This window comes from Rhinolophus sinicus, linkage group LG13, assembly GCF_036562045.2.
Source record: "Rhinolophus sinicus isolate RSC01 linkage group LG13, ASM3656204v1, whole genome shotgun sequence".
In the NCBI taxonomy this organism is placed as follows: domain Eukaryota; kingdom Metazoa; phylum Chordata; class Mammalia; order Chiroptera; family Rhinolophidae; genus Rhinolophus; species Rhinolophus sinicus.
This window is the reverse complement of record NC_133762.1, coordinates 61,099,198-61,171,286: the sequence shown is the minus strand read 5'-3', so window position 1 is coordinate 61,171,286 and position 72,089 is coordinate 61,099,198. Positions and strand designations below refer to the sequence as shown.

Genomic DNA, 72,089 nt, shown 5'->3' with positions numbered 1-72,089 from the left:
TCACTGTAAAGGGAGAGGGGAAATTATTTTTCCTTCTCTACAGTTTCTGACACCTCAGATGGGACCCACTGGGACACCCCACTTACTCTGGAGCCTACAACTGGAATCCTGAGAAAACTGGCTGAAGCTGGTGATAAGGTAGGGCAGAGGGATTCTTACTAATGTTAGCTCTCCGAATTTCTGTCTGTAGTGCCTGGTCAAAAGAGGAAGGTAAAATTTTGCTTTGTCAATTCCTTTCCAAATTCAGACTCTAGCCAATTTAGTTTTGGTATATACATTGGTTATCAATCCTTTCTCTCCCAGGGACAGTTATTGCTTTCCTGTTTCTCTCTCTCTCTATTTATCTTGAGACCTTGTCTTGGTTTGTTGCCTGTCTGGGGCACACAGGATGTTGGTTCTTCCATGTGCAGGCAGCTCAAGCATCATGTTGGAGGCCCCAAGAGTATGGCTGGACAGAAATGTGGGTTGCACTCCATTTGCAGCTTTGGTCCAATTAACTGTTGCCAGGTCTCAGGGGAATTGTCTAAGTCTTTCTTTCTTTTGATTATCTTTGGAAGTGGTTCTGGATCTTGGGAGGGATGCACCTTTTTCACTCTGGGAATGCCTCTTGTGTCGATGGATAAATCACAAAAGGCGTATCGGTTTTTGTTGAATCACTTGATTGGTATACCTTTGATCTGAAAGAAGAAAAAGAGAAAGGTGAGGGAGTTCAATACTGCCAGGAGTATGTACTGTTTGTCCTGGCTGAATGAAACCTGATGACATATATTTTTTTTTATTTTTTTTAAAATTTATTGGGGTGACAATTGTTAGTAAAATTACATAGATTTCAGGTGTACAATTCTGTATTACATCATCTATAAATCCCATTCTGTGTTCACCACCCAGAGTCAGTTCTCCTTCCATCACCATATATTCGATCCCCCTTACCCTCATCTCCCACCCCCCACCCCCCACCCCCCTTACCCTCTGGTAACTGATGACATATTTTAAAGAATTTTTTAAGGAGTACTATAGTGAGAAGTCAGCCAAATTGGAAGCTAATATTCGGAGACTGATATGAACTTTTTTTTTAAAGGCCTTCCCCCTAAGCTAAAATGAAACTATGTATCTAGAAAGAAAACATTCTAAAGCTATTGTGGAAGAATTTACTAAAACATTCCAAAGACACACAGCATTAAATTTAGAATATAGAAACCTTCTGATTTCCAACGTAGTTGAAAATCTTCTCCTTGATATAAAGAAGTAAGTTGAAAATAATGCAGTTGATGGGTGGGTCAGCTCCTTGATATTGTCAACAAAAATTCCCAATCCAAGGTACACAAAAGGAGAAACTTTATTCAGGTGAATAGTTTGCAAACTAGGGAAACACACCCTCTAATGGAAACCAAAATTGTGCTCCACCAAGATGAAGAGAAAACCGCCTTTTATAGAGAAAGTGCCCACTCAGTCCATTTTTATGCAAATGAGGTTTACAAATCATACACAGTTCTGATTGGTCAAAATTATGCAGGTCTGATTGCTCAGTTTAGATGTAAATGAGGATATAACTGTGCAGTTCTGATTGGTCCAGGCAGGTCTCAGTCCATTGGTCAAAATATGAAACCAGAAATTTCCTTATAATGATTGACTTATAACGGCAGAATCATAGTGCAGGAGGTTGAAATTAGTCTGTGGCTTTTCCCTGAATGCAGAGTGCATGAGAGGCCTCTGTCAGCAATGGGCACTAGATTCTGGTTATGAATTATTTGGGTTCAGTTTACCATAAGATGTCCTTCTTGGCCAATGTGTTTCTTTTCAGGGTTCACAATATCATTCAGGTTGTAAGGATGAAATTTGGTAGATTAAACTTAGCTAGCTCGCAGTTTGACTCACCACATAGCTCGCTATTTAGCTACCTGTAATTAGACTTAGTCTGTGGTTTGACCCATCCTGATATTCATCTGTTTTTCCTTTGTCTCTCCTCCCACTGATACACTGAAGAACTTCATCTGTTCCCTTTCTCAAGGCTACCAAACCTTGTTAATTAACATCCTAACCTGAAAAGAACAGCTTCTTTAATCTTCAGGCACACAGATGTCAGGACGCAGGATCGCAACTCCCTAGCAGTTTGTCACGATGACTTTCTGGACAGTAAGATTTAAGATAACATTGAGGCAGTCCTGAAGACCCCAGGAGAAGACTTCTCAACTATTAGCCCTTAGGCCTGTTTTCCTTTGTTCTTTCCCGTCTACCCAGTATAAAACCTCTTATCCTTTTGTCTCGGGAAGGTGGTTTTTTTTAGATATAGTCTGCCATCTTCCCTAGCTGCCAGCCTCTAGAATAAAGTATGCTTTTCTCCTCACCAACCCTTGTCACTCTAATTTTTTGGACTCCTTAGGCAGCAAGCAGCACCAAATCTGAGTTCATTAACAAGATTATGACCCAATTCTTTGCAGAATTAGTAAAACCTGTCCTTGTCTTACAAATTGAGTCCCTACAAGAATAGAAATGCAGCTCTAGGAGCAATTCAAAGCCTACCTATCCTTCTAGTCAATCCCTAAACCTCCCCTATTCATCTCAAAAGGTTGTCAATATTGTAAAAAAAATCTGGATTTAGGAAACAAAAGCACTTCTTGGAGAAAGTTACATTCTTTCGCTGTATCTTTGAACTATAAATGATCTATCTGTTGTCTAAGAACCAAGAGCCATCTCTTTTAACTTCAAACTTCAGGGAGGTGTTGACTGGACAAATAATTCTCTAGGTAATCCACCAAAGGAATGGTTTATTCAGGAAAAGAAAAAGAAGCAAAGCCCCCAAGGAATGGGTATACGCACACTTGCTGGCCAGTGTCAAAACCAACTGCACGCATGGAAAAAAAGAGGGGCTGAGACCAACCTGGCTTCTCCCTTTACTCACATCTCTCCCCCGGAAATTACCACAAAGTTCAACAGGAAGTCAAGACCAGAGAGTTAACAAGGGGCTCAGCTCCACCCATAGTCCTCCCAGCTCTATGGTTAAGCAACTTACAATGCCAGTTCACTTTTATCATTCCCGCCTCTTGATCAAGATCTTTTTTCTAAAAGATCATTGATCAATAGTCAGGTTTTCTAATCTCAGGTTTTCCAGTGTCCAGCCTTTTGTTCCTCAATGTCTGTTCAGCCTCTAGTCCCTTTGTGTCTGTTCAGCCTTTTGTCCCTCGATGTCAGAAGGGCCTTTTCTGTGTGTCATCTCTTACATCATGGGGAAGAGTGCATGGATTGGGAAACAGCTGGTGTCCAGAGTCGACCGGCATCAGAAAGCATCAAAGTTAAAGATAGAATTAGAACATAGCAACCTAGCTTATGTGGCAGATGTAAACCAGGAACTCAAGCTCCTTAGAGGTCACCTGCTTTAAATCTTGACAACTTTAGTTTCAGGTCACCAGAGTGTGTGCTTTTCCAGTCAGGGTTTGGTACCTTCTTTAGGAGTGACACATATATCCAAGAGTCTACTCCCGAGTTTAGCAGCACCGGAGTTAGTCATCAGTACGTGGGGTAAGGGCCCTTCCAGCATGGCTGGAAGGAGTACTTTTTGAGGTGTCTTTTCCAATAAACAAAATCTCCAGGTTGTAGAGTACGAATTTTTAGTTTTTCCCTGGAGTACATAGTGAAATGATTGTTCGACTAAAGTATGATTATTGTCATACTTTATGTCAATTAAACCTTTACAATATTGAAAAATGTCTCCTTTCACCAACTGTGGATCAAGAGAGGCAGGGGCCAGATGCATAGGGCATCCTGTAATTACCTCAAAAAGTGAAAGCTTATGAGCCCCAAAAGGAGATCTGAGGTTTAAAAGGACTAATGGCAATGCTTTTGGCCAAGGTATTTGAAGAGTTTCCACAAATTTTACCATTTGAGTCTTAATAATAGCGTTACTGCATTCAACCAATCCCGAAGCTTGAGGATGGTAAGCGCAGTTAAAATGTTGTAGGACTGGCCAAACAGCACAGACTTGTTTTAGCACCTGACCAGTGAAATGGGTTCCTCAATCACTGTGGAGTTCAAGAGGAGTTCCCCAAGTAGGAATAATCTTTTCTAACAGTACTTTAACTACTGCAGACACATTAGCTTGTCTGCAAGGGAAAGCTTCAGCCCACTGAGAAAATATACATATCATGACTGAAACATATTTGTATCCTTGAGATAGGGAAAGCTGTAGGAAGTCTAGTTGCCAGAACTCAAATGGTCTATTTGGCAATTTAAAATGTCCTAGGGGCAGTGTGAATAGGCTTCCCTGAGTTATACTTTGGACAGGTGGGACACCTGAGGTAGGCAGTTTTTTCAGCCTTATTAATATTTCCCCACCAATATTGGTGCATGAAAGCTACCATTTTGTCAGTTGATCAATGGTTCAATGTATATACAGTGGTTAAGAGTGGTAATTTTAGACTTTCTGGTAGGAATGTGTGTAATTTGGTCTGAACTAGAGTCTCTTCTCCTTATTAAACCAACAATTGTTGGATTTCCTGTTATGTTTTTCTTCTTCACAAGCTGATTATTGGGCTTCTCTGGCCAGTTTTTCTATGTTAGCAGCTGGAGAAGCTTCTCTCTGGATCATGACAGAGGTTCGATTGCTGCTGATGCCTTTAAGGGCAGCATTTTTAGCAGAAATGTCAGCCAGGTGATTTCCTTTGGCTTCCAGGGAGTCAAGTTTAGAATGCTGTGGAACCTTAATAATGGCTAAGGCATCAGTTAAAAGTATAGTGTTCAATAATTTCTGTACATATGGACCATTCTTAATTTTATCTCCATTAATGGTAAGGAAACCACATTGTTTCCATAGCATTCCAAATTCATGGGCCACCCCAAAGGCATATATGCTGTTGGAATAAATGTTGACAGCTTTATCCTTTGCTAAAATGCAAGCTCGAGTGAGGGCATGTAATTCAGTCTGCTGTGCTGAAGTGGCCAGGGGCAAAGGTGCTGCCTCAATGACTTCAGAAGGAGTTACAACAGCATAACCAGCACAGTACTCATCATTGTCGTTTTTTAAGTACAAACCATTGGTAAATTATGAAAAATCAGCTTTACCCAGAGGATTTTTCTGCAAATCGTCATGAGGAGTCAGGAGGAGGTGATCTGTTAATATCAGGCAGTCATGAGGGGCTTCAGTCTCAGAGGGAAGAAAGTAGCTGGATTAAGGTTATCACAATGTGAAAGGGTTATATGGGAAGAAATGTCTTAGCAATCTTACTTCTAGGTGACCTTCTAGGGTATTAGCGAGCTCATCTGCCAAATTTACCAAGTCTAGGGTAGGCATTTTCCCCCATCCCGTCCTGGATTTCTTAACCAGAAGGGAAAGGTCTTTTTTCAGCCCATTGACAAAGAATTAAAAGCTGCCCACGTGTGGCCAACATCCAAAGGAAGACCAGAATTTTCCTTAAAAATGACCTGGAATCTTTCATAATACAGATTCGTCAGGCTTTTGTGAGCAATCCTGAATTTTGCTTCAATCAACACGCTTTGGAAAAGCCTCAGGAATTGCTTGATGTAGTTTCTGAGCAAGTTCCCTGGCTTCCTCCCAATAATTGGAGGTTGGCTTTTCTAAATCACTTTCAGGATGCTCCCATCCGGCAATTTTCATCCAATGTCTGGCTTGGACTTCACCAACCAACATATTAATTAGCTGATATAAATGAGAACATCCAGGCTGATAAGCTTGAATAGTTATATCAAATTCCTTAGCAAACTTACTAGAATACTTAGTTACTGTAGGAAATTCCTTTACAATAGTTCTCAATTCAGCTTTGGCCCAGGGAACATAGGAGACATGGGGTTTACTAGGATCCCCAGCGGGTTTAACCTTAAATGGAAAAGTACTGATAGGTTCCGAGGAAGAAGAGAGAGAAGATTCAGGAGAAGATGCCACTGGAGGCTGAGTGGAAAGCAGAGGAGGTGGCAATGAGGGAACAAGATGGCATCAGAGGTGGAGTTTGAGACAGAGGAGGAGTGGGGCAAGAGCAAAGCAGTGTAGTGGAGGGAGGACATGAGGTTTCAGGTGCTATTTTTTTTCTTTTTAAAATTTTAACAATCTCTGTTAATTTTGAGACTTTATTTTGTAAAAACATAACTTTAGATCCATAGTCTTGTTTGGAGGCCTCCATATACCACTCCAAATAGGCATTCCATTCTTCTTTCTCAGTTTCAGTGCTGTTACTATCCAATTTAGTTTTCAGAAAATCAAGTTTGGGAATCTCAAAAGTTCCCCAAGTGGCCACTAAAATTTATAATTATCCATAGTCAGATCTGTCCATTTAGTTACATACGTGCATGAAAATTCCCCGCAGGTTTAAAACATATATTTGGCCAGTGTCCCTGCAGGAGGGACAGTTTTTGAAGGCTTAGACATCAGAGATCCCATTTTTAACACTGGGCCCCAAAACAATTTACTACTCAAATAACCTGCAGGTCCTTCAGCTCACTTTGCTTTGGAACAGTCTGATCACTGTGAACCAGGCCAAAGGCTAGAGCCAGTTCCAGGTAAATAACCAACTCTCAGGGAGTTCGGTCACTGGTTGAGCTGGGTGGCACTCTGTCAACTTTCTCAATGAGACAGCACAATCTAATACCAGCTAAAACTGACCAATTTTAGTAGAAATAACCTCTTATCCCCAAGGGACATTAGGCAAAGGCCAGTTTTTATCTCAAAGGACAGCCTGCTTTCCAAAGAAATCAAACCGATGTGCCACGAGTACACAAAGAAATAGGCCTTAAAGCATTCGCACACACGCACAGCAACAAATAAACAAACAAGCAACAACAATGACAAAAATCAATTTAAAACAAGTCCCGAATAAAGCCTGAAGAGCACCAGATGCAAAAATCCACTGGCTCAGATCCGGGAGAGAACTTACTCAGCAGCCCCTAAGCTGAGGAGCAAAATGCAGAGCCTAACAACTCAGTAGGTGCCTATGTGGTTTTCTCACTTGTTAGAAAGCTGCCAGAGCTCCGTTCTTCTCTGGTCCCCTTACGGGCCACCATAAATGTCGACTGGACAAATAAGTCTCCAAGTAATTCACCAAAAGAATGGTTTATTCAGGAAAAGAAAAAGACACAAAGCCACCAAAGAGTGTGTATATACACACTTGCTGGCCAGTGTCCCAACCAGTTGCCCACATGGAAAAAAAGATGGGCTGAGACCAACGTGACTTCCCCCTTTATTCACATCCCTCCCCCAGAAGTTACCACAAAGTTCAACAGGAAGTCAAGACTAGAGAGTTAACAAGGGGCCCAGCTCTACCCATAGTCCTCATAGCTCTATCATTAAGCATCTTAAGATGCCAGTTCACTTTTATCAGAGGTAATTCTAATCAGAATAAAAAAAAAAAAAAGAGCTATTTGGAAACTAAACCTATGAAAAATCTTTAAAGTCTTCTGTACAAATATTAATGAAAAGCTTAAGCCATCTGAGCAAGTAACCTTAACTTCTTCCATCTGCCAGAAACACAATTCAGATCCAACTGTTCTTTTATAAACTAGTGAGTTTGCACTATCATACATGTCTTGTGGCTAAAAATTTTAAATGAAAGTTATAAGATCTCTGTTTGCATTTGTCTTTATATTTGTGCATGTTTATGCATGTATGCTATAGATGGGTGATATTTTTCTACCTCTAGATGGTTTTGCCAAAGTTAATTTCTAAATAGCTCTTTTAAATTGGTTTAAAGGAAATTAAAATCTTATGTATATCAAGTATACTCACAGAAAGGTAGGAAATAATCACAATTGTTTTCAAGTTCATGTGATCTAGGACAATCTTCATTAAATAAAAGCTAGTTTAAATATTATAGGCCAAAAGTCCTGATGTATCTGATGCTTCAAAAGCCAAAACAGCAGAGTTTGGAGTAAGGAAAGATTTATAAATTCATTAGGCACCAGGGCACCAATCAAGAATTTGGAAGGCCCAGTAGCATATATCTTAAGAAAGTAAACTTTAGGCTTCTTTTATGTCAAGGGAAGGGAAAATGGAAGGTGCTATTTTTGTAAAATTCAAGCCACAAGCAGAATTCCTCTAATGATTATCTTTACAAAGATGTAATTTAACAAATTGCTCTAAGAAAAACAAGTTTCCTTATATCTGGAAAACAAAAAGTCTTAAAAATCAGCAATATTTCAAACAAAAAGTTATAAAAATTATAATCATCCTTAGTTCATTCAGTCTCATATAATCAATTATTGTTTAATCCCAACAATTTGTCAGCATTTTATGAATCCAGTTATTCCGTAATTTTATAAATCTTCCTCCAGTTAAAAGGTAGTATCTGAAAATTTATTTTCAGAAACCTGTGTTTTAGAATAAGTCAGTTCTCCATAGATTTTTTCTGAAGATGAAACATATTTGCAAAAGCAGAGTTCAATAATGACTGTAAATGACCAAAAAAACTTAAAATGACACAGTTGTAGACCTGATTATAATGCTATTGACAAAGAAATCTGCTTTTCTCTGTAACATAACATATTAAAATACTAAATGAAAATATTATATCAGGACATTGTAGACTCTTCAAGATTATAATCTCTAGAACATTCATTTAGTAATAAGCATATGTGCATACAAACACAACATAATTATTATTTCTTTATTTGACAAACCTTCCCATGTAATTTTAGCACACCAAAAATAAGTTTAATTAGTTTAATATTTCTCTTTGAATGAGAAAAAGATCAAATCTTTGAGGTATTCTGGGGGCTCATTGGAACAATGAGCCATTTCCAGGTTAAGAAAAAGTCTCCTTTTAAAATTTGAACCCTGGGAAAATTGTCAAACATACTTGATAAAAAAGATCATATATCATTATGAAGTAATATTAAATTATTCATTTATCCAAAGTGGCAATAGGAAATTTCAAACACAAATACAGGACTTTACATAATTATTAGCAAAACTTAGTTCTTACTACTGAGGAGATTCAGTTTTCTTAAATAAACAGGGACCTGATAAAACACAGAAAATTATTCTGATAAAACACAGAATCTTTGCTTTCTATGCAGAAAATTTTTCATAATATTAGTAGCAAACCAATAGTTTTCATAATATTAGTAGCAAACCAATAGCAAACCAATAGTCTAAGAAATTTTGTCTTTTTTAGCAGAGAGAGAAAACTTTAATTTTGCATCAGCTTAGTTTAATACTTAAGTTTACTTACTTGATTAAATTTGTTTTAATCTTACGCATGACCGCATGTAAAATTTCTTGGGATTCTTACTTAGTAATGACTTAGGTATTCAATGAATCTTCATTATTTAATTTACCTAACAAAACTTTAAAGTTCCATGTTACCAAAGAGATTTAGAAAACCATTTTAACCCAAAATAAACTTTATATCCTACTTACATTTATTTAATTTACTTGCTTCTAACAATTAACTTTAGATTGCTTCTGAAAATTTTATGATACCAATTTATTTTTCCTGCTGATAAGTTTTGCAACAGAAATAATATGACCTATTTAACCAAATCAAACTCAAAACCAGCTTTAATATCTAATATTTTCCAAGATCATGTGATTCTGAAAAGCATTTTGGTTAGTTTCTGTTATATTTTTGAAAATTCTCATATAAGCTCTTGTTTGTTTAAGCTACTTTAATAGTACAAATTCACAATACTATTCAATAGTAGAAATATGTGATACCTAGAACATACATACATTAACATACACAAATAAGATAAACATAGAGATCTCATAGCTACTATTCTGTTTTTAATTTTTTCAATTATTTATTATTTTTTTAGTTACAGTTGATATTCAATATTATTTTATATTAGTTTCAGGTGTACAGGATAGTGGTTAGACATTTATATAATTTATACAGTGATTCCCCTGATTAGTCTAGTACCCACCTTACACTATACATAGTTGTTGCAAAATTATTGACTATATACTCTATGCTTTACTTTACATCCCCCAAACTATTCTGTAACTAACAATTTGTATTTCTTAATCCTTTCACCTTCTTCATCCAGCCTCCTAACCCCCTCCCCTCTGGCAACCATCAGTTTGTTCTCTGTATCCATGAGTCAGTTTCTGGTTTGTTTATTCATTTTGTTCTTTAGATTCTACATATAAGCAAGATCATATGGTATTTGTCTTTCTCAATCTGACTTATATCACTTAGCATAATTGTCACAAATGGTAAGATTTCATTCCTTTTTATGGCCGAGTAACGTTCCATTCCATATATGTACCACTTCTTCTTATCCAAATGTCTATTGATGGGCACTTGTGTTGCTTCAATATCTTGGCTATTGTAAATACTGCTGCAATGAATATAGGGATTCATACCTCTTTTTGAATTAGTGTTTGGAGTTCTTTGGATAAATACCCAGGAGTGGAATTGCTGAGTCATAAGATAGTTCTATTTTTAATTTTTTGATAAAATTCCGAACTGTTTTTCATCATGGCTGCAATTGCATCAGACCAATTTGCAGTCCTACCAACGGTGTGTGAGGGTTCCCTTTTCTTCACATCCTTTCCAGCATTTGTTGTTTGTTGATTTATTAATGATAGCCATTCTGACAAGAGTGAGTTGGTACCTCGTTGTGGTTTTTATTTGCATTTCTCTGATGATTAGTGATGTTGAGCATTTTTTCATATGTCTATTGGCCATCTGTAAGTCCTCTTTGGAGAAATGTCTAATCAGGTCCTGTGCCCATTTTTTAATTGGATTGTTTGTTTTCTTTGATGTTGAGTTGTGTGAGTTTTTTGTAAATTTTGGATATTAACCCCAATGGCAAATATCTTCTCTCATTCAGTAGGTTGTCTTTTCATTTTGTTGATGGTTTCTTTTGCTGTACAAAACCTTTTTAGTCCAATGTAGTCTCATTTACTGCTTTTTCTTTTGTTTCCCTCACCCAAGGAGATATATCACAAAAATATTACTAAGAGCAATGTCAGAGAGTTTGTTGCCTATGTTTTCTTCTAGGAATTTTATGGTTTGGGATCTTACATCTAGGTCTTTAACCCATTTTGAGTTTATTCTTGTATATGGTGTAACAAATTGGTCCAGTTTCTTCTTTCCTTCCTTCCTTCCTTCCTCCCTCCCTCCCTCCCTCCCTCTCTCTCTCTCTCTTTTCACATGTGTCTGTCCAATTTTCCCAACACCATTTATTTAATAGACTGTCTTTATCCCACTGTATATTCTTGCCTCCTTTGTCATAGATTAAATGACCATATAGGTGTGGGTTTATTTCTGAGGTCTTTATTCTGTTCCACCAATCTATGTGCCTGTTCTTATGCCAAAACCATGCTGTTTTGACTACGATAGTCTTATATTACAGTTTGATGTTTTGATACCAGGTAGCGTGGTTCCTTCATTTTTGTTCTTCTTTCTCAAGATTGCTGTGGATATTTATGGTCTTTGGTGGTTCTGAAACCGGAGGCCAACCAAGTCTGGGGCTCGTGCTGCCTGTGCCGCTCAGCCAGTAGACCATCACAGGAGCTGGGCCATAGAATAAGCATTTATTATCAGAGCAGGTGGGTTAACACCTCCAAAAATTGCCTTAACATTCTCAGACCTGCTTAGGGTATTTAAGGGAAAATCTGGGCATTCCTTTAGAGGCTATGTGATAGTTCAGGGGTCTGCATGGAGCCTTTGCTCTGGCAATGTGATTCTCTGGTGGAGTCAGCAACCCAGGAACAATGATGGGAGTAGCCTGGAAAGAATGCTGGACCACAGAGGTTGTGATCAATAAGCCTAAGGGTATTAACCATAAGTTTCAGGGTGATTTTCTAAAACAGGGAACTGGGTGGGACAGGGAACATTCTGAGCTCAACCTGCAGGGGGATGACTTTTACTTGTCTTGTCAATCTATTATTAAGCTATAGACCAAGGAAAAGTAAGACTGGGGACATTGCAAGGAGTCCCAACCAAGCCCTGCTTCAACTCCCCTTGTCTTTTATTCATTTTATTTCTATAAAATTAGTATGGTTTCAAGGGTAGGGGATGATGACCATTCTTGGCTGCTTCCCGCTGAGAGTGGGTGTTGTTGCTGCCTATGAGCATTCGACTTTATTGTTAATCTATCATAGTGGGGAAAAGAGTGTTTATGGAATATCTAGCAGTCAGAGAGGCTACAGCACCTGGCTATTATATCAGAAAAATTTTACAAAGATATAAGTTTCTTATTCTCCCTAGAGGAGCCCGGGGAAGAGGAGAGCCAAAAGGCATTCAATGGGTATCCCAGGTGGGGCACAAGTAGAGAGGCAATAATGAGCAGCTCCAACAGTTCTGTTTGAAGAGGAGTTTAAGGTCTTCAGTTGGTTCACAGGAACAGGAGCGACAGTCTTCTCTATGGCAGAGTACTATGAGAATTAAATGAAATAAGTTTGATTTGAGGAAAGTGGACCCAGCCACTGACTCTCTGAAGCCTGACAACAGTTGGGGTGCTCAGAAAAGTTGCAAAGGGTCCCTTCCATTTAGGAGCTAACTGGTTTGTTAGAGAACTCCTCCCCCTCTAGGCTTCTAATAATACTTGGTCCCCTGGCTTTCCAGGGTACAATGTGTAGAGGGGTCAGCCTGGGTGGGGGTGCCGGTCCCCTATATTTCCTAAGTTGCTGCTGAATCTCTCCTAAGTTAACAACATAGGAAATAAGAGAATTGAGGTCAGAATCCAAAGTAATGGGCAGCAACTAGGGCCAGGGCTTAGAGGTCTCCTGACAAAACTTTTCCAGAGTCCTTTTTAAGTCCGATTTGCTCATTTTAGATTTCCTCTAAGGTATAGACAAATGATAAGGAACAGGCTGAGTGTGAGCCCAAATGTAGGTGCTCTATTTATTCCTACAACCGAGCAGGTTTCAGAGGAAATAGGGCTAAAGTAAAGAGTCAAGACAGAGTAAGTGGCTCCTATATTAATCAGGAAATTTATAGGTTTAAATGCCACATCAAGGGTCACCTGCAGTTTTTCCCCCATGATGAGAATAGCCTCTTTCTCCTGGGGATCACTGGGACCCTTAGGCCTATTTCAGTCACAGCCATTTGCAGGAAAAGAGTTGGTCCCTGCTCCCTTCAGAATAGGGGATAATCCCTCCTCCAGTGTCCTTTTAGTTTGCACAGGAGGCATGGCTGCTTTGGAGGATTAGGATACTCCTTACTCCAGTGATCTGGGCCTCCATATCTAAAGAAGGATCCTTTACCTGGTGTACCTCTTCTGGGGCTGCTGGGGTGGCCCTGGCCTTGGCCTGTCTATTAACTGCAGCCCAAAATCTCGCCGGTCTCTGGTTTCATCTCCAGTCTCACTGTTCCTTTGTTTCCTGGTTTTACCTGTCTTAGTTGTTAAAGACATTTAAGCAAATTTTCTTTCCTTCTTCTAGGATCTGAGCCTCTTTACCAGGGATGTAACAGTGGGCCAGAGCCATTATAATACCCTACCAAGTTAGGGAAAATATTAGGCTAAGTTTCCTTACACTGGCCTATACTCTGACACCATGAACTCTCCAGTCCTAAAATACGGAAGTTTACATAACTATCAGCGAAACTTAGTTCTTAGATTTAGTTTTCTTGAGTAACCAAAGATCTAATTAAGACAATATAAAACATAGCAATTATTCTGATGGCACATATAATCATTGTTTTTAAGGCAGAAAACTTTTTCATACTATCAGTAGCAGACCAATGGTCTAATAAACTTTGCCTTACTTAGCAGAGAGAAAGCTTAGCTAATCTTATGCCAGCTTACTTTTGATATTTAAATATACTTAATTAATCGCATTTAGCTTAACCATATATAAAATTTTCTCAAGCTTTTTCTTCACAAACCTTCTATAACTTTCCCAGTCCCTCTTAGTTTGTCTCTTCTCACTCATTCAGAAATAATCATTCTTAGGACAACTTACTTTCTTTCCATTTCTTAAAAAATATATTTCCATACCTTATAACTTCCTTGAGAACACACATCATCTCCTTTCATATTAATTAGAATCCATAACCTTCAAAAATCTTAATTTTTATTGAGAACTAGAAGCACACAATTTGCATTTCCATTGGCAAACCCAGGAACATATTTTGCAACCTTCAGAAGCATACACTTTTGTAATAAAATACATGATATATTTATTAACAGATGTTAATCTATCTTTTAGCTTTCGTGTGAGAAGAAGCCAAAAATAGGTGAATGTAGACCTATCTAATAATTTATATTTCAGCATTTCATTATTTTGGAATACATAGAAATTCAATAATTTTATCATTTATCACAATTTGGTAAAACTGAAATCTTAAGTTGCCGACAGATGCCGAGAAACCACGTCCAAACATCCACAGTATATAATTATTACTGAAGTTTCATCTAAAACCTTATTTCAATTAACATTTTATTAGTTCTTAAGTCTATGAGATTTCAAAGTTAATTATTACCCAAGCTATTTTCTTGACAAGTTTTGTAAGAAGAAACATTAATTTATTTTTGTAAACCCAGGTGAAAAGATACGATGCTTAATGTTAATAACCTTAAAAGACATATCTATTTAACCAAAAGTTAAACCAGCCTTAGTATCAAATATTTTCTTAGATCACGTGATCCTGAAAAGTACTTGGATTAGTTTTTTATTATTTAAATTTTATATAAGCGCTTAATCTTTTTTTCTTTAGCCAATCAAGTATTATAATCTGGTAATACCATCCAGAGACAAAGACATTATATGACATATAAAACATAGACAAATACAGATATCGGAGATCATCTACATATAAACAGAACTATAAACAACTGCAGAGAGGGCAGTAGGATGGCTCAATTGGTTAGAGCACGAGCTCTAAACAACAGGGTTCGCTGGTTCGATTCCCTCATGGGCCAGTGAGCTGCGCCCTCCACAACTAGATTGAAAGCAACAAGCTGCCGCAGAGCTTCCAGAGGGGCAGCTGGATGACTCAGTTGGCTAGAGAGCGAGCTCTCAACAACAAGGTTGCCGGTTCAATTGCCGTATGGGATGTTGGGCTGTGCTCCCTGCAACTAAGATTGAAAATGGTGACTGGACTTGGAGCTGAGCTGTGCCCTCCACAACTGGATTGAAGGACAAAGACTTGGAGCTAATGGGCCCTGGAGAAACACACTGTTCCCCAATACAGTGGTACCTCAGTTTTTGAACGTAATCTGTTCCGGAAGACCGTTGGAGTTCTGAAATGTTCAAAAACAGCCGACAGCTCGGCCTCAGGATCTTACACTCAGCGGAAGCCATGTGACATGTTCTACTTCTGAGACATGTTCAAAAACCGAAGCATTTACTTCTGGGTTCACGGCACTTAAACTGAAATGTTCGTCAACGGAGATGTTCGAAAACCGAGGTACTACTATATTCCCCAATAAAATTTTTTTAAAAAAAGAAAACAATTGCAGAGAGGACCCAAGATCTTACAATTGCTCCTACAATTTCAGAGAGGGGAGAACAAGGGGTGGGGGGAGGTCTGGCTTGTGAGATTAGCTGCTTGGGGTTTTTTTGTGTTTTGTTTTTTTTATTGGTTTTAGGTGTACAAAACAATGTAATAGTTAGACATTTATACTCACAAAGTGATAATCCCCTCCCCCAATCTACTACCGCTCTGACATCATATATAGCTGTTACAGTTCTACTGACTCTATTCCTTATGCTGTATTCCACATCCTGTGGATATATATATATATATATATATATATATATATATATATTTGACATTCATTATTATTCGGCTTCAGCTTCAGGTGTACACTGCAGTGGTCAGACATCCACACTGTACATGAAGTGGACTCCCTAATAAGACAGTGCCCATCAAATACCCTACAAAATCTTTACAACATTAATGGTTATATTTCCCAATCTGTCTTTCGTATCCCTGTGGCAATTTTGTGGTTACCAATTGTGCTTTCTAATCCCCTCACCTTCTCCCTCATCACCACCCCCCTCCCTCTAGCAAACCTCAATTTTTTCTCTACGTCTCTGAGAGTGTTTCTGACTAGTTTGTTCATTTATTCTCTTCTTTAGATTCCACATATAAGTGAGATCGTATGGCAATTGTCTTTCTCCATCTGACTTATTTCACTTACCATGATGTTCTCTAGGTCCATCCATTATCATTGCAAATGGTAAGATTTCATTCATCTTTATGGCCAAGTAATACTCCATTAAAAATGCCTTTTCTGGGCGGCCGGTTTGCTCAGTGGTTAGAGTGCGGTGCTCATAACACCTAGGTCACCAGTGCGAGTCCCACGTAAACCAGTGAGCTGCGCCCTCCACAACTAGATTGAAAAACAATGACTTGACATGGAGCTGATAGGTCCTAGAAAAACACACTCTTCCCCAATTCAAAAAAACAGCCATTTTTCTTCAGTTACTTCCCCCTCACAATTTCCTGGTTATAAGTGGATTAGAAGATAGGTAGATTCCCCTTTTCTCTGAACTATCAGTTTAGTTCCCTTCTTTTCAGACTCTATCATAAAGACTTATGCATAAGAAATTTAATCCTATTTCCCAGACATCTAACAGAGCAATTTCAGTTGCAAAATAGTACGAGTGCTGACAATTAAGTTCAGGAACTTGTTGCAACGATGTTGCTAAACTTTTTTGATATCAGAGGGACTATTCATTATAAATTTATACCAACTGAGCAAACAGTTAATCAAGTTTACTATTTGAAAGTGCTGAAAAGGCTGCGTGAAAAAGTTAGATGACCTGAACTTTTCGCCAACAATTCACGACAGTGCACCAGCTCACACAGCATTGTCTGTGCCAGAGTTTTTAGCCAGTAAACAAATAACTGTATTGGAACACCCTCCCTACTCACCTGGTCTGGCCCCCAATGATTTCTTTCTTTACCCAAAGGTAAAGGAAATATTGAAAGTAAGACATTTTGATGACATTCAGGACATCAAGTATAATACGACAACAGCTCTGATGGACATTCCAGAAAAGTTCCAAAATTTCTTTGAAAGGTGAGCTAGGCACTGGTTTTTGTGCATAGCTGCCAAGGGGAGTCCTTCAAAGGTGACCATAGTGATATTCAGTAATGAGGTATGTAGCACTTTTCCTAGGATGAGTTCACAAACTTAATTGTCTGACCTCGTATGTACTACCTCCTCTTTATCCATTCTACCAATGACAGACACCCAAGCTACCTCCACATCTTGGCCATTGTAAATAATGCTGTAATAAATATGTGGATGCACATGTCCCCTTGAGGTAACATTTTGGGTTTCTTCAGATAAATACCCTGAAGTGGGATTAGTGGATCCCTCATTATCTCTACTTATAGCCTTTGTTTTAAAGTTTATTTTGTCTGGTATAAGTATTGCTATCTCATCTTTTTTAGTTTGTTATTTTTTGTTTCCATTTTCATGTAGTATCTTTTTCTATCCCTTTACTTTCTGTCTGTGGGTGCCTTTCAATCTGAAGGGAGTCTCTTGTAGGAAGCATATGTAAGGGTTTTGTTTACTTATCCATTCAGTCCTTCTGTGTCTTTTGATTGGAGCATTTAATCCACTTACATTGAAAGTAATTGTTACTAGATATGTATCTATTGTCATTTTATTATTCATAGTTTTGATTTTTTTTTTTCATCTTAAAGAAGTCCCTCTAACATTCTTTGTAATACTGGTTTGGTGGTGCTGAACTCCTTTAGCTATTTCTTCTCTGGGAAGCTCTTTATCTGTCCTGTGATTTTAAATGATAACCTTGCTGGATAGAGTAATCTTGGTTGTAGGTCCCTGCTTTTAATCACATTGAATATTTCATACCAATCCCTTCTGGCTTGCAAATTTTCTGTTGAGAAATCAGCTGACAATCTTATGGGCGCTCTCTTATAAGTTACTAGTTGTCTTTATCTTGCTGCTTTTAGGAGTCTCTCTTTGGTCTTTAACCTTTGCCATTTTAATTATAATGTGTCTTGGTGTTGGCCTGTTTGGGTTCATCCTCTTTGGGACTCTCTGTTGCTGCTGTTGTTGTTGTTGTTGTTGTTGTTGTTGTTGTTGTTCTTCTTCTTCTTCTTCTTCTTCTTCTTCTTCTGTTGCTGCTGTTGTTCTTCTTCTTCTTCTTCTTCTTCTTCTTCTTCTTCTTCTTCTTCTTCTTCCTTCTTTTAAAGAAGGGTGCATCTCACAGTGGCCCATGAGGGGATCAAACTGGCAACCTTGGTGCTACCAGCACCATGCTCTAACCAACTGAGCTAACCAACCACCTCCTATCTGCACTTCTTCAACTTGTATATTTATTACCTTCACCGAGTTACGAAAGTTTGCAGTCATTATTTCCTCAAATAGGTTCTCAATCACTTGCTTTCTCTCTTCTCCTTCTGGTGCCCCATGATACAAATATTGTTATGCTTGGTGTTATCCCATAGGTCTCTTAAACTAACCTCTTATTTTTATTTTATTTTATTTTTTTTTTGGTGTTCTGATTGGGTGCTTTCTGTTACCTTGTCTTCCAAATTGCTGATTTAATCCTCTGCTTCATCTAATTTGCTGGTGATTCCTTCTAGTGCATTCTTTTTTCAATTTTATTTATTTATTTATTTATTTATTTATTTATTTATTTTTATGGGTTTTTCTTTTTTTTTTTTTTAAAGATTTTATTGGGGAAGGGGAACAGGCCTTTATTGGGGAACAGTGTGTACTTCCAGGCCTTTTTTCCAAGTCAAGTTGTTGTCTTTTCAGTCTTAGTTGTGGAAGGTGCAGCTCAGCTCCATGTCCAGTTGCCGTTTTCTAGTTGCAGGGGGCACAGCCCACCATCCCTTGCGGGACTCGAGGAGTTGAACCGGTAACCTTGTGGTTGAGAGCCCACTGGCCCATGTGGGAACCGAACCGGCAGTCTTCGGAGTTAGGAGCATGGAGCTCTAACTGCCTGAGCCACTGAGCCAGCCCTGTTTTATATTTATTTTAATTAAAAAAAATTTTATTGGGGAGTATTGGGGAACAGTGTGTTTTTCCAGGCCTTTTAGTGCATTCTTCATTTCAGTTATTGTACCCTTCACTTCTGACTAGTTCGTTTTTATGGTTTATATGTCCTTTTTTACAAGGATGGACAATTAAGTTCTTGAACTCATCCTAGAAAAAGTTCTACGTACTTCATTACTGAATATCACTATGGTCACCTTCGAAGTACTCCCCTTGGGAAACTATGCACCAATGCCAGTACCTAGTTCACACTTCAAAGCAATTTTGGAACTCTTTTTCTGAAATGGCCATCAGAGTTGTCATCGTATTACTCTTGATGTCCTAAATGTCATCCAAATGTCTTCCTTTCAATATTTCCTTTATTTTTAGGTAAAGAAAGAAGTCATTGGGGGCCAGATCAGGTGAGTAGGGAGGGTGTTCCAATACAGTTATTTGTTTCCTGGCTCAAAACTCCTTCACAGACAGTGCTGTGTGACCTGGTGCATTGTCGTGATGCAAGAGCCATAAATTGTTGGAGAAAATATCAGGTCGTTTTTGTCTAACTTTTTCACTCAGACTTTTTAGGACTACCAAATAGTAAACTTGGTTAACTGTTTGTCCAGTTGGAACAAAGTTATAATGAATAATCCCTCTGATATCGAAAATTGTTGGCAACATCATTGCAATAAAGTTTGCGAACTTAATTGTCAGACCTTATATACTTGCTATCTCTTTATTGAAATTTTCACTAAATTCCTTGAGCATCCTTGTAATCATTGTTTTGAAATTTGTGTGTATCTTGTGGGTTACTTGCTTCCATTTCATTTAGTTCTTTTTCTGGAATTTTCTCCTGTTCTTTCATTAGGGACACATTTCTTTGTTTCCTCATTTTGGCTGCATCTTTGTATTATGTCTCCCAGTCTTAGCTGGGTGGCCTTATGTAGTAGGTGTCCTGTGGGGCTCTGGCACTGTCTCCCTGTTCACTGGCTTTGGGTGCTCCAGGAGTGTCCCTTGTGTCAGTTTGTGTGCCCTTCTGTTATAGTTGAGCCTTGATTGCTATTGGCGCATGGGGTGGGGTGGGGTGGATTGACCCTCAGGCTTATTGGTTCTGGGGTTTGGAGATGCATTTTTGTTAAGGGAAAAAGTAATTTTGTCCTAAAGTAGAATGACTAATTTCAGAGTGAGAAAGAGAAAAACATAGGACAAAGCCTCAATGGATATAAAAAAATTGTAGATGGTTTGAGGCAAGGATTCTTCAGAAAGGAAAATTATGTGTGGTCAAGCTGGCTAAGATTGGAAAAAATTCATTTAAGTTTTTAAAGAATGAGTTTAGTATCAAAAGTACACTGGGGTGAAAAATAAGTGTTTTGTTTTCTCTCTGTTAAACAATAAACCTTTGACTATCTCCTTGATGAGCAGGGAAGTGTTTGTGTTATCGCTAATCCCTCTTTTACTTGGATAAATACTTCTGGGAAAGTTGAGATACATTGTGTAACATAGTTAAGTAAGCCACTTGGGTTATGCAGTTTAAGCCTAACCCTGTATCATTGTTTGACCTATTTGATTTCAGCTGGTTTGGATTATAGGGATTTTTGACTTTGAGTGCATTCCAAACTTTGGGTATTATTCTTCTTATAGAATTCATTGTAGTCTCCCTGGTGTGCTATGTTCTCTCAAAGGTATTAAATACATGTTCACACTGCTGGCCAGCTGACAGATGATCTCACTGAAATTGGAACACCAAAGTAAGGAAAGATGAAGAAAATGGCCATCTATAAAAATATGAACAGAATTCTGTGACCTTTGTATATTACACAGAGACCAATACAGGTAACGAAGCAGTGACCAAGAGTAGAGCTTTACTCTTAAATTTTGATCACAACTCTCAGTAAGCTGAGAGTCTGATCAAGAGAATAATTGTTAAAGTAAACAGATTAAGACCAAAATGGAGTCACTCACACTAAGCCCCATATCAGCAAACCAAAGCTTAAACTAAGTTTCTTTGCTTGACTCTCCCAGAAAAGGAATGCCTAGGTTAATCACTCAGCTCTTGTCTGCTTGGCACAAACTACCTGAGCTGGCTCTAAGACTTCCTGTTTCTCCATATAAGAAAAGTAACTCTGCTTTAACAAGCAGCAAATAAACAGTATATCTTGCTTGTTCCTGTTCATTTTGGTCTATAAAAACTCTCACCTTGCACAGCTCTTCAGAGCTCTTTTGTTAATCTGCTAGATTGGGTGCTGCCTGATTCATAAATCATTAAATAAAGCCAATAAGACATTTAAAATTAAATCAGCTGAATTTTGTTCTTTGACAAAGGTTTTCTAATTTCAAGAGAAAAAGGTAGAAGAGGTAATTGAGAATTGAGAGAAATATGATGTTCTTGCTGTGGGATTTTAAAAAAATTTTGATACTGCAATATTCTGATTTAGAATAAAATTCTCCTTTAAGTGAATGTATGATTGCCTATGCTCAAGTCTCTTGAGGGGTCCAGAACCTTGAGTTGGTTCTGGTCCCTGAAGAGGATTTATATTGCACCCCAGTGGAGTAAAAAACAAGCCTCAGAGTTCACTGGACAGAATATCCTGAAGCAGTGCAGGTCCTTTGGGCTGTTTTCTTGGCTAGGAATCATGGGGAGCCTGCAATACCATTCATGCATAGGGGCTTTAATAGCAACAGGGATATACTGAAAGGTTGCATGAGATATGCCACATCCTTTGAGACTGTGAGCTCCATAACAGCATGGCTGTTGGTTTCCCTGCTGTGGACTCAGTGCCAAAGGCATCCACTGCACCTGCGCGCGCGCACACACACACACACACACACACACACACACACACACACACAGTGTGTGTGCGTGCACTGCTCTAATATTTACTGACTGAATGATAAAATGGAAACATGTCTTGCAAGGGCATGACAGCTGATAGCTCTTGTATGAGTGTGCATGGGCTGTCATGACAAAATACCAGAGACTGGGTGGCTTAAATAGCAGAAATTTATTGTCTTACAGTTCTGGAACTGGAAGTCCATCAAGGTGTCGTCAGGTTTTGTTTTTCTAGAAGCCTCTTTCCTTGGCTTGCAAATTACTGTTTTCTCCCTGTGTCCTCACATGGCCTTTCTTCTCTGTACACACACACACACACACACACACACACACACACACAAAGCTCTGACAATTAAGTTCGCAAACTTGCCACCACGTGCTTATGTTGGCAGCACTGTACAAATAGATCGGTAAGGTTTCATAACCTTGGTGTATCAGTGTCTCACAGCTGTGTTCATGTTGACGTGTGGCCGTGTCTTGTTGAGTGGTGTTCATTATTGTTGATGCGTGTTTTTGTGTGTCACCGTGAGAATATCTGAGTTTAAATTAGAACAATGAACAAACATTAAATTCCTTGTTAAAATTGGCAAGAGTGGAAGTGAAATCAGGAACACGTTAGTCCAAATTTATGGAGTTAATGCCATGAAGAAAACGGCAGTGTACAAATGGATTAAATGTTTTTCTGAGGGGAGAGAATGTGTTACTGATGAAGAGAGGTCAGGGTGGCCAGTAACGAGCAGAACTGACAAAAACATTGTAAAAATTCGTCAAATTGTGCGTCAAATTTGTCAGTTGACTGTGAGAAGCATATCAGACCGAGTAAACATTGATAGAGAAACAGTTAGGAAAATCTTAACTGAAAATCGTGGCATGAGAAAGGTATGTGCAAAAATGGTCCCAAAGGAGCTCATCGATCAACAAAAGCAAAGGAGAGTCGAAGTTTGCCAAGACTTTTTGGAGAAGCAAGATGATGTTTTGGGTCATGTTATCACTGGTGATGAAACATGGGTGTACCAATACAACCCTGAAACAAAGCGTCAAAATGCACAATGGAAGTCAGCCAATTCTCCATGACCAAAAATGTTCCGTCAGTCGAAATCAAGAGTCAAAACGATGTTGCTAACCTGTTTTGATATCAGAGGGATTTTTCATTATGAATTTGTATCAACTGGACAAACAGTTAACCAAGTTTACTATTTGGAAGTGCTGAAAAAGTTGTATGAAAAAGTTAGACAAAAACGACCTGAACTTTTCTCCAACAATTCATGGCTCTTGCATCACGACAATGCACCAGCTCACGTGGCATCTTCTGTGAGGGAGTTTTTAGCCAGTAAACAAATACCTGTATTGGAACACCCTCCCTACTCACCTGATCTGGCCTCCAATGACTTCTTTCTTTACCCAAAGATAAAGGAAATTTTGAAAGGAAGACATTTCGATGACATTCAGGACATCAAGGGTAATACAATAACAGCTCTGATGGCCATTCCAGAAAAAGAGTTCCAAAATTGCTTTGAAGTGTGGACTAGATGCTGGCGTTGGTACATAGTTTCCCAAGGGGGTACTTCGAAGGTGACCATAGTGCTATTCAGCAATTAGGTATTATAGCACCTTTTCTAGGATGAGTTTGCTAACTTAATTGTCAGACCTTGTATGTCTGTTGTCTCTTCCTCTTCTTATGCATCTAGCAGTGTTTGTGAATTAAGGCCCCACTATTATGATCTCATTTAACCATAATTACATCTTTCAAGACCCTATCTTAAAATATAGTCACTTTAGCGGTTAGGGCTTCAACATATGAAATTTGGGTGGGACACAATTCAGTCTATAACACCTCTGGTCACCTGCAGTTCCCTCACCCTTTTTATCCTTACACACCTACTTCTTTCTGTTCTCTCGCCACAGATCCACTTTCTATTTTTCTGTGGCCTTACCTCACTCTTCCTTTTAAGAGTTCACTCTACAGTAATGAGATGTGCTGAGTTCACAAGCCAAGAGCCCTGTGCTTTCACCTAAGATCTGTTCTGCTTGGCTTGATGACCAGGGTCTTCCTGTGCATCACCCCTCCTGTGTTTTCCAGGCCTACTTGACTCACCCTTAGACTAGTCTGGCCCCTATGGGCATTCACGAGTGGAGCCCCCGAGCCAGAGCCTTTGAGTCACAGATTGTGGGATAAATCTGACCTGTGCAGTTGGGCTCATTTGGAGGCTGCCAACCCATCAGCCAGAGAAATTTAGAGAAAAGGCCAAGGATAAGAGCTCCTTTAAAAAGGAGCTTTGGAGGGTCAGAGGAAATGACTGGCAGAGAAACAAGTGGCACCCCTGGTCTGCATCTTAAAAGAGATTCCCAGCTTTTCTGTCTGCCCCTCTCTCAGGCTGTGTCTGTCTCTTTCTCTCTCTGTCTCTCACTCAGGTATGTTTTAACGCAATAAAGAACTATATGTTTTCCACATTGTTCTTATTCAGCTACCACTACACACACACACACACACACACACACACACACACACACACACACAACAGCCGCCCCCCACACATTAACACAATAGCACTAGACACACTGACACCCAACAACCTAACATACACACTAAGCACACACACACCTGACTAGGCACACCCCACACTACCTACACACCCTGCCATACACAGCTCCACTTTACAGACACCCCAATAAGCACACACTAATCGCTGTCACACCTACACATGCAATCCCACTCCTCACACACATCCTGCTCCTGACACACACAGCCTCATCACATACACACCCCACCACACACATAATTCCACTAAACACACCTCACTACTAAATACACACCTCACTACTCACAAACACCCATTAGTCTCTTACATGCAAACACACATCACTAATAAGCACCGCACTACACACACAGCTCCACACAAATATATCACAATACTCAGCAGAGTACTAGCACACACAGTCCTTCATACAACCCCACTAGATAGCACGCATCCCCCTACACACCACTATACACACCCCACTACTTACATTTATACATGCACAGAGGCCCACTAGACCCACACTCCCAAACATACAGCCATGCACACATATCCACAAGACACTCGACACCCACTCCCCACCACCAATTACACACATCCCACCACACACAGACCTCACTATGCACACACATATACATCCCTTCTACACATACGTATGCATACATACAGTATACATACTCAACCTACTTCACATAAACACACCTCTAGACACACTCATATACATACTTTCCCTCTACTATTCACATTCCCCATACCCACATGTACTCACACATCCAATTTCACACACACACACAAAACCATAGACATAAGTTTTACCCTATTTTCTAAAATGTTGATAATTTTCTCTATACCCCTGAGCCTCATATTCACAGCCTGCTTTTCACTGCTCATCCTCCCTGTCCAAACTTCATTTCTCTCCATCCTCTCCCTACGCAGATCCCTTTCTTCAATCAGGCTAATCACTTCCCTTCTTTTGAGACTTTAAACTCCTACTGATTAGCACTCAGTGCCTATCACTCAGTAGTGGGCCAATAAATTTGTGAACTGAATTCTCTCTCTGCAAATGTTCTCTTCCTTCTTTGTGCCCCAAATATTTCACTTCCTTCAATACCCATCTTCAATGAAGCCACTGTACAGTAGATCCCTTATTTGACATTCTTTTAGAAACTGTTAATCTATTTTGTACCATACTCCTTGCTTTTATATACCAGGATGTCAAAATTGAAACTGGGATCTAAGTCAGTAGATATTAGATACCAAAGTGAGTGTGAGATCCTTGGAAGAGTTTTCAAAGTAGTTAGTCAGGAACTTGTTTCCTGACTTTTGAGCTCTGTCACATTTCATGAATATAAAAGATATGAGGAAGTGGAGGTGGAAGGGAATTTACAGGATTTCTTTGGAGAGAGCTACTGCGGCCTGTGTGTCTATACCTTTGGGGCATGGTAGACGAACTACCTCCATGACTTCAAACTAGAGAGTAGGATCCAATGGTAAAGCACAGAGAAAGGTTGACATGTACTTCCTGCAGAAAGCATGCAAGTTCAAGGAGCCTGTGGCAGGTGAGTCAGGGATAATGAAGGGCTGTGGGTGGGTGTAACTTGATTCTCATTGATGGTGGTGCAGGGAGGGAGGTAGAATGACCTAGAGTCATTTAGCTCTTCCCCGGAGGACTGCCTGGGAAAGGGGGTTCCATTGGTGAGAGTCAGTGGTGGACAGGCCTGCCAGAGAATCAAGGCCATATGGTCAGCTCACTGGAGAAGGGGCCCAGAAGCAGCAGCTGGGGGAGTCCAGCATGGGCCTCTAGAGTCCCTGGAAGTGCCTAAAAGGTAGTCAGGTGTGAAAACTTGTTGGGCCTGCAGGCTGTGGAGCCCACTCATGACAGTAGCAGGCTCTGGGCAAGTGAGAACTTCCATGTCCACCCTCCATTCCCCAGCTTGCAAGGAGGAAATGAGTGTAGAAGTAGCCAACCATCCCCATAGAGAGGGTCCAGTAAGCACAGGTCTTGTAGTGGGGACAGGCAGGGTGCTGGGTAGTTCTGCTCATAAACAGATTGAAGTGTGAACTAATCTTTGGGTCGGATCCTTCACATGTCTGAATCAAGATTGTACTTGTGATTTCAAGTGATCATAGAACTATTCCCCAGGAATGAGCAGAACGGGCTGCAATTTTCATCTAGTTTTTATTCACTGGCAGGGCTTGAATCAATGTTAAAGGAACAGATGACAGAAAAGTTCATTTTGATTCCACCCCAGTGTCATCCTTGTTTGGCACACTGGTTATACATGTTTTTCTTATTAAGTCCTTTAGTTTTTATATTTGATTATCTGGTTTTCCAAATGTGAACCTCTCCTTTTCTTTAACCTGCCACAGTATCCAACACTTCATTGGGAGTGGTTAACATGTGCTGCTGGGGCTAGCAAAGAATTTGGTCAACCTGGAAAGAGTGGGACTGTCTGTGGCCAGGATCTTGCACTGTGGAACTTTGCATAAGCCATTTCACCAGCCTCAGTGTCTACACTGATTGTACCAACTATTCTTACTTTGCTCCATGTTATTTATTATTCTTAGACGGAGGAGTTAACTCACTGAATTCCCACAAAATTTGCTTATTCCAAGGAATTAAATGTAACAGCAGCTGTTTTCAGGGGAAACTGTAACTATCTTGTTTTACCGACATCTGCTAGACCCTCAGTGAAGCGCTGTATGTGTGGTTTTCAAAGTGTATTTTACTGTTATTTTACTTTATTAGGTTTTCAAGTACAGATATCAAGTTTGGGAGATGTACAAAAAGATTAAATACACGTCTAATTATTAGGTACTCAGCAACTGGAATATGAATGACATACACTAACAAATAAAGCATAATAAAATTTAACTGACTCATTTACAATTGTACTACTTAAGGGCATCAAGCACATTCACAGTGCTGTGAAACCATACTCACTATCTACTGCCTGAACATGTTCATCACCTGAGGAGGAAAACCTGTACCCATTAAGCAGCCACTCTTCATTCTCATTCCAATAAAATCACCAACATTACATTGTTTTGGACATAATGCTTTTGCACACATATGCACTGGGAAACCAAAAAATTCATGCGACTCACTTTACTATGGTTATTTGCTTCATTGTGGTGGTCTGGAACAGGACCCACACTGTCTTTGAGGTCTGCCTGTATATACAGGTACACGGGAAGCTGCTAACAGGGGAGTGAGTCCCAGGGAAAGAGATGAGAATTTTTGCCATTCACCCTTTTTTATTCCTTTGGCTTATGTATCACAAATAGTGCTTATTCCAAAATGGATATATTCCCTAATTTAAAAAGAGGATGGAATGAAAAACTTTGAGTATCATATATAGTAAGGAAGTTGCTTTATAAATCTTGCTTCAGTTAAATGTATAAAACTATTTAATACACACACACACACATATATTCACTGTAAATAAATGTTTAATGGGTTGTGATGGAGAATGTTTCTTACTGCAATTGCAAATAAGTTTGAAAGTGCTAAACCAAGTACCTCTGTAACTATAATAAACTGTAACTGTCTTTTCTACAATACTTTTGGGTTTTGGGCACTACTGTTACTGGGAGTGACGTTGTACCGTGGCTCTTTGTCTTCTTGAAGGAAAGAATTTAGTCAAGAGACATAGTTTGTGTAGCACAGAAGAGCAAAAAGTTTATTAGTAAAAGCTAGCACTCTCTGAGACATGGGGTCGGCTGACCCAAGAGGGAAACAGCCTCTCCTTACATTGTATGAGTTTTTTTTGTCTCTGTGGGTACAATTGTCTCTTTGCCTCTCTGTAGTACCTCTCATTCTCCCACCTGGTGTACTTCGTATTCCCTTCCTGTTCTCAAGGTCGTCTGAGCTTATTAAAATGGCCCTGAGAAGCAGGGTGTATATTCTGATAAGCAGTATGGTTTTTCTCTCTCTAGTGTCTAACAATACATCCCTTTGATTTAGGGACAAGCGTGAGCCTGGAATCCTGCTGGGCTAGTAAGGCATTTGTACCCTAAGTGAGGGCAGCTGTGAGGGGTTTTGACCTAACTGGAGTTGCAGGAAGGGGCTTCTAACCAGGGCTAGGTCTCTCCTTTTCCTGATCATTTCTATCGATCTACATACCCTATCACTACCAGATCTAATGTGTGTGCACCAATGGGTGAATGTATATATGGAATTAAAAAACATCCATCTTTAAGTCAGTATTCTAGGTGTCTACCTTAGGCCTTCTTCTCTAACTATAGTGTTTGGGACAGCCTTTGGACAATTGAGACTTTATGACTTTGTCTGAGAATACTACTATGGGGAAATTTAAAAAAAATTAAGATGAGAGGACAATATTGTTACATCATTTTTTAAAAAATTTTAAGGACTATTATTCTAAAACAAAAACCTTAATAAAATCATAGGTCTATTCCAAGATTTCTTCATATCTTCTGTAACATTCCACTCAGAAAGTAGAAAACCACAAAGTCCTTCTCTAAGGATGGGAGCAAATAGAAAGAAATATTGCATTACTGCACTGTATAAAATACAAACTGTGCAGACAAGGAAATTCAATTATTTCATTTTCCATCTCCCAGATGACTTTTGTTGAATAACAGCGCACCTAACATCCTAGGAGCTATCTTATTGAGATTTGCCACTGTGATCTACAAGTGATGAACCTCCTCCAGTTAGCATAATGAATGTGACACTGCCTACATCCATCCTGTGGAACAGCCAAAAGGACACTCAGTATGACACATCATTTATTAGAGAAATCATGCACATAATTATTTTTCTGTCAAGATCCTCCAACTTAACAGTTTTCAAATAGCTAAAATATAATTGAGGTCACATGGGCATCAAACCTGGAACTATGCATAAACATACCCTGTTCACAAATGTTCAGCTGTATAGCAATAGCACCCTGGGACAATCAACGGCACAATCACATTTTTTAGAAATCAAGAGAAGTAAACACAACAGAGCATTTGCACAATAGCAGAGAATTCTGTTCTTGGTAGTAGACAGGAAATGAAATAGGTTCATAGAGGCATAATCCAGAATCTAAGTATCAGAATCATAGGATACTTGAAAAAGTTATAGCTATATAAATCCTAACAGACAGTCTAACATTTTACTTTAGTAGTTTCTTATATAAAAATGAAAAAAATCTTACCAAAATACAACCAAAGTCATTATTTCTTTTTAAAGATTTATTTATTTATTTTTAAATTTTATTGAGGAATATTGGGGAACAGTGTGTTTCTCAAGGGCCCATCAGCTCCAAGTCGTTGTCCTTCAATCTAACTGTGGAGGGCACAGCTCAGCTCCAAGTCCAGTTGCCATTTTCAATCTTAGTTGCAGAGGGCATAGTTCACCATCCCATGTGGGAATTGAATCAGCAATCTTGTTGTTAAGAGTTCATGCTCTAACCAACTGAGCCATCTGGCCATCCCTCTTTTTTCTTTAATTGCCATTTGATTATAAGTTGGTGAAATCATGAGACTGCCCAGAAAATTTTTCTAGTTGCAAGATGCCTTGCCATGCAGTAATTAACTAGTAAGCTCAAAGTGAACCCTGAATTAGATATAGAAATTTGTGAAACAATGATGTATTTCTCAAAATTTGAAAAACAGGAGACTTAAGGCAGATGGTAACACTAAGAGCCAGTCAAATATTAAAAAGGCAACCTGGAAATGGTTCATAGCAAAATCTAATTTTCTATTAATCACTTGGGTAAAACTATTCAGTCAGTAGAGAACAGATGGGGCATGGTGTGGGGTGGGGGTGCCTGGTTAGGCTGCACAAAGGCAATTTCCCTCTGATGTATCCACAAAAGGCAAATGACTTTTGGTGACATGTGGCTTGCACTTATCCCCAGCAAGACAGTAGAGTCCCCTCAACTCCACTGTGTACCTGGGAAAAGATAATAAAAATACTTCCATGAGAGGTAAAGACTAACAGGAACTACAAGCTCACTTTGGAAGGATGTGAACATGTCATGGGAAAGGAGCACCACGTGCTAATTTTTAAGATTTTTTTTACTGGAGAAATCTATTTGTTATGTATACAATATAGGAAAATTGGAGACCCCCCACCACCAAAGAAAAGGTCATGCAGAAAAATTAGATTCATAAAAGAAAGTATACAAAGTAGGTGAAAATATGGTGCATTTTAAAAAAATACATAAAATAATCTCAGTATGAAATGCCTTTGATTTGCATGTGACTTAGTATTTACTTTATATTAACTAGATCTAGTTGTTTTGATAAATCTCTATTATATATGATGTAGAGTGTGTATTTTTAAGCCAGAACATAAAACTGGTATTTGAGCATCCATGTATAAGCTATCCTGTTTGGTATCTTCTTGGATCCCAGATGCTAAAAAATTAATTTTTAAAAAACCTCAAGTCACAGAATAACATATATTTCTTCAAGTTTTCTTGATCACACTACTAAACTTAACTTGTATTCTGAACACCCAGATATAAATACCAGTAAATGGTTGGTTGGCTATTAAATCATAAGTAAAATTATTCTTGGAACTGGGTCATAGTATATAGAATGTCTTATATTTTTTTAGTTTAAATGCTGTAAAAGATATAATCATGCCCTTTTATGTGCTTTAAGCTGACATACTGACTTTGCAGTCTATACTTTGTAAAATAGCAGGTAACTCTAGCACAGAAGAAACTATATAATGTGGCATGGGAGATGACTTTTGTGGTACTATTCCATTTTTATTTACCCAGACTGTTGCTTTCAGCCTTGCATTGAGGCCTCCTTGTATATCAGTTTCTAGTGTGTCACCAACCATCACACAGTCCCCAGGCTGTACTCCAAGGAGATTACAGCAGTAATAAAATATGGAAGGTGCTGGTTTCTCTTCTTTCTGTTCTCCACCTACAACAATAGCGTCAAAATAAGACTGACAGGCACAAGCCTCAATCTTCTCCCTCTGTGTCTGTCTGTCTCCATTTGTTAATAAAAGTAGGTAGACCTCCTTTCGAAGTTCAGTGAGCATGGCTTTGACATCTTCTGCTATTGTCATATGTTGTAAACGTGTAGATTTCCACAGGAAATAACATTCTTCAGCTAATTTCCTATCAGCTGTACCACCTTTTGTTTCCTGGATTGCTTCTTCCCAGTGTGAAGTCCTTAGATCAGTAATGCATGTATTGGAAGGATGAAAACATTCCTTGCTGAGTTTAACTTGAACTTTGTTACAGATGATTTCAGCCTCTTCTTTGTAATAATGGTATTTTGATTGTAAGAGCTTTATCACCTAAATAAAGGAAAATAACTCCATTAACACACTTTATGTCTTTAATTGTCATGCCATGAGAAGATGTGATCCTATAAAACCCAGAGCAGAGATTCTGACTCCACTCCTCTATCTTAATGCAGCTCTATTACTACACCATTTCTGATGGGAATTGGTCTCATTTTTAAATACCAGAGTGAAGATCTCCCAACCTCTCTAGACAAGCAATTCTTTTCTTTTTTTACCAATTTCTATTCTAAAAAGATTCTTTATATATAGCTAATAAAAATGGGATGTGTGTGTGTGTACACTGATGTTGTTTTTTAAGCTTTCTCATCCCATGTTTTGAGATAAGGTTAAATAAAATTTCATCGATAACTTTTTCAAAAGTTTCTTGTGTGTTTTCCATCATTGTAAAATAGAGTGCTTTCCTATAAAAATCATTAGAATAGGTGATCGAAAGAAATGAGAGCATATCATAATAGTAATAGCATCATGAGTGAAACAGCAGCAACATAATATTAATATTTTATCAATGACTATGAATATAAAGTTTGAAAGGCATTCCTGTATCAGTTTTAGTTGAAGGTGGTAGATTTAAACTGCCAAATGAAAAAGTCCTTCATTTGGCAGTTTAAGTCTACCACCTTTCATTCTGATCATGAAGACATGAAAATAATACCTGTGATTACATTTCATAAAACATTGCAATTTTCTAACAACTATTATTTAGATTCTTCCCAGAAATAACGCTAATTCATCTCAGCTTTTCTCTTCTATATGCATTTTATGTTTTGAAGACCTATATTGCCCATCATATAAAACAGGATCCAATTCTGTACTTTTAAAACCGTGTATAAAGCTGTAATGGAATCAAGCATGTTCTGTGTTTTCAGCAGTTTAATGACCCACTCAGTGCTTCTTCCAAACCTAATTTCTCAGATAAAAAAAATTCAAGTGGCTCTGAGTCACTCTCTGTTACCCTGGTTCTGATTCCCCTTTCAGAATTAAGCACTCCTTCTCATGTTCCCACAGCTCTTTATCTTGGCTTTTATTACATGAGGTTCTTATCCATTTGGCCTGTCTTCTAACATTTACTAAAACCCTGACGTGACAAGCATCATGCCCAGTGCCCTCATACGTTATTTCTACCTTTCTAAGTCTGCAACGGAGTTCCCTTTTTGAGATGAGGAGGTGGAAGTTCAGAACTGTTAAGCAACTTGCTCAAGCTGGGATTTAAACCCACACTTGCTTACTTCCAAAGCCCACATGCTTGCCTTTATACTACTGTATTAGGCACTTGGAAGCTGGATCCCTTGTCCTCGTGACATTATCTGGCTAGGAAAAAGCAGGTATGCAACCACCACAAATACTGGGTTAAGTGTCATGACAATCTTATGAACAGTAACTGTGGAAATAAAATGAAAGATACAAGATATTCCACAGGGTTGTTGGGAAAGGTTTGGCAGAGGAAGAAATATTTTAACCAAAGAGTTACCAACCCCCTAAGGTGGGGTTGGGAGGAAGATAAAATCATTCTAGACAGAAGGAACAGCATGAACAAAGACACAGATCTTGGAATTTTGTGAACTGGGAAAGGCAAGAATCTTACTTCAGCCAAAATGGAAGTCATGTGAGGGAGGATGCTAAGAGATGAGACTGGAGAGGCTGTGTGGAATCAGTATGTAAAGGCCCTTGAGTCCCAGGCTATACCGTGTTTCCCTGAAAATAAGACCTAACTGAAAAATAAGCCTTAGCATGATTTTTCAGGATGACATCCCCTGAACATAAGCCCTAATGCGTCTTTTGGAGCAAAAATTAATATAAGACCCGGTCTTATTTTTGGGGAAACACGGTAGCAGATGCTACCCAAATTGCCTTGGCACACACTCTTCATATACATGCCAATGTCTTCATACTGTAAGTGCTTGGGCTTCTCTGCCTGAAGGCTTTATTTGGCCACAGGAACACCCATGCACATAGGCTGGGCTGAAATGTTGCAGGCCTCAACCAATGAAGGACAGAAATTGGTGAATAAACATTATAGTTTTCTTGCCCCTTGGGAGGGACAAAGCATGTTCTGCATACTGTCTCCCATAGTTCTCTAACTGTTCACACTAGTAACCTGCTCTTTTATGTAATCTATACTCAGTACCTTCCCTTCCCTGTCTTACTCACCACACCCCTGGAGCGCTTCCTGGGATCACCTCCCAAACAAACTACATGCACTTGAAGTCCCTGTCTTAGGGACAACAGGGGAAAGTCAACCATGCCAAGGCTATTTTGTATCTTTGAAGATGAGTGCAGTGCACGTAGTTTGGACTAAAAATTGTCTGCTGTTGAAAAAAGAGGTCAAACAAGTTAAAATGTGTTGCCCAAACTATGCAGGGAATAAGTGGTATGCTACTCACACCAGACACTCAATTCACCTGCTGAAAAGAAGAAAGATGAATAGACACATTCTTACATATAACAATCACTTACATCAAAAGTAAAGATTTTTTAGGCTATTTGTGCTCATCAGAAAATGTAATAATTAATAAAGGTTTTTAGTCCAAGAAAAATATACCAGTTCTAAGAATTTTAGGTGAAGGCAAAACATTGAAAAATTTTGCCTCATAAGGTTAAACTTCAATGAACTAATCAAGTTTTTTCAATTTTCATTGCTATGTCACCATCTTTTATAATAATGTCAATTGAATTACTCTTGAGCTATGATTGAAGGTCATTCTACAGTTTCAGCAACACTATGGTTACACAATAAAAAGAAGCAGGCCTCTAGGACTCTACCATGCTTGAGCTTAAATAAGAGCTAACTCATAGTAAACACAGAGCTGCCAATAGAAAACCAATTTTATGTTACTACAATTGGCAATTCATTAGGTACATCCTTGGGTCTCTGAAAAAGCAGAATTAGCTTATCTTAAAAAGGAAATTCTTGTAAAGGCATAGTACACCACTCCCACAGTTCAAAATTTCTTCCCATTACATCCACTGAATTAACTTTCCCATTTTGTCACACAGCAACTAATTACAGATTCATTTGAGAAAACAAGTATCATTTTAGTAGTATTAACATCCTTGGGAAAAAAGTTTATCAGTCATTCACATATTAATATTAGATCAAACAGAAATAATATCCAAGTTGAATTAGTACATGTTATTATTAGTATAAACTCTCCTAACATTTGCACTGAGAGAATGGGAGTTTTGATTTAATTGGGGGTGGAGGAAAAAGAGCTCTAACTTGGAGGTGTGATATTTTGTGCAAGGGGTAAGGCAGGCTTGAAAAAAAATTGTGAGTAGAATAAGCCCACCAGGTACTTACAGACCTGAAGAAAGATGCCCTAAGATAGTGGAGGCTAGGGAGTGGGAATGGGGAATCAATTTGTAGACATAATACAAGCTAAAACTTTATCTACTTCAAAACTCTATTGAACAAAGATGGCAGCTTAGGTAAAACCTATGCCTACTGCATCCCAGGACCACACCAAAATTACAAATATAGAACAATTAACCTCAAGAATCATCTGAAGACAAGCTGAACAAAACCCCTATAACTAAGGATATAAAGAAGAGGCCACATTGAGAGTGGTAGGAGGGGTAGGGACAAGAAACGGGCTGATTGCAAAATCCACAGATAGTGGCTCAACACTGGGAGAAATACCTCAGTGGTGGAGGTCCCCCCTAAAGAGGGAGGGGTCCCAGCCCCACACTGGGCTCCCCAGCCTAGGGGTCCTGTGCCAGGAAGAGGAGTTCCCACGGCATCTGGCAGTGAAACTCGGCAAGCACTCTGTCTACCTGTCCCAGTGACACAGAAGCCAACTAGAAACCCAGACCTCTTATAGAGCTCATGCACAGACTCACTTGTAAACACTCCTCTGGTTTCTGGTGGAGGGCCAGCAGCTTGGGAGGCCCAGAGACGTTCAGGGAAAGACTGAATTGTGTGGCTTCGGTGTGAGGGCTGCAGGGACAGGAGCCATTGTTGTCCCAGTGTGAAGTGTGACACATGTGTAGCCTACAGGAGGGTGCCATCTTTTCAACATTGAGCTCTCCCCTAAAGGGCCAAGGCTGGGACCACATTGGTCAGGTGGAATCGGTGCATGTGCACTGCTTTGGTGATGCCCTGGGTCCCCACCCCCTGCACAGCTGGTGCTACACTCTGGACTGCTGGCCCTGCCACAGCGGCTGGGGAAGCGTTTTTGCAGTGGTGGGTTACCCATGGCAGCCTGGGAAATGTTTGCTGGTGGGCGGTGACCCAAGACCTGCTCTGCAGCAGCTTTTTGGGCAGCTCTTGGGGACCTATGAACCTGAGGTGGGAAGTGGCTGACTGAAGTGTTCTTGGGGCATTTTTGCGGGGTGCCCAGGGGCCCGGCACCAGTTTGAGAATCGAGACTCCACTGACTTTGTAGAAATAACCAACCACACCCCTTAGCTTCCAGGAAACCCAAACACCTAGAGCTGCAATGCCAGGGGCACTCTTGGTGCCTGGGTGGCCAGCCCCACCCTATTAAGCCATTGAAGACGTTCACAGCAGCAAATGGCCCAGTGACAGCCTGAAAAGCTTTTGGTGGTGAACAGTGACCCAAAACTCGTGCCTCAGGCCCTACAGGGCAGCTCTCAGGGATTTGCCAGCCCAAGGAAAGTGGTGGCAAGCTGTGGTGTGCTAAGGGCATTTCGCAAAGTGGTCATATGCCAGGCACTGCCCCGAGGTGAGCAGTGGCTGGTTGCAATGTTCTTAGTGCACTGTGCGAAACATTTACAGGTTGGAAACTGGTACAGGAACTGAATCTGCATTAACTTTGTAAAAACCACCAGCCACGTCTCATGACTCCCTGGGACTGTACCCCTCCCGGCTAATGCTACATCACCGAGGGCACTCTCAACACCAGGTTAACCAGACCAGCTTCCCCTCCTAAGAAGACTCTTTCAATGATTGGGCCTTACAGGCAGCCAGCGGATGGCAAGAGGCCTGGGGGCCCTGGACCTTTTGCTAAGCTGCCTCAGCCCCACTACTAGTGGCAGCCAGCCATGGTTCTCAGTGAGGCCAACCCCACATGCCTTCAGATCCAGCACAGGCAGCAGCCAAACACATACTGCTTTGTAGCCTACCAGGTAGCCACGGGCAGGTAATAGGCAAGACTGAAACTAGCGTGCACGGGAGTTCCTCCCAAGAGATACCAGAAACACCACACCCAGAAGCCAGCTTTAGACCATACCAGAGCACTACCTGGTTAGCCTCACAAGCAGCACACCTGAAAACGGAGTCTCAATAGGCATAAGAGCCCACAGGGGCAAATCCTCTTCTGAGGGATGAGCCCACCCAAAACAGCTCATACACTGTTGGCTGACTCACAGTGAGTCAGTCTGGCAGTCAATCCCACCCTCTGACACAATCAAGGCTTACCTACAACAGGAGAACACACACAAACACTCAAGGGACACTCCTGGAACATACACATAGGAGACCAGGGAGACTGTGCCATTGGACCACACAGGACACATACTACACATAAGGCCACCCAGCAAAGACTGAGAGACATAGTAGATCTACCTAATACATAGAAGTAAACACAGAGAGGCAGCCAGAATGAAGAAACAAAAAAAACATGTCCCAAATAAAAGAACAGGAGAAACATCCAGAAATAAAATTAAATGAAATGGAGGCAAAAAAAACCAAAACCCTACCAGAGGCAGAGTTCAAAACACTGGTTATAAGAATGCTTAAGGAACTTAGTGAGAACTTCAACAAAGAGATAGCAAGCATAAAGAAGGGCATAGGAACCATAAAATAGAGCCAGTCAGAAATTAAGAATACAATAACTGAAATGAAGAATATACTAGAAGAAATAAACAGCAGATGAGATGAAGCAGAGGGTCAAACCAGCAATTTAGAAGACAAGGTTGCAGAAAACACCCAATTGGAACAACAAACAGAATAAAGAATTAAAGAAATGAAGATAGTTTAAGGGACCTTGGGAAAACATCAAGCGTAACAACATTCACATCATAGGAGTGAAGAGAGGGAGAAAGGGATGGAGAACATATTTTAAGAAATAATGACTGAAAACTTTCCAAACCTGGTGAAGTAAATATACATACAAGCCCAGGAAGCACAAAGTCCCAAAGAGGATGAACCCAAACAGGCCCACACCAGGACACATTATAATTAAAATAGAAAAGGTTAAAGACAAAGAGAGAATCCTAAAAGCAGCAAAGGAAAGGCAACTAGTAACTTGTAAGGGATCTCCCATAAGACTGTCAGTTAATTATCAACAGAAACTTTGAAGGCCAGAGAGAGTGGCAGGAAATATTCAAAGTGATGAAAAACAAGGGCTTACAACCAAGACTACTCTATTTAGCAAGGCTATCATTTAAACCTGAGGGAGAGATAAAGAGCTTTCCAGACTAGAAAAAGCTACAGGAATTCATTATCAAAAAGCCAATATTAAAAGAAATCTTAAAAGGACTCTTAAGTAGAAAACAGGAAAAAATAAACAAACAAAACAATGAAGATCGAAAATATGAATAATAAAATGGCAATAACTATGTACCTATCAATAATCACTTTAAATGTAAACGGATTAAATGCTCCAAACAAAACACATAAGGTAGCTGAATGGATAAGAAAACAAGACCCATGCATATGCTGTCTACAAGAGACCCACCTCAGATCGAAAGATATATACAGACTGAAAGTAAAGGAATGGAAAAAGATATTCCACATAAATGGGAACAACACAAAAGCTGGATAGCAATACTTAATAAACAAATACAAGGTAGGACAAATAAACAACAATACAAGGTAGGACAAACAAATAAACAAATACAAGGTGAGAACTCATCCGAGAAAAAGTGCTATACACTTCACTGCTGAATATCACTACGGTCACCTTCGAAGTACTCCCCTTGGGAACTATGCACCAACACCAGTGCCTAGTCCACCCTTCAAAGCGATTTGGAACTCTTTTTCTGGAATGGCCATTCCAACTCTTTTTCAGAGCTGTCATCGTATTACCTTTGAGGTCCTGAATGTCATCAAGATGTCTTCCTTTCAATGTTTCCTTTACCTTCGGGTAAAGAAAGAAGTCATTGTGGGCCAAATCAGGTGAGTAGGGAGGGTGTTCCAATACAGTTATTTGTTTACTGGCTAAAAACTCCCTCACAGACAGTGCCGTGTGAGCTGGTGCATTGTTGTGATGCAAGAGCCATGAATTGTTGGTGAAAAGTTCAGGTCTAACTTTTTTCACGCAGCCTTTTTAGCACACCCAAACTTGGTTAACTGCCCAGTTGGCACAAATTCGTAATGAATAATCCCTCTGATATCAAAAAAAGTTAGCAACATTTTTGCAACAAGTTCATGAACTTGTTAGACCTCGTAGACTTTAAAATGAAGACTATAATAAGAGATAAAGAGGAACATTACATAATAATAGAGATCAATCTAACAAGAGGACGGATGTAATCCTAGTAAACATTTATGCTCCCAGCAGAAGAACACCTAAATATATAAAGCAAATATTGACCAACATAAAGGCAGAGATCAACCATTAACACAATTACAGTAGGGGCCTTTAACAACCCACTGACACCAATGGACAGGTCTTCCAAATGGAAAATCAACACAGAAACAGTGGCCTTAAATGATACACACTAGACCAGATGGATTTAAATGATATTTTTAGAGCATTTCACCCTAAAGCAGCAGAATATATGTTCTTTTCAACTGCACATGGAACGTTTTCCAAGATTGACCACATGTCAGACCACAAAACAAGTCTCAATAAATTTAAGAAGACTGAAATCATATTAAGCATCTTCTCTGACCACAATGGTATGAAACTAGAAATCAATTACAAGAAAAAAACTGAAAAACACACAAACACATGGAGACTAAATAACATGCTACTAAATAATGAATGGGTCAACAATGAGATCAAGAAAGAAATTAAAAGATACCTTAAGACAAATGAAAATGAAAATACAGTGACCCAAAATCTATAGGTTACAGCAAAATCAGTCCAAAGAGGGAAAAGTTATAGCAATGCATGCCTACCTAAAGAAACAGGAAAAACATCTCAAATAAACAGTCTATTTTTACACCCAAGGGAAATGAAAAAAGAACAGCAAAATAATCCCAAAGGTAGCATAAGGAAGGAAATAATAAACATCAGAGAGGAAATAAATGAAAGAGACTAAAAAAATAATAAAAAAGATCAATGAAACCAAGAGCTGATTTTTTGAAAAGATAAACAAAAATGGACAAGCCTTTAACCAGACTCATCAAGAGAAAAAGAGGACCCAAATAAATAAAATCCGAAATGAAAGAAGAGAAGTGACAACCACAGAAATACAAACAATTTTAAGAAAATACTACGAACAACTATACGCCAACAAATTAGACAATCTGCAAGAAAATGGATAAATTGATAGAAGTATACAATCTTCCAAGGCTGAATCAAGAAGAAACAGAAAATCTGAACAGACCAATTACTACCAAAGAAATTAAATCTGTAATCAACAAGCTCCCAACAAACAAAGGTCCTGAACTAAGTGGCTTCACAAGTGAATTTTACCAACATTCAAAAAAGAATTAACACCTATTCTCCTCAAACTATTCCAAAAATTCCAGGAGGAGGGAAGCCTCCTAAGCCTACTTGAGGAGGTCACCATTACCCTGATTCCAAATCACACAAAGACATTAAAAAAATATAAAAATGAAAACAAACAAAAAATTGATATCCTTAATGAACACAGATGCAAAAATCCTCAACAAAATATTAGCAAACCAAATTCAGTAATTCATTTAAAAGATTATACATCACGATTAATTTGGATTAATTCCTGGTATGCAAGTTTGGTCAATATCCACAAATCAATTAATGTGATACACCACCTCATAAACAAAATAAAAACTAAAAGTCCTATGGTCACATCAATAGATGCAGAAAAAGCATTTGACAACATCCAGCATCCATTTATGATAAAACAAAAATACTCTCAGCAAAGTGGGAATAAAGGGAACATATTTCAACATAATAAAGGCCATACATGACAAAACCACAGCTAACATCATACGCAATAGGGAAAAGCTAAAAGCGTTCCCCTTGTGATCAGGAAGAAGACTAGGATGCCCACGTTCACCACTGTTATTCAACACAGTACTGGATGTTCTAGTCATAGCAGTCAGACAAGAAATAAAAGGCATCTAAATGCGAAAGGAAGAAGCAAAATTGTCCTTATTTGCAGATGACATACTATATATAGAGAACCTCAAAGATTCCACCAAAAAACTATTAGAACTGACAAATGAATTTAACAAAGTAGCAGGATACAAAATTAATATTCAGAAATCAGTTGCATTTTTACACACTGATAATGAACTATCAGAAAGAAAAATTAATAAAACAATCCCATTAACAATTTCATCAAAAAAATACTTAGGAAAATATTTAACCAAGAAAATAAAAGACCTGTATGCAGAAAATTTTAAGACATTGAATAGAGAAATTAAAGAAGATACAAATAAATGGAAACTTATACCATGCTCTTGGATAGGAAGAATACAGTTAAAATGTCCATACTGCCCAAAGTAATATATAGATTCAACGCAATCACTATCAAAGTACCAATGGCATTTTTCACAGAACTATAACAAATAATCCTAAAATGTATATTTCAACCATATAGACCCCTAATAGCCATGGATATCCTGAGAAATAAAAACAAAGCGGGAGGTATCATGCTACCCGATATCAAGTTATACTACAAAGCTATAGTAATCAATAAAGCATGATATTGCCGTAATAACAGACACATAGATCAATGGAACAGAATAGAGAGCCCAGAAATAGATCCACGCCTATATGGTCATTTAATCTATGACAAAGGAAGCAAGAATTTACATTGGGGTAAACACAGTCTATTGAATAAATGGTGCTGGGAAAACTGGACAGAGACATACAAAACAATGAAACTGGTCCACATTCTTATGCCACATACAAGAATAAACTCAAAATGGATTAAAGACTTAAATGTAAGACCCGAAACCATAAAACTACTAGAAGAAAATATAGGAAGTAAACTCTTAGATAGTACCCTTACTAATATCTTTACTGATATATCTTCTCAGGCAAGGGAGGCAAAAGAAAAAATAAACAAATGAGATTATATCAAACTAAAAAGTTTAGTAAAGGAAATCATCAACAAAACAAAAAGCCATCCTACTGAATGGGAGAAGATATTTTGCCAATGACACTGACACATCTGATAAGGCATTAATATCTATCTAATCTTAAAAAAAAACAAACCTCCAAGAGAAAAAAAGCAAGCAATGTAAAACGTGGGCAGAGGACTTGAATAGATATTTCTCCAAAGAGGACATACAGATGGCCAATAGTCATATAAAAAGATGCTCAATGTCACTAATCATCAAAGAAATGAAAATCAAAACCACAATGAGATACTACCTCACTCCTGTCAGAATGGCTATTGTCAATAAATCAACAAACAAGTGCTGGTGAGGATGTGGAGAAAAGGGAATGCTTGTGCACTGTTGGTGCGATTGCAAATTGGCCCAGCCACTATGGAAAACAGTTTGGAGTCTCCTCAAAAAGTTAAAAATACAACTACCTTATGAGGAAGCAATTGCACTCCTGAATATTCATCCAAAGAAATCCAAACCACTAATTTGAAAAAATATATGCACCCCTATGTTTACTGTGGCACTATTTACAATAGCCAAGATATGGAAACAACTGAAATGCCCATTAAGATGTCCTTTGGATAAAGACATTGTGGTACATTTATACAATGGAGTATTACTCAGTCATAAAAAAAATGAAATCTTACCGTTTGCCACAATATAGACAAACCTAGAGGTTATTATGCTAAATGAAATAAGTCAGACTGAACAAGATAAATCCCATATGATCTCACTTATATGTGGAATCTAAAGAACAGAATAAACGAGCAAACAAAATAGAAATAGACTCATACATACAGAGAACAAAGTGATGGTTGCTATATGAGAGGAGGGTTGGGGATGGGTGAGAAAGTTGAAGGGATTAGAAAGTACAAATTGGCAGTCACAAAACAGTCACAGGGATATGAAATACAGTATGGGGAATATAATCAATAATGTTGTAAAGACTATGTAGGGTGTCAGATGGGTACTGGACTTACCAGGGGGATCACTTCATAGATTATATAAATGCCCACCCACTTCCCTGTGCACCTGAAACTAATATAAAATACTGAATGTCAACTATAATCAAATATACAGAGGATGCCAAAAAAAGTATACACATTTTAAAAAAGGAAAAAACTGTATTAAAATTGTAATAATATATACCAATAACAAAAGATGAATTCAAGTCATGTGTATACATTTTTTTGGCACCCCCAGTGTATATAAAGTGACGGGACGTAAAGTACAACATAGGGAGTATAGTCAATGGTATTATAATAGCTACATACAATGTCAGATGGGTAATAGACTTGGTGGGATTATCACTTTGTGAAGGGTGTAAATGTCTAATCATATGTTGTTTTGTACACCTGAAACTGAAAAAGAAACAACTCTATTTAAGGCTGTATCTTAATAATGTACAAAAAGGAAACTATTCTTCTACATCCTGCTCTCTGGACCCAGAATTAAAGTTAATGCTATTAGTACTAACATTTAGCTAATTGTGATTTAAGAAGACTTTTCGAGGGCTACAACCATATAACACTATGATTAAGATATGAAGTGGCTGAACTCCAAATAAAACAAAGTTAAAAATATATGCTCACAAACTGACTGCCACTATACAGCAATTCAAGAACTCCTGTTTTTAGTTCAAGTCTTTGCTCAAACATTTTCCACTTATTGTGACCTAATCTGACCAACGTATGTAAAACTACAATTTGTTCCCCTCTCCAATTTGCCTAACACAGTTATAAATACATTTGATGTATTATGTTCATGTTATCCTTCCTAGAAAGTAAAACTTAAATTGCAGAAATCTTTTTTGCTTTGCTCAGAGAAACCCTAAACTTATGAATAAGGCTTCCTCTTGAGTAGCGACACCGAGACAGGCCTGAGAGAATGGAAATAACTTTCCCAGAAGATTTTTAAAACATTAAAGTTGATCTATATAGTAAGTATATGACTCATCCCCAAACCCAAGGCAATGGCTAGACCTTTCCGCCTTCCTCTTTTCATAACTCATTCAGAGTGATTTATGAAAGCTGGAATATTACTTTTAAATAGGCCAACATTTGTGGGTATTGTTATATTCTTATGTTGTAAAGCATTCCGTGTATAGTCAAAAGCACACAGTTCAAAGAAGTTGGCAACAGAACCAAGTATGGGGAGACCTGGATTTTGATCCATCCATCCAGCTTTCATTCAGCATTTACTATGTGTCAAATGGAGATGACTGACAGTTCCCTCTTAGGAAGCTCAGTTGAGTTGTGGGCATCTGAGTTGCAAAAAAATAACTGTAATATCCTTTGGCAAGTGCATTAGGAGATACCTGAACAAAATACACTGCTGCTATAAGGGAGGGTGTAAAGACCAGGGAGAAATACAATCTAACATTTGTTTCACAAATTTTAAGATGACACGAATGTGGACAAGACCACAGCAACAGTCTAGATGATAGAAGAATCAGCTGTAACTAAGACAAAAGCCAGGAGGCTATGCAAATGATGGACTGGGTGACAGGGTAGGTAGTGGTACAATTTATCAAATGAACACTAGATGCAATGTACTTCCACTGCATTATACTAAGCCTACCTGATAAGATTGTTGAGGACTAATATCATTATTCAAATTTTATAATGAGGATTTGAGGCTTAGAGTGGTTGAAAAACTTGTTCAGGTACTTTCAGCTAGGTATTGGGAGAGCTGTGATTTAAACTCAAATGCTTTATTTTAAAGCCTGAACTCTTGGCCTACAGCATGATTTGGACTAATTGCAACACCTTGGGCTTGGCCTGTCAAGAACACATAGGTAAACATGTACTGTCTGCAGCTAGAGAGACTAGAGGCAATATAGCACAGGCTGATGTCCCTGAGGTCAAGGTCAAGGGTGTGAAAATGAAAGGAATGGTCAATAGTGTGGAATGCCTCAGTAAAGTCATTAAGATAAAATTAAAAGATCCACTGATTCTGGCAAATTGAAAGATGTCTAATGACTTGTCAAGTCAATTTCATTCTAGTGGCAAATAGGAAAGCTACACTGCAGTGGATTTAGGAATAAACAGGAGGTAGAAACTTGGAGATAATGGGTATAGATTCCTCCTGAAAAACACGGCTGTTAAGAGATAGGTAACATCTAGTGGAAGAAGGAAGTTCCAAGGGAAACATTCTGTTTGTTTGTTTTGTTTTCAAAGTATGGGACAGACCTAAATATGCAGGGGTGGAATGCACAGAGGGTGAAGATCCAGGAGACAACACCTAGTTAATGAAGCATGAAGAGGAAGGGACATTCAGGGTGGGAAGGATTAGCTTTTGAAAATGGGTTTTTCACATCTGATAAACCTTGGTTTTCTCCTTAAATCTGAAGTCAGAGGGAAAGAAAGCTGGGATGGATTAGGGGCTTGATGAACACAGGAAACGTCTCACACAGCATCTGTGAGTCTAGAGGAGAGGATGCTGCTGAGCAACGCCTCAAGAAAGGAATGCCCTGTGCAGGGTGGACTTTTGAGTATCCCTCAGAAATCTACCAAGGGTGACAGGAGGGGAGTTCTGCGGAAAGTTTCTGCAGTCGGTTAAATCCAGGCTCACCACTGATAGCTGTGTAGCTTCTTGAGTCTCCTCAAAAATCCACGGAAGCACACGCAGCGAGGGGACGACCCTCTCCCGAGGTCAATCACAGAGAGCCTGCGGCGTGCACTCATTCTGGTTAGTGCAAACCTGTCCTGGCAAAAAGCCAGGTGACTCGCGGCGTGGTGTGACGGTCTTTCCAGGTTTGAGAGTAACTCTGCCATCGTGGCAGCTTTAATATCCTTCCGGGTCCCAAAGCGCTTGGAACCTACTTCAAGAACCCAGCTTCCCAGAGCCTACGCGTCGATAGGCAGGTGACCTAAACCGCAAGGCTGGAGGGAAGGCAACTTCCCCAGCCCACTCATCCTTCTTCTCCGCTCCTCCGGGAAGCGGGGGATGGTGTGTGTATCTCAAAGAACCAGAGGCCAGTGCCTCCGGGGCCCCTGAGGGATCACCTGACCCCGGGCGCGGTGTAGGTAGAGGGGCGAAAGGACACCAAGAGAACAGGAAAGCGCGCGGTACCGGGTGGGGCGCGCTGACTCCGTCGGGCGGGGGGGGGGGGCTGAGGGTACCTGGAAGTTACCTCCAACATGGCTTTTCTACTCGCCTGCGCCGTATCGATCAGCGTGTTGTCCAGGTCAAAGAAAACGGCCCGCACACTTAGCCCCATCCTGCCAGCTGCCAGCCCCACGCTCCAACTCCCTGCCCCGCCAGCGCATGCGTGAGGCTGGAACATATGGGCGGAGCTGTGAGGGTCACCTGACCCTTCCACACCCAAGGTGGCCGAGCTCTCGCGGGATTTCTCAGTGCTTGAGTGCCTGAAAACAGCGTTATCAGGTCACGCTCCGGAGTCGTGGTCTTTAGGGCGCTGTCTGAGTTGCTTACAGTGGAGGGCGATTAGAAGCACCATTTTCCTTATTTGCAGCGGCTTTGTGCTTATCTGTTTTTTCATTTTGCCCTCCTTCAGTGAGGCAGATGTCATAACTGCTCAGGGGTGGGGCGGAGAGAGGGTGTTCTGTGCCATCTGGCACCTGGGAAGGAGACTGAGAAGAAGCTGGCTTCTTTCATTAGGCGGGTGGGTTGTCGCACAGGGAACTGTTGGCGGCCTGTGCAGTTGTGGGCTCTGAAATGTCGCCGGTCCTTTGTTTGCCTTAAATTGGTGTGTGTGTGTGTGTGTGTGTGTGTGTGTGTGTGACTACAGCCCAGGGACAGGTCACCGTTAGTAACAGGAGCACCAGAGGGGTGCAAAACTGCCAATGTAAGACATATCCAAACCTGGAGAGAATTTTTATGAGTTTATTTGAGCCAAATAGACAATTTCAGGGAAGCAGAATCTCAAGGAATTAGGAAAATGCTTGGGAGAATGGCAGTTTGGCAGCATATTTTATACATTAGAATCAAAGGAAAATATGTAAAAAGGATTACATGAAATCCATTGGTGGTAGACTAAGGGGGTGAGAGAAAGCAAAGTTGGGGGGCGTGGAATCTTTGGCATTGGATAAAAAGCAAAGTGGAGAGACACAAACAATTATAGTACATAAAGATGGTATGTGGTCAACAAGATAACAGGGGTTCCCGTGGTCTCCTGCTCTAGTGTCAGCGGCTGTGCCTTGAGGGGTTTGGAAAAGATTACTCTGACATTTCAAAGGTACTGTTATCTTAGATGCAAAAAGACAATAGACTGGCTCACTTAAGGTAAAGACTGACCTTTCTCAAGGCAGCTACAGGCCAAGGATGTGACTACTCGCCATGACCTGCTTTTAGTTAGGAATTTTTATGTTCAGAGCATCCTATGTGGTTACTTTTGTTTTCTGAGTTTGTAAGGCCCACCATGCAGGCCTCCCCTGAGTTTGTCAGGTTTAGTATGTGACTTGTTTTTTGTCCACAGCTGTTATTGCCAGTGTTTTAAAATCTTATTTAATAGCTTATTATGTGCATTGTATTTTTCAAGCTCAGAAGCCTCCCACCTGGGCCTTATTGTGTTTACCTACTAGACTGTGGTAGCTGTGTTAGAACTGGAGCCCCCAACAGTACATTTTTAAAAGGTGTAACCTGGGGTGGCCAGTTAGCTAAGTTGGTTAGAGTGAAGTGCTGTTTAACAACAAGGTTGCCGGTTCGATTACCCACATGGGCCACTGTGAGGTGTGCTCTCCACAACTAGATTGAAACAACTACTTGACTTGGAGCTGATAGGTCCTGAAAAAACACACTTAAAATAAGTAAAAGTTTCAAAGGTGTAACCTGGATTTTTTTTTTTTAGAGTCCTTGACTGCTGTGCCTGAAGACTGAGGGCTCTGTAGTGTCTGCCTGATATTTTGTCCACCTTAACTTTTTCCTAAGGCCTTGCATCTTCTAACTTTTCAGGTATAGCAAGAGGTTGAGGGAGCTAGACTGTCTATTAAAGCTCCATAAGGGCAATAATAATAACTATTTCCTTCTACTGTTAGCAGAACAAGGATTTTGAAACTGTCAACCAAAGGTCGTCATTGCCAGTTCAGCACCAATAGGAATTGGGGGTGTGGTAAAGGGGAGAGTTTATTTAGTGAAAATAGCTTGGCTGTGAGAGCTCAGGTGAAGCTCCTTGGTAAGTTGGCTCAGCTGTTACAGCTCCAGTGTTACAGCTTTGGCTGGGAAACACCGTCTTTGAGGGAAATTAAAAGTGCAGTCCATTGAGGCAGAAGTGAAGCTGGTTTATATAAAGAAGAGTACCCACCCCCAGTCCTTGATTGGTCCTGTCTCATGCAGATGAGTACTCCAAATCCTCGCGGTTTGATCCAAAAAACACTGTATTGATTGGTTGACAAAAATGCAAATGAGAGCAGAGCTGTGCAGCTCTGACTGGACTGGGAAAGTCTCAGTCCTATTGGTTGAATTTGGATCCTAAGAGCTATCTTATAAGGGTTGATTCAGACGGCAGGAGCACAGCTCAGTTTTCAGCTTTCCTCTGATACCACGCATTGTGCATGAGAATCCTCAGCAAACAACAGCTGCTAGACTCTGGTTATTTTCAGCAGATATATTCTTCTCAGGGTCAACAAAACTATCCCTAATTTTCTGTATAAATTGTCTCTATTGGGTAACTTTATGGCCTGTCATGAGATTTTGTTGGAACTGTGAACTAAGAGTGGTTTTTACATTTTTTTTAAGTGATTGAAAAAAATCAAAGGAAGAATATTCATGACACGTGACAGTTACGTGAAATTCAAATTTCTGTGTCCATAAATAGTTTTATTGGGAGCCAGCTACATCCATTCAATTGTGTGTTGTCTTTTGCTGCTTTGCCCTACAATGACAGAGTTGAGTAGCTACAAGTGAAACCATATGGTCTGCAAAGCCTAAAATATTTACTATCTGCACTTTATAGACATAATTTATCTACCTCTGAGGTACATGATTGACAGTTGGGCTGCTGGTGTTCAGTAGAATTAGATTAATTGTTTTATCTTTATGTTAATAGATTTGTCTTCTGCAGTGGCAACCTATGGTTTCTGTATGTTTTGGAGCAGGATCACTGTTGACCTCTCTGCTGTGGAAAAGAAGCATATACATTCCTTGAAAACATGACTGTGTGGTTGCAGGGCTAGTCTATCAATTTTGGTCATTTAGATTAGCAATCAGTCAAAATTGTGAGTGTATTAATTAGAGGTACCTGAAATATCAGAATAAATTTAGCATAATACTGTTTATGGGCATATAAACTTATAGGACTGGAGCAGTTTGGTTTCGTTTTCTTTTTCTTTCTTTGGTGTATGTGGGGACAGAGCCCCAGAAAGTAGTTTACAGGCTCTCGGCCTCACGTGGAGGGGTGCTGGCTCGGGTAGTAGATGGCCGTCAGCTGTGGCTGATTGGCCGTCAGCTGTAGCCAGTTAGCCAATTAGCCGCCAATATAACTGCTGCGGCTACGGAGCAGAGCCGAGGAGAGTGGAGGAGAGTGAAAGAGAGTTGTCGGTGGGTTGCAGACAAAACGGATAGCAGGTCGCACGTCCAGTGAACCCAGCCTCCAGTGAGACCGTAGTGGTATGACTCCCCTACCTATGGCTCCGTGGGTGTTCCATTTGGCCTCACCATATCCTGCGTTCTTGTATGGGGAGCGGGACCAGAGACCCTGCAGGCCTCCCCGCACGACAAATGGCGCAGCGAGCAGGGTATGGCGCCGGCCAAGGCTCTCCGAGGGATGGTAGAGCAGTTTGTGCGTGTGAAAACGCAGTCTCAGGAAGCCCATGAGGAGCCGTGCCAGAGAGGGGGAGCACAGTCTGCCTGGGAGAGACGTGACCCCTCGGTGAATTGGTGGTCCTCTCGAGCCTCCGGATGGCATGCCGCCCTGTTGGCCATAGCAGGCATTACCGGCTTTTTGGTGGGCTGCTGCTGTAGGCTCCGAGGGCTGTGGACATCTTACATCGAGGCCTCCACCCACTCAGACACCTGGCACGGTGAGCAAGATTCCGACCAGGTAGGAATGGCGTCTGACTCTGGGCAGGAGGATGTATGGCCCCCACACAGTGTGTGGTGTCCGGTGGCCACTGTTCTCAAGGGTTGGACCCCCAAGGAGGGGTGGGAGGACATGGACGGCTCTCCGGCCAGCGTGGAGAGGGCCCTGCAGGCTCTGGCTGAGCAGTTGCCAGAGGAGGAGAAGGCTACAGCCGGCCGTGTGGGCTGGATGCTCCTCAAGGCCTTGAGTCTCAACACGGAAAATGTGCTTAATGAAGTGGCCCGGGTGCCTGACCAGGTGTCCCGGTTGAAAGCGCTGGAAGCCCGGGTCCGCCTGTTAGAACAGGGGCCCCACAGTGGAGACTCTGAGGCAGAGGCGGAGGAAGCAAGTGGAGACAATGTAGCTCCCAACCCCCAAGTCCGGCCAATCTTGAAGCAAAGGGTAAAACGCGAGCAACCTTTGGGCCCCGGGGGCGTTGCTGCCGGCAACCCAGCTGTGACTGAGTTCACGACCTACACCCCATACACTCCCACTGAGTTGCAGGAGCTGGGGAAGCAGTACAGACAGCGCCCTGGAGAGCCAGTCTCGGCTTGGCTACTACGTTTATGGGATGAGGGAGCAGACAACATTCTCTGCTCCCCAGGCGAGATGGAAAAGCTAGCCTTCGTGACAGTGCATCCATCCCTGCGACAAAGGTTACAAAACTGCCATAGGTTGGCCAACAACCAAGGCAACCATTCTCTAATGGCGTGGCTCACGGCTGCGGTACGCACCGTATGGGAACAGGCTGGCGAGCTGCCAGACACTGTGAGTCAGTGGCAGTCATATACAGAACTTACGCAAATAATCCGTGAAATGGGTATGAGACATGCTATTTTTAACCTCAACATGCAGGGCCCAGATGACAAGCTTTTTACTGCCAGCATGAGAGATCTGGTTTTGGACACTGCACCTGCAAGTGCTTTTGGATCCTTGGTTGCTATTCTTACACCGTATGTAGGGCGACGGATCCATGAAGTTACAACTGCCATGGCCACCCTAGGGGATGTTGAAAGCCGGAGGCGAAGGAAGTTAAGACAGGAGGTCCGCACAGTTGAGACCTGGAAGCCCAAACCAAAGGTAAAGGGGCGAGGTCGCGGGCCTCAGAGAGTAACACGCGCACAGATGTGGCGTGATCTCGTGGCAGCAGGGGTCGATAGGAAGAAAATAGACCAGCAACCCAACGCACTCCTGCTTGAACTTTGGAAACAGTTGCGTCCGGAACAACAATTCCGGAGAAACATAAAGGAGGAGTCTGGCAAAGCGCGACCCGTGTCCCTCCAGGACTTCATGCAGCCGCTTGAGGCCGACTCCTTGCAGCTTGATTAGGGGTGGGGCCAAGGTACCCGGTCAGAGGGGACGAGCAGGGACCGGAGGCCCCACGTGGAACTGTCCATACATTGGTCCCCTTCGAATGTACTGAGGGTTTTGGCTCTAGTTGACACGTGCTGACTGCAGTCTCGTTTATGGGAAACCAGAACTGTTCCCCGGACCAGCAGTCTGCATTGATGGCTACGGGGGAAAAACTGTGACTGTGAAAGCCGTTTCCTTACCACTGGGTATAGGAAGGCTTCCTCCTCGTACCTACAAGGTTTATGTCTCCCCCGTTCCGGAATATATTCTAGGGGTGGACGTGCTACATGGCCTCAGCTTACAGACGTCGGTAGGAGAGTTCCGTCTCCGGATCCGGGTGGTGAAAGCGGTGACACGCGGGCATGCTCACCACCCTCCTCAAGTGTTGCCACAGCCCTGGCGCGTGGTTACAGTGCGACAGTACCGCCTGCCAGGAGGACAGGAGGAGATCGGTCGTACAATATTGGAATTGGAAAAGGCACATATTGTGAGGCCAACGCACAGTCCCTTTAACTCCCCAGTATGGCCTGTCAAGAAGCCAGATGGGACCTGGCGAATGACTGTGGACTATAGGGAGTTAAATAAGGTGACGCCACCCTTGCACGCTGCAGTGCCTTCAATTCATGATTTAATGGATCGTCTGACTGTCCGCCTAGGGACATTATCACTATGTAGTGGACTTGGCCAATGCTTTTTTCTCCATTGACATTGCACCCGAGTGTCAAGAGCAGTTTGCTTTTACGTGGGATGGGCGTCAGTGGACTTTTCAAGTCCTTCCGCAAGGATACTTGCACAGCCCCACTATCTGCCACGGGGTTGTGGCCCAGGATTTGGCACAGTGGGATCACCCATCCTCTGTGGCCTTGTTCCATTATGTTGATGACATTCTGTTAACCTCAGATTCTCTTTCTGATTTAGAGCAAGCAGCTCCCTCTCTTCTCTGCCACCTGAAGTCACGTGGCTGGGCGGTGAATGAGGAAAAAGTCCAAGGCCCTGGCTTATCCGTCAAGTTTTTGGGTGTTGTGTGGTCGGGTAAGACAAAGGTTATACCTGAGGCAATCATTGACAAAATACAAGCCTTTTCCCGGCCGACCAAGGTCTCCCAACTGCAGACGTATTTGGGTCTGCTAGGATATTGGCGGGCGTTTGTACCCCATTTAGCACAAATGGCAAGGCCCTTGTACAATATGATAAAAAAGAGGGCCTCATGGGATTGGACTGAGGCTATAGAGCAAGCCTTCGTTGCCACGAAACGGGCAGTGCAGCAGGCACAGGCTCTGCAAGTAGTGGACCCAGGCCGCCCATTTGAACTTGATGTTCATGTAGCCCAAGAGGGGTATGGATGGGGCCTCTGGCAACGGCAGGAGCGTCTCCGGTTGCCAGTGGGATTTTGGTCCCAATTATGGAAAGGAGCGGAGGTCCGCTACTCTCTAATAGAGAAACAGCTGGCTGCTGTGTATGCAGCCCTAGTGGCCACAGAAGCCATCACAGGAACGGCACGCGTATTGGTTCGAACAACGTATCCTGTCCAGGGGTGAGTCCGTACATGGACCCAGGGACCCAAAACGGGGGTGGCACAGACCACCACCCTCGCCAAGTGGGGTGCCTACTTGGAGCAACGTAGCACCCTTAGTTCAAGCCCTTTGAGCACAGAGCTACAACAGGTCCTGGGGCCTGTGGAGCTTGTAGCGCAGGCTGAGCCAAGTGCTCTGCCTAGAGGGGAGGACTTGGAGCCCTCGCCCTACAAAGAAGGACAGTCCCCAGTACCTGAGGATGCCTGGTTTACCGATGGTTCTAGCCGAGGGGCTGCAGCTGTTTGGACGGCTATTGGTGTGCAGCCCAAAACAGACACCATTTGGTTTGATACTGGGATGGGCCAGAGTAGCCAGTGGGCTGAATTACGGGCTGTGTGGATGGTGATCAGCCACGAGCCTGGGCCCCTAGTTATTTGCACTGACAGCTGGGCGGTGTTCCGGGGCCTAACGCTGTGGCTCCTACATGGAAACACCAAAACTGGTTGGTGGGACACCGTCCACTGTGGGGTCAAGCCATGTGGCAGGACCTCTGGGACCTAGGGCAGAAAAGGAGGTGACCTTAATGCATGTCACAGGTCACTCCCCTTAGTGTCCCCAGGTAATGATGAAGCAGACGCCCTAGCACGGGTACGATGGTTAGAGCGGGCTCCTGCCACTGATGTGGCCCCATTGGCTGCATAGGAAACTACAGCACGCTGGAAGCCGAACCATGTGGCAGGTGAGCAGATGCTGGGGCCTGCCTTTGAAATGGCAGGAGATAGCAGATGCCTGCTATGACTGTGCCGTCTGTGCCCAGGACAGCCTCCAAAGGCGGAGGCTCCCCTGGGAGACACAGCAGATTACGTGAGGGAGGGTGCCCCTCACTCGCTGGCAAGTGGATTACATTGGACCCCTGCCTAAGGCCCGCAATGCGATATATGCATTTACAGCAGTGGACACTGCTACGGGGTTGATGTTTGCTTGGCCCTGTCCGGCTGCGGATCAGCGGCATACAGTGGTCGCCCTTACACGGCTGTGCGCCCTCTATGGGCGCCCCCAAGTCATTGAAAGTGACAGGGGTACCCATTTTACGGGGCAAGAAGTGCAGCGCTGGGCTGCCAGGATGGACGTGCAATGGTTGTTTCACACCCCGTACAATCCGCAAGCAGCTGGCATGATTGAACGTTATAATGGTCTTTTGAAGCAAGGTCTCCGGGTGTCAAAACATCCTCCTACGATGCGTGACTTGGCCTCGCGTCTATGGGATGTCCTGAGAGTCCTGAATGAGAGACCACGGAAGGGAGGGCCCGCGCCAGTAGAAGCTCTGCTACATTGAACGGCTGCTCCCATTCAATTACAAGTTACCACCAGGGAGACTCTGTTAAAGCCAGGCTACGGCAGAAATGGGAACATTTTGCTGCCAGCACCCACATGCTTGAAAGCAGGGGAATGGCAGCAATGGACTTGGCCCTGGCAGGTCAAAAGCCCCCACTGTCGGTGGTTGGGTCTGATAGCCCCATGGGGGGCCGGTTTGACTCATGATTTGCAAGTGACGCCAGGGGTGGTGGCTGAGTGGCCACCTCAAGTGACTGTAGTATACAGAGGTCCCGATACCGGGATGATTTTGCGAGGAAACTATGTGCTCTCACTATGGCCTATTATGGGGTCCCCTGTTCTGTTACATGTTGAAACTATGCAAGGGACCCCAAGCACTGCCATAAAGGTCTGGTACCACAAACCGGGAAAGGTGCCAGTGGCAGCAACCCTCCTTTCCCAGGACAAGAAGCTGGCATGTATCCTCCCAGATGGAAGGGATTTGCCATTGTTGGTTCCTAAGACTACCATTTCTTTTCATCCGTAGGTGTCAGTAGGCTAATATGGCACAGGGACCCTCGCGGAAGACGCTTGTCACCTAGATTGTGAGGCGAGAACCTGTAGGGGTGGAGTGTGGGGACAGAGCCCCAGAAAGTAGTTTACAGGCTCTCGGCCTCACGTGGAGGGGTGCTGGCTCGGGTAGTAGATGGCCGTCAGCTGTGTCTGATTGGCCGTCAGCTGTAGCCAGTTAGCCAATTAGCCGCCAATATAACTGCTGCGGCTACGGAGCAGAGCCAAGGAGAGTGGAGGAGAGTGAAAGAGAGTTGTCGGTGGGTTGCAGACAAAACGGATAGCAGGTCGCACGTCCAGTGAACCCAGCCTCCAGTGAGACCGTAGTGGTATGACTCCCCTACCTATGGCTCCGTGGGTGTTCCTTTTTGGCCTCACCATATCCTGCGTTCTTGTATGGGGAGCGGGACCAGAGACCCTGCAGGCCTCCCCGCATGACAGTGTAGATATAGAGTTATTGACTGAGGCACAAATCCAAACTCAGAAGAGACATAACAGTCTATATAATCAATCCTCTTGACTTCATGGGTTCAGTGTTTGACAGGTTTCCCTCTGTGACAAGTAGTCTAATGGCATTCTATGACCTGTCCAACTTTGCTACTTAGCGGGAGGTGATTGCCAGATACAGTGCATCCTGACAGCTTTAATTCCTTCTACTTAAATGTCTTGAGGTTTTAGGATGTTGCAGTTAATATTTGTGAACCAATGAGCTTTCATGTAGCATTTTAAGGTAGTGAGATGTATAGGCTCCTGATTATAGATGGGCCTTAGATTATTAAGTACAACATTTAAGCTGGTCAGATTGGCAGATTTAACACTAGTACCTAGAGGAGGTCTTCATAGTTGGAGGAAGCAAGGTCTAAGTAAAAGATAGGTAATTGGGAGACTTGATCTAGGAACAAATAAAGTAAAAACTAAATGGTAACGCTGCTTCTCCTGCCGTGTGCATAATGGTACCATTGTTGTGCAGTTCCTGCTTCCCTGCATTGATCCTCCATTTCCTACCTTAGGGAAAGTGTCTCCCAGGCTCTTGCCTCTCACTTTCCCTGTACAAGTTCATTACAAATCCATGACCTCAAAAGAGAGGTTTGCCTTGTGGTTTCTCAGAATGGGGTAGTGCTAAGATACCAGAAGAGAATCTCACAGGCTCACACTTTATCTACCCAGCTGTCATCAGCTGTACCCACCCACCATGTGTGATAACCTTAAATGAACCATCCCTGCAGCCTTTTATAGCCAACCCTTTCAGTTCCCTATATCCCCACCCCTACTTAGGGACACCTTTTCAGCAGTTCTTTTCTCCTCTCTTTTGTATCATCAAAAATTTTCCATCTGTTTGTTAACTTAAAAATAAAAAAGAACTTTCAAAGTTAGAGGCAAGACGCATTTATCTGAGGTCAAAGAATCGCTATTTGGGATGCACTGATTCAGGCAGAAGTCGAAATAGTGTTTCAATTAGGAGACAAAAGCAATGGGTATTTAAGAGAAAGGGAAGGGGAACAACTACATCAATAGAAGGAAGGCATTTCTATTAGTGCAGATAATATAGTACAGTTAATTCTAAATAATGTTTTTAATTTTCAGTCTAGTAGTCATCAGTCTGGTAGTCATAATATCTGCTTTCTCATTATCTGCAAACAGTTCTTTAGGGCACAAGGTTGCTGTAAGCCCAGTCCAAAGGTTATTTTGCATTGTTTTAACATTCCAAAGGTTTGAGGTGTAAGACATGCAAGCCAGTTCCTCAGAGATGGCAGATCCAGCTTCATGTTTTCCATACAAATATCCAGTTGTCTCAGCCCACCCATAAAAGCTGAAAGGGCAGGGGAGCAGGGTCTTGGGTCCACCCAAAGGGCATTGGGTTCTGGTGGCCAGTGGGTTTACTTGGGTTGCAAGTACCCAGACCTCCTCAGAGAAGGATGGGGGACCTACATCCACCGGGTTGACCTGGGAACAAGGCCACAGGCCTTCTTGGTGTGGGGAGGGGCCAAGGCAGCTGACAGGTCAAGCTGGGGGGTCGGGTCCATGTCCCCTCAGGTGAGGGATGGGGCCGCCGTGGCAGCCAAACTGAGCCAAAGTGTGGGGCTTTAAGTTTCCTTGGCAGGGGTAAAGGCCTAGGTGACTGCTGGAATCAGCCAGGGGACAGGGCCTCTGGCCCCCACTGCAGGAGAAGGGGTCTTGGAGGTTGCTGGGCCGAACCAAAATGCAGGGACCCGGGACTCTCAACAGATGGTGAGGACCCATCTTGTGCCAGGCCAAGATAGGGTGTGGGGACCTGGGACCTCCTGCAAGGCGCGGGGCCCCAGGAATTACCAGACCAAGCCAGAGGGTGGAGACTTGGGTTCCCCCACTCGTGGCCACTTGGCCAAGTTGAGTGGCTGGACTCTGACCACCCCAGGGGGGTGAGAGGTCCCTATGGCAATAAAGCCAAGCCAGGGAGTGGGCTCCAAATTCCCTGTCAGGAGGTGGGGACTTGGGGCCTACTGGATCAAGGCAGGTGGCAAGGCCTCGACTTCCCCAGTATGGGACAGGACCATCACAACCATTGGGTCAACACGAGGAGCAGGTTCCCCAAGTTCACCAGATTGATTCAGGGGGCAAAACCCCAGGACCCCGGGAGGAGGTGAAACACTGGCAGCCGCAGGATACAGCCAAAAGGCGGAGCCCTGAACCCCTGAGTTGGGTGCAAGGCTCCTGTGGCAACTTCTGATGAGAAGAAAGGCAAAACTAGGGATCCCCGGCCGGGTGTAGGGCTCTAGTGGTGCTGGGCCAAGGCAGGAGGTTGTGTCCCAAGCCCCGTTGGCAGGGATGGGGCCACAACCGATACAGGCCAAGTCAGGGGTAAGGACCCACGCCCCGCACAGGAATCAAGGCACCAGCAGCCTCTGGGTCTTGCTGAGGGTCAATGCCCTGACACCCCCAGTAGGGGGTCAAAGCATCCAGTGGCCACAGGGCTGAGCCGGGGGGTGGGTTTCTGGGTCCCCCACCATCGAGGAAAGGGATGTTGAAGACCACCGGGCCAAGCTGGGGCTGGGGCTCTGGGCCTTACTGGCTAGGGTCAAGGCTTCAGCAACTGCTGGGCCAAGCCAGGGTGAAGGGCCACTGCAACCTCTGGGCCAAGCCCAGTGGTGGGGCCCCAGGTCACTCCTACAGGTTGCAGGGCCCCACTGGATGCTGGGCTGAGTCGTGGAGTTGCTCTGGGTACACCGGTGGGGGCAGGGCCCTGGTGGCCACCAGTCTGAGCCAGGGTGTGGGAACCCGGGCACCTCCTGAGGGGTGCGGGGACATGGTAGATGCTGAACCAAGCTATGGGGTGGTGGCCTGGGCTGCCCTGGTGTGGAGCAGGGCTGCTGCAAATGCAGGGCTGACCTGGGGGGCAGCTCCTCAGGCCACCCTGGTGAGTGGCTGGGCTTCTGCAGCCACCAAGCCTAGCTGGATGCAGGGTCTCGGGCTTCCCCAGTTGGTGGCTGTGGCTGGGACTTTGCAACTGCTGGGCCAAGCCTGGCAGCAGGACCCCACGGTTGCCAGGGTAAGCCAAGGGGTGGGGCCCTGTGCCCACCCAGCAGGATTGGGGCCCTCACATCTACCAGATGATGCTGGGTGCTGGGACTCGGACACCTGCAGCAGGGTTGAAACCCCAGCAGCCACCAGACTTAGATGGAGACGGAGTCCTGGGATCCCAGGAAAAGACTGAAGCCCCAGCGGCCACAAGGTTTAGTAGGGTGCAAGGCCCCAGGCTCACCCGGAAAGGGGCTCAGCCCCTGTGTCCCCCTAATTGGTTCCATGGTCAGGGCCCCAGGCCCCTCCAGTGAGGGGTGGAGCTCTGGTGGCTGCCATGCTGGTCCAGGGGGCGGGACTTTGGCCTACCCAGTGGGAAGTACAGACCCTGCTGCCACCTGGCCAAGACTGGCCAAGATTCGGAGTTGGGGGGTGGAGGAGGCCCAGTGGTCACTTGGCTGAGCTGAGACTCCTGGCCTGGGACCTCCCAGTAAGTGGTAGGGCTCCTGTGGTTGCCGGGCCAAGTGGTGGGGTGGGGCTCAGATTCTGCTCTGCAAGGGATCAAGCCCCCATGGCCACCAGACCCATCAGGGGGCTGGGTTATCTGTTCCCGTTTGGGCGATTGGGCTCCTGCATCCGCTGGGGCAGTCGGGGCCCTGGCCCTTCAAGGCCCCAGCAGCCACAAAGCTGAGTTGGAGGACAAGGTGCCAGTTTCCCCAGGCAAAGGATGGTGCTCCAGCAGCAACTAGGTTGCACGGGGTGGGGAGGGGAACGGGGTCGGGGGAGGTCCTGGGCCTCGGTGATGAAGGGCAAGGCCCCAGTGGTTGCAGGGTTGAGCTGGAAGGTGGGACCCTGGGCCATCTATGTGAAGTGTGGTGCTCCCCCTCGCAGCCTCTGGGCTAAGCCTATAGGTGTGACCCTGGGCCACCCCTGTGAATGGCAGGGCCCCAGCAGCTGCTGGGCAGAGCTGGGAGGTGGGGGCCCCCCCAGCAGGGTATGGGTCGTTGGCAGCTGCTGGGCAAATCCAGGGGGCAGTGCTTTGGGCCACTCAGGTGGAGGGCAGGACCCCAGCCACCACTGCCCTGAGCTGGGGGTCGGGGACCCAAGCACCGCTGGTGGTGGGCATGACCCTGATGGCCATGGAGCTGAGCTATGGAGCAGGGCCCTGAATCTCCCCAGTGGGAAGCAGGGCCCCCTTGGTCGCTGGGTTGAGTTTGGGGGCCAAGATTCCAGGCCCCCGCAGTGGGTGGTGCTGCCTCAGTGTCCACCAGGCCACACTAGTAGGTGAAGCCTCAGGCTCCTCTTGTGTGGGGTGTATCTTCAGCAGCCACCAAGCCAGGTCTGGGGACAAGACCCCAGGCCCCCTTGACAAGGAGCAAGTACCAACAACTGCTGAACCTGTCTGGGTAATGGGGCCCTAGACCCTTTCAGCAGGGGCTAAGACCCCAGAGGCTGCCAAGCCTTGTTGAGGGGTGCAGGCATAGGCCCCCCCAAGGGGGAAAAAGCCTCAGCAGCTGCAGAGCCAGGGGACAAGGGCCCTCACCCTCCTGGCAAGTGGTAAGTCTCTGATGACCACCAAGCCAAGTTGGGCGGTGGGGTCCCGAGCTCCCCAAGTGGGGGGCTGAGACCCTGTGGCTGCTGGGCCGAGCTGGTTTGCAAGGCCCCTGGCTCCTTTGTTAGGGTGTGGGGCCCCTGCATCTGCCAGGCACGTAATGCGGGTGATCACCCAAGACATCTGAATTGCTGGTTAAAAACACAGGCCCCAGGACCCCCTGCGGTGGTTTGGGCTATGGTGGCAGTTTGCTTGAGCCAAGGGACAAGGCCCTGAGCCACCTCATTGGGGGGCATACCTCTGGTAGCCACTGGATTAAGCAGGTGGTGGCGCACTGGGCCACCCCACTGGGGGGTGGGGCCTTAGCAGCTGTCAGGCTGTGACAAGTGGCAGGGCCCCAGTCCCCACTAGCGGGGAGCAGGGCTCCAAGAACCACCAGGCCACGCTGGGTGGCCAGTCCCCGGGCCCCTCAAACAAGGACTTGGACCTAATGACCATCGGGTTGAGCCAGGTGGCAAGGCTTCACGTCCCGCCCAGTGGGAAGTGAGTCCTTGGCGGCCACTGGGCTGCACAGGGGGTGGGGCCGTAGCCACACCACAGTGAGTGCAGGGCCCTGGCATCCACCAGGCCTGGTTGGGGAGTGGGGCCCAGAGCCCTTCTGACAGGGGGCAGGGCCCCAGCTGCCACTGGGACAAATTAGGGAGAGGATCCCTGGATCCCCCAGGTGTGGGGCAAGGCCCCAGCATCCACTGAGCTGAGCCAGGGAGCGGGGCACTGTGTCTTCCTGACAAAGGGTGGGGCCCAACTTATTGCCAAGTGGTGCTTTAATGTGGGGGCCCTGGGCCCCAGCGGCTTCCTTGCTATCCGGGTATGCACCACCCAGGACCCCTAGTGCGGGGTCGGGCTTCTGGGGCTACTTGTCCACACCATGGTGCAGGTTCTTGTTCCCCTGGTTTAGGGGGGTCTCCACGGTACTTGTGCTGAGCTGGGGTGGGACCTTGGGCCTTCCTGGTATGGGTTGATACACCAGTGGCCACCAGGCTGGGCTGGGGGTGGAGCATTGGACCCCCCTAATGGGTAGTGGGGCCCCAGAGCCGTGGGGAGGGGCCTTGAACTACACTGGCAGGTGGCGAGGCCCTGTTGCCATAGGGAGGGGCTGAGGGTGCTACTTTGGGCCACAGAGGCTGAGGGCGGGGCCCCTGGCCACCCCTGCTGCAGGTGGGGACCCAGCACCAGCCTGTCAGGCCAGGGAGCAATGCCCTAGGCCTTCTGAGCAAAGGGCGATGCCCCTGCAGCTGCCGGACTGAGCCAGTGTGGGGGGACTCGGGGTCCCCTGGTTGGGGGCTGGGTCCCTGCTGCTATAAGCTGGAGCAGGGGTTTGGGGACCAGGCAGTCATAGGGCCGAGCCAGGGTGTGGTACCCTAGGGCACCAAGTTGGGGGCTGAGGCTCTGCATCTGATGAATTAAGCCAGGAGTATAGCCCTAAACCCTGAAGGATGAAGCACGGCCCTCATCGTCACCAGTCTGAGTAGTAGGCAGGGCCTCTGGTGCCCCCTGTGTGGCAAGGGGGCACTGTCAGCTGCTGGGTTAACCTATGGGGTGGGACCCTAGGTTTCCCCAGCAAGGGATGGGGTTCTGGTGGCCGCTTGGCCATGCTGGAGGTAGGGCCTCAGGTTCACCAGCCCACGGCCGGGCCCCACCAGCTGCTGGGCCCAAGTGGGTGTTGGAGCCTTGGACCCCCAACAGAGAGCAAAGCTTCAGTGGCCACAGGGCCAAACCGAGGGTGGGTGGGGCATCATACAACCCTGGTGGGAAGTGGGGACCCAGTGGACATTGGCCTGGGCCAGGAGGCAGGGTCCTGCCCGCTGATGAGCAGTAGGGTCCCAGTGGTTATTGAGCTGGGCCAGGGGATAGGGCCCTACACCCCCCAAACCCCATGAAGGGTGCAGTTCTGGTTCCCTCCAGGCCATGCCATAAGGTGGGACCTTGAGGCTTCTGGTGGTGGCAGTGCCCCAGCAATTACCATGCCTTATTTGGGCACAGGGCTCCCAAGGATACCAACCAGAGTCAAAGGGCCTCAAGCCCCCCTGGCAGTGGCAGTGGAGGGCAAGGCCCTAGTGGCCACTAGCTTGAGCTTGGAAGTGAGGTCCCAAATCCCCCGGATAGTGGACATGGCCCCATGGTCACCAGCTTCAGCCAGGGTGTGAAAACTTGGTCCCACCTGGTGAGGGGCAGGGCCCTGCAGCCACCGACTAAGACGAAGGGTGGTGTCCCAGTCTGTCTTGGTGGCAGGCATGGCCTCCACAGTCACTGGCCCAAGCCAGGATACAGGGCCTCAAGCTTCCCCAGCTGGGGGTGGGGAACTGGATTCTTCAGGAGTGGGCAGAGCCCTCACGTCTGCTGGTTTGAGCCAGGGGGTTGTTCTCCGGGTGCCCCTAGCACAGGGTGGGGCCCCTTTGGAAGTCAAACCAAGCCAAGGAGCTGGGCTCTGGTGAAACCAAATGGGAGGTGGGGTGTCCATAGCCACTGGCCTCAGTTGGGTGCGGGGCCCTGGGCCTCGCAGATAGTGGGCAGAGACCCTGTGGCTTGAGCCAGGAGGAGGGACCCCAGGTCCATCACGGTGGGGAACGTGGCCTTCGTGGCCACTGGCCCGAGGCAAAGTCAAGGCTCTGGTCCATCCTGGCAGGGGGCTTGTCTTCTGTGGCCACTGGGTCAAGATAAGGGGTGGGTCTCCATACCCCCCACCCCCCTGTGGGAAGCAGGGTTTCAGTGGTTGTTGGGCAAAGCCAGGGTGCGGGATACCTTCATCCTTCAGGCAATGTCAAGGGCATGGCCTTAAGATTCCCTGGCAGGGGGTACAAACATGAAGTCCACCAGGCCATACCGGGGCCAAAGACTCAAGTCCCCTCAGTGTGAAATGGGACCATGGTAGCCACTGTGCCATGCCTGTGGGATGGGCCCTGGGTCCCCCTGGTGGAGGTCAGGGTCTTAGCAGCCACCAAGCCATGCTAGTGTTCATGTCCCCACTGTTGAGGGGGTGAGGCTTGGCAGCTATCAAGTTGAGTGTTAAAGCTGCAGAACCCCCCACACACAATGGGCAGGCCCTGGCAGCTGCTGGGCTGAGCCAGGGGTAGGAGTTTTGTGCCCCCCAACGGGTGGTGGGGACCCAGAAGCTGCTGGGTTGAGCAGGATGATAGTTCCCTGGGTCCCTTCAGAGGGGGATGAGGCACTGGAGGCCGCAAGGCTGAGCCAGGAAGCAGGGCCCCAGGCCCCCTTGGTGGGGGACAGGGCCCCATCAGCTGCCGGGCCGAGCTGGAAAGCAAGGTCCTGGGCCTGCCTGCTGGAAGCGGGGACCCTCAGCCACTGGGCTGAGCCGTGGTTGTGGCCATGGCATTCCCCGGCAAGGGGCAATGCCCCCCACAGCAGCCAACTAAGCTGGGGGTCTGGTCACTGGGATCACACAGCAGGGTATGTGTCCCTGGCAGTGACTGGGCTGTGCCAGGGTGCAGGGTTCCAGAATTCCCCGGTGGGGGCAGGCCCCCACAGCCACTGGGTTTCTTCAGGGAGCAGTGCTCCGGGAAACCCAGCAGGGTGTGGGGCCAATATGGCTGCCATGCAGAGCTGGGGATGCATGGCACTAATCTCCCTGGGCAGTGTTTCGGGTCCCTGGGTCCACTTGGTATAAGTGGGGAAACCACAGCCACCAGCGTGATCCAGTGAGCAATGCCCTGAGCCCACCTGGCAGGGGCAAGAACTTGGGGGCAAAAGCTTAAACTGTGGGGGTGAGGCCCCTGTACTGCCAGGCAAAAGGTGGTGCCCACGCTGGTACCTGCATGAGGTGGGGGCCAGGCCTTAGGCTTGCCCAGTGGGCGTAGGGCCCTGCAAGTACTGGCCCAAGTTAGGGGACTTGCCCCTGAGCCTACGCAGCAAGGGACGCAGCCCCCATGGCCTCCATCTTGAGCTGGGGCTGGAGCCCCAGGCACACTCATAGGGGGGCAGGGTTTTGCAGCTGCTGGCCTGAGCTGCGGTTGCAGGCCTGAGAGGGTAGTGTTAATTGGACAAAAATAACCTTTTAGATAGTTCACCAAAAAGAGGGTTTATTTGGGAAAAGGAAACAAAACCACCGCAGCAGTTTGGGAACAAGCACCTTCTGGCCAGCTGCCCATGTGCAAAAGAGAATGATCTTTCAAGATGGCTCCTCTGCATACCTCTCAAGAAGTTAGAGCCATAAAGTTTAACAGGAAGTCGGAACTAGAGAGTAATAGGAACCCAGCTCCATCCATAGACCTCCCAATTCACTGCTCAGTTTCCTTAAAGTGACAGTTTGCTTTTATCATTCCCCCCTTTTGATCCAGATCTTTTCTCCAAAAGCTTGGTTGATCAACAGTCAGATCTTCCAGTCTCAGGTTTTCCAGTCCTCAGTCTTTTGTCCCTCAACGTCAGGAAGGACTTCCTCCAGGTGTCATCTCTTACATCAAGGGAAGAGTGCATGGGTCAGGAGCAGCTGGTGTCCAGGGTTGTTGGGCATCAGGAACAGAGCTTAAAACAATAAGAATTACAGGTAGAATTAGAACATAACAACCTAGCTAATGAGGCAGGTACAAATCAGAAGCCCAAGCTTATAGATAATGAAATAAAGACTATTTTTTTAATTATTATTAAATTTATTGGGGTGACAATTGTTAGTAAAATTACATAGATTTCAGGTGTACAATTCTGTATTACATCATCTATAAATCCCATTGTGTGTTCATCACCCAGAGTCAGTTCTCCTTCCATCACCATATATTCGATCCCCCTTACCCTCATCTCCCACCCCCCACCCCCCGCCCCCCTTACCCTCTGGCAACCACTAAACTATTGTCTGTGTCTATGAGTTTCTGTTTCTCATTTGTTTATCTTGTTCTGTTGTTGTTTTTGGTTTATATACCACATATCAGTGAAATCACATGGTTCTCTGCTTTTTCTGTCTGACTTATTTCGCTCAGCATTACTCTCTCAAGATCCATCCATGTTGTCACAAATGTTCCTATATCATCTAATAAAGACTATTATTACCTTAAACAGACCAAAGTTCCAGAAAGATTTAGTAACTTGTCTCCTTAGAGGTTACCTGCTTTAAATTTTGACAACTTCAGTTTGAGGTCACTGTGTGCATCAGACTGTCTGCATTTCCAGTCGGGTTTTGGTACCTTATTTAGGTTAGACACGTGTATCCAAAAGTCTACTCCCTGCAGTTTAGAAGCACAGGGGTTAGTCAACAGTACCTGGTAAGGTCCCTTCCAACATGGTTGGAGGGAATCCTTTTTGAGGAGTCTCTTCATGTAAATAAAATTTCCGGGTTGTAGAGTATGTATATTTATTTTTTCATTTTCCTGGAGTGCATGGTTGTTTTACATGCACTTAGTAAAATGATTGTTTTACTAAGGCATGGTTATTGCTGATAGAAGCAATTAAGCCTTTACAATATTGAAGTATGTCTTCTTTCACCAACTGTGGATCAGGAGAGGCAGGGGCCAGATGCATAGGGCATCCTGTAATTATCTTGAAAGGTGAAAGTTTATGAGTCCCAAAAGGAGTAGATCTGAGATTTAAAAAGACTAACAGCAATGCTTTTGCCCAAAGTATTTGAAGAGTTTCCGTAAATTTTGCCAATTGAGTCTTAATAATGCCATTAGTGCATTCAACTAATCCTGAAGATTGAGGATGCTAAGCGCAGTGAAACTGTTGTAGGACTGGCCAAATAGCACAGACTTGCTTCAGCACCTGACCAGTGAAATGGGGTCCTCGATCACTGTGGAGTTCAAGAGGAGTTCCCCAAGTAGGAATAATCTTCTCTAACAGTATTTTTAGCCACTGCAAATGCATTACCTTGTCTGCAAGGGAAAGCTTCTGTCCAGTGAGAAACATACATATCATGACTAAAACATATTTGTATCCATAAGATGGGGGAAAGCTGTATGAAATCTAGTTGCCAGACCTCATATGGTTCATTTCACAATTTAAAGTGTCCAGGGGCAGTGTGAATAGGCTTCCCTGAGCTATACTTTGGACAGGTGGGACACCTGAGTTAGGCACTTTTTGCAGCCTTATTACTATCTCCCCATCAGTATTGGTGCATGAATGCTACCATTTTGTCAGCTGACCAATGTACAGTGGTTAGGAGTGGGAATTTTAGAGTTTCCAGTAGGACTGGATGGTTATTTTGTCCTAACCAGCGTTTCTTTTCCTTATTAAACCAGCAATTGTTGGATAACTAATCTTGTTTTTGTTCTTCAGAAACCAATTTTTGGGCTTCTCTAGATAGTTTTTCTAAGTTATCAACTGGAGAAACTTCCTTTTGGACCATAACAGAGGTTTGACTGCTGCTGACACCTTTTAGGGCAGCATTCTTAGCAGAAATGTCAGTAAGGTGATTTCTTTTAGCTTCCAGGGAATAAAGTTTAGAATGTCCTGGAGTCTTAATAATGGCTAAAACATCAGGTAGAAGTATAGCATCCAATAATTCCCGTACATATGGATCATTTTTAATATTATCTCCATTGGAGGTAAGGAAACCATGTTGTGTCCATAGTATTCCATAGCAAAGTCACTCCAAAAAAATACCTGCTGTCAGTATGAATGTTAACAGCTTTACTCTTTGTTAAAATCCAAGCTCAAGTGAGGGCATATAATTCAGCCTGCTGTGCAAAAGTGGCCAGAGACAACTCGATGACTTTAGAAGGGGCTACAACACCATAACCAGCACAGTACTCATCACTGTCATTAAGTTTGAACCATTGGTAAGCCATGAGAAACCAGCTTTACCCAGAGGAATCTTCTGTAAATCATCACGAGAAGTCAGAAAGTTGATCTCTCAGTGTTAGGCAGTCATGAGGAGCTTCCTCAGTCTCAGAAGGAAGAAAAGTAGCCAGATTAATGTTACTACAATATGAAAGGGTTATTTGGGAAGCAGTTAACAAAAGGATTTCATAGGAAGTAAGGCAGCTGACTGAAACAAGCTGGGTATGAGGAGAATTCAGGAGAGCTTCTACTGCCTGAGGCACAAAGAGGTTAGAGGGGATCCCGCAACCATCTTCTCTGTGGCCTTAACCAGGAGGGCAGTAGCAGCTATAGCTCTGAGGCAAGGTGGGTATCCCTGAGCCATGGGGTCCAGTTGCTGACTATGGTATCCAGGGGTTTATGTTGATCCCCATGTTTCCGAGTGAGCACCCCAAGGGCATTTCCTTGCTTTTCATGCACAGAAATGAAAAATGGAATCTGATAGTTAGGATGCCCAAGAAAAGGTGGGTTTATTAAACTCTCCTTCAAGGCCTTGAAGGCCATGTCATCCTGTTCTTACCATGAAATTGGGTCAGGACTGTCATTCCTTAATAGGACATATAAGGGTTTTGCCATAAGAGAGAGATTTGGGATCCAGTTCTGGCAATAGCCGACTTGCCCAAGAAAACCTCACAATTGGCACTTAGTATTGGGCCTTGGGAAACTTAGGAGACCATGGGCCTGTCTAGATCCAGGTGTATGCCTTGTTCTAATATCAGATGTCCCAAATATTGAACTTGAGTTTGAGCAAATTGTAATTTTTCTTTAGAGAACTTATGTCCCATTTGACGTCAAAAGTGTCAACAGATGGATGCTATCATCCTGTGAGGAAACCTTATAAGAACAAAGAAATAATCCACATATTGTAACAAGGTGGAACCTTTAGGGAAAACTATATCATCCAAATTGGTCTTCAGAATCTGTGAGAAATAAGAAGGGCTGTCAGTAAAACCCTGAGGCATTACAGTCCAGATAAATTGCTTACCTTCCCAAGTAAAAGCAAAAAGGTATTGGGTACTTCATCAACTGGGATGCTAAAGGATGCACTGCATAAATCAATTACTGTAAATAATTTTCTTCCAGTTGGAATGGATGTCAGCAGCATACGAAGGTCAGGAATGACAGGGTGTTGAGGGATAACAATATTGTTTATTGCTTGGAGGTCCCAGACAAATCTCCACCCTTGTCCCTTTGGCTTTCTCACAGGTAGAATAGGAGTGTTATAAGACTAGTGAGAGGAATAATAAGACCCTGAGTTATGTCATCTTCTATTATGGGCTTTATACCTTGAAAGTCCTCCTTACTGATAGGATATTGATTAATTCTGGGCAGAGGCTTTGAAGGATCAATTTGAATCATTTTTTTTAATTAAATTTATTGGGGTGACAATTGTTAGTAAAATTACATAGATTTCAGGTGTACAATTCTGTATTACATCATCTATAAATCCCATTGTGTGTTCATCACCCAGAGTCAGTTCTCCTTCCATCACCATATATTCGATCCCCCTTACCCTCATCTCCCACCCCCCACCCCCCACCCCACCTACCCTCTGGTAACCACTAAACTATTGTCTGTGTCTATGAGTTTCTGTTTCTCATTTGTTTATCAACAAGGCAAATAGTAACAAGTGTTGGAGAGGCTGTGGAGAAAAAGGAACCTTCACACACTGTTGGTGGGAATGCAGACTGGTGCAGCCGTTATGGAAGGCAGTGTGGAGGTTCCTCAAAGAATTACGAATAGAATTGCCATATGACCCAGCAATCCCTCTCCTGGGTATCTACCCAAAAAATCTGAAAAAATTTATCCATAAAGACACGTGTGCTCCAATGTTCATTGCAGCTTTGTTTACGGTGGCCAAGACATGGAAACAACCAAAATGTCCTTCGATAGATGAATGGATAAAGAAGTTGTGGTATATATACACAATGGAATACTATTCGGCAGTAAAAAAAGATGATATAGGAACATTTGTGACAACATGGATGGATCTTGAGAGAGTAATGCTGAGCGAAACAAGTCAGACAGAAAAAGCAGAGAACCATGTGATTTCACTGATATCTGGTATATAAACCAAAAACAACAAAAGAACAAGACAAACAAATGAGAAACAGAAACTCATAGACACAGACAATAGTTTAGTGGTTACCAGAGTAAAGGTGTCGGGGGGTGGGGGGTGGGAGATGTTTCCCTGTATCCCACAGCTGATCTCTCCTGCCGAGAGAGCAGCGTATCCAGCATTTGAGGCAGTAACCTCAGCTGAGATCTCCAGCTGAGCCCTAGGTTGGACAAAGGACCAAAGGACATAAACACCATACCTGGGCCCCTCCTCCCCACTCTCCCAATCCTACTCCCACCCTTCCAGGGACTAAAGCTGGCCCCTGAACTGAGGAGTAGTGTCAGCTTACAGAGGAGCCATAGGGCTCAGAATGTGGGAAGGCCCGGCCTGCAGCTCTGACCCAGGGAAGAGGCTGGGAAGAGTGTGACACTGCTGGGCTGGGAGTGAGAAGACTCCTCCATCCCCAGCTCCCACATTTTCAGGCCTGTGGGAAGAGTATGACACTGCTGGGCTGGGAGAGAGCAGACTCCTCCATCCCCAGCCACCACCCTTTCTGGCCTGCCTAGGGCAGGGCAATTACAACGGTGGAGACACACCCAGGGATCAGCAGCAGGCGGCAGACACAGCTCTGGGCTTTCAGCAGCTCAGAAATCTCCCGCCTTCTACACACACACACACACACACACACACACACACACACACGGAAGAAGTGCCCTAAGACCCAGTAGACCTGGCACAAGGCTGGTTGTGTTACTCTCAGTGCGCATATGTGCAGGCAAGAGCAGAAACTGCACTGACTTTGTAAAACCTATCCTCCAGACCGCATAGCCCCACTCAACTAGAATTGCAGTCCCAGGGTCACTTTGGGCATTAGGTGACCGGCTCTGCTTGCACAAGATGCAGAGGACTCTCTGATACAGCAGAAGACAAGCTAGAGATTACTTGGTGGGCTTAAGCCAAGACTGGCGCTGCTTTTTTTGTTTTGTTTTGCTTTTGTATTTTTGATATTTTTGCCTTTGTTGAGTGTGGGTTATTGGTTGTTTTTTACAAGTGAGTGTATTTTTTTTTCTTTGTTGTTGTTGTTGTGCTTGGTGATTTGCTTTGTTCTGAAATTGCCCTACACCAGAACCCAGCTCAAGAGGCACAAGATTCAACACACCCAGAGACCAACTCCAGACCAAACCAGAGTATTACCAGGTTTGACCTACAAGTGACACACCCAGAGAGAATTCTCTACAAGCACAGGAGCCCATAGGGGCTAAGCCTCATTTGAGTGGTCAACCTTCACACAGCAGAACATCCACTGTGGGCAGAGCCAGTCTCACAACTAGTCAGCCTAGGAATCAACCCCACCTACTGACAAGCCAAAGGTAATTAAAGATCAACTTTAGCAGGACAACGTACACAACACTAAAGTTACCTTTGGAGCAAATGGACAGTAGAATAAGGAAGTGTTGCAAGTCAAATATAAAGATTACGTACTACACAAGATAACACAGCAAAAACCAAGAACCCTAGGAGATCTACCTAATTCATCGAAGCAAGCACAGAGAGCCAGCCAGAATGGGGAAACAAAGAAATATGTCCCAAATAAAAGAAAAGAAGAAACCTCCAAAATTGGAACCAAATGAAATAGAGGTAGCCAACCTATCAGAGACAGAGTTCAGAACACTGATGATAAGAATGTTTAAAGAGCTTAGAGCCGACATAAAAAAGGATAGAAAAATCATAATGAACAACCAGTTAGAACTAAAGAATACAATAATTGAAATAAAGAACACACTTGAAGGAATTACCAGCAGGTTAGATGAAGCAGAGGATCGAATCAGCGACTTAGAAGACAAGTTACCAGAGCTCACCCAAATGGAACAACAAAAAGAAAAAAGAATGAAAAACAAGGAAAATGGTTTAAGAGACCTCTAGGATAACATCAAGCACAGCAACATGCGCATCATAGGAATACCAGAAGGTGAAGAGAGGGAGCAAGGGATCGAGAACATATTTGAACTAATAATGTCCAAAAACTTCCCACCTGGTGAAGGAAACCGACTTACAAGCCCAGGAAGTGCACAGAGTTCCAACCAGGATGAACCCAAACAGGTCCACACCAAGACACATTATAGTTAAAATGGCAAAGGTTAAAGACAAAGAGAGAATCCTAAAAGCACCAAGAGAAAGACAGTAGGTTACATACAAGGGAACTCCTATAACACTATCAAATGACTTTTCTATAGAAACATTGAAGGCCAGGAGAGAGTGGCAGGAGGTACTCAAAGTGATGGAAAACAAAGGCCTACAATCTAGATTGCTTTATCTAGCAAAGCTATCATTTAAAATTGAAGGAGAGATAAAGAGCTTCCCAGAAAAGAATAAGCTAAAGAAATTGATTACCACCAAGCCAGCATTGCAGGAAATATTAAAAGGGCTTCCATAAAGAGAGGAAAGATGAAAACAATCTAACTACAAAAAAAAAAAAAAAAAATGGCAATAACTATGTACCTATCAATAATCACTTTAAACGTAAACGGATTAAATGCTCCAATCAAAAGACATAGGGTGGCTGCATGGATAAGAAAGCAAGACCCTTGGATATGCTGTATACAAGAGACTCACCTCAGATCAAAAGACACACACAGGCTGAAAGTAAAAGGTTGGAGTAAGATATGTCATGCAAATGGAAATGAGAAAAAAACTGGAGTTGCAATACTTATATCTGACAAATTAGACTTTAAAATGAAGAATATATTAAAAGACAAAGATGGGCACTATATAATAATAAAGGGATCGATCTGACAAGAGGACATAACCCTAGTAAACATCTATGCACCCAACATAGGAGCACCTAAATATATAAAACAGATATTGACTGACATAAAGACAGAGATCAACAGTTACACTATTATAGTAGGGGACTTCAATACATCTCTGACAATAAGGGACAGGTCTCCAGGCAGAAAATCAATATGGAAACAACGGCTTTAAATGCCATATTGGACCGGTTGCATTTAATCGATATTTTCAGATCATTTCACTCCAAAGCTGCAGAATGCACGTTCTTCTCAAGCACACATGGAACATTTTTCAAGATAGACCACATGTTAGGCCACAAAACAAGTCTTGATAAATTTAAGAAAATTGAAGTCATATCAAGTGACGACAGTGCTATGAAATTAGAAATCAACTACAGGAAAAAAACTGGAAGATGCACAAATCCATGGAGGCTGAATAACATGTTACTAAATAATGAATGGGTCAACCACGAGATCAAGGAAGGAATCAAAATATATCCTGAGACAAACGAAAATGAAAACACGACGACCCAAAATCTATGGGATGCCGTGAAAGCAGTCCTAAGAGGGAAGTTCGTAGCATTGCAGGCCTACCTAAAGAAACCAGAAACATCACTAATCAACAGTTTATCTTCACACTTAAGGGATCTGGAAAAAGAACAGCAAAATAAGCCCAAAGGGAGTACAAGGAAGGAGATAATAATGATCAGAGCGGAAATAAATGAAATAGAAACCAGAAAAACAATACAAAAGATCAATGAATCCAAGAGTTGGTTCTTAGAGAAGATAAACAAAATTGACAAACCTTTAGCCAGACTCATTAAAAAAAGAGAGAGAGGACCCAAATTAATAAAATCAGAAATGAAAGAGGAGAAGTGACAACAGATACCCCAGAAATACAAAAAAATTTTAAGAAATTACTATGAGCAACTATATGCCAA

General features: G+C 43.4%; 1 protein-coding gene across 1 annotated transcript; it reads right to left on the bottom strand.

The window, feature by feature from the left end:
• Positions 1-28,935: 28,935 nt before the first annotated feature.
• Positions 28,936-45,940, bottom strand: NANP (N-acetylneuraminic acid phosphatase). Its single transcript, XM_019718672.2, has 2 exons — positions 45,796-45,940; positions 28,936-31,477 (listed from the first exon to the last, which is right to left on the bottom strand). The coding sequence occupies exons 1-2, from the start codon at positions 45,880-45,882 to the stop codon at positions 30,818-30,820; spliced, it is 747 nt and encodes a 248-aa protein (XP_019574231.2). The 5' UTR covers positions 45,883-45,940; the 3' UTR covers positions 28,936-30,817.
• Between the last annotated feature and the right edge of the window lie 26,149 nt (positions 45,941-72,089).

Coding starts and splice junctions, on each gene's coding strand:
- NANP (XM_019718672.2), bottom strand. CDS start 45,882: ATGGGGCTAAGTGTGCGGGCCGTTTTCTTTGACCTGGACAACACGCTG. Junction 31,478..45,795: donor GTAGAAAAGCCATGTTGGAG/GTAACTTCCAGG, acceptor TCCTTTATTTAG/GTGATAAAGCTCTTACAATC.